This window comes from Sturnus vulgaris, chromosome W (genome assembly GCF_052056855.1).
Source record: "Sturnus vulgaris isolate bStuVul1 chromosome W, bStuVul1.hap1, whole genome shotgun sequence".
Classification (NCBI taxonomy): Eukaryota; Metazoa; Chordata; class Aves; order Passeriformes; family Sturnidae; genus Sturnus; species Sturnus vulgaris.
This window is the reverse complement of record NC_142282.1, coordinates 15396878-15468966: the sequence shown is the minus strand read 5'-3', so window position 1 is coordinate 15468966 and position 72089 is coordinate 15396878.

The window sequence follows — 72089 nt, the reverse complement described above, 5'->3', positions numbered from 1 at the left end:
CCCATCCCATCCCAGAGATCCCATCCCCGGGATAACATCCCATCCCATCCCATCGCAGAGATCCCATCCCATTGCAGGGATCCCATCCCAGGTATCCCATCCCATCCCAGGGATCCCATCCCATCACATCCCATCCCATGGATCCCATCCTATCCCATCTCATCCCATCCCATCCCATCCCATCCCATCCCATCCCATCCCATCCCATCCCATCCCATCCCATCCCATCCCATGGATCCCATCCCAACCCAGGGATCCCATCCCATCCCAACCCATCCCATCCCAACCCTTCCCATCCCATCCCATCCCATCCCATCCCATCCCATCCCATCCCATCCCATCCCATCCCATCCCATCCCATCCCATGGATCCCATCCTATCCCATCTCATCCCATCCCATCCCATCCCATCCCATCCCATCCCATCCCATCCCATCCCATCCCATCCCATCCCATGGATCCCATCCCAACCCAGGGATCCCATCCCATCCCAACCCATCCCATCCCAACCCTTCCCATCCCATCCCATCCCATCCCATCCCATCCCATCCCATCCCATCCCATCCCATCCCATCCCAGGCATCCCATCCAATCCCAGGGATCCCATCCCAGGGATCCCATCCCATCACAGGGATTCCATCCCATCACAGGGATCCCGTCCCATCCCATCCCATCCCATCCCATCCCATCACAGGTATCCCATCCCATCCCATCCCATCCCATCCCAGGGATCCCTTCCCAGGCATCCCATCCCATCCCATCCCATCCCAGGGATCCCATCCCATCCCAGGGATCCCATCCCAGGAGTCCCATCGCTTCCGTGGAATCCCATCGCATCCCAGGGATCCCATCCCATCCGGGGCACCCCTTCCCAGGGATCCCATCCCATCCCAGGGATCCCATCCCATCCCATCACATCCCATCCCATCCCAGAGATCCCATCCCATCCCATCCCATCCCATCCCATCCCTGGGATCCCATCCCATCCCAGGGATCCCACCCCATCCCATCCCAGGGATCCCATCCAATCCCAGGGATCCCATCCCAGGGATCCCATCCAATCCCAGGGATCCCATCCCAGGGATCCCATCCCATCCCAGGGATTCCATCCCATCACAGGGATCCCATCCCATCCCGTCCCATCCCATCCCATCCCATCCCATCACAGGTATCCCATCCCATCCCATCCCATCCCATCCCATCCCATCCCATCCCATCCCATCCCATCCCAGGGATTCCATCCCAAGGATCCCATCCCAGGGATCCCATCCCAGGGATCTCATCCCAGGGATCCCATCCCTTCACAGCGATCCCATCCGATCCCAGGGATCCCATCCCATCCCAGGGACCCCATCCCATCCCATCTCATCCCATCCCAGGGATCCCATCCCAGGGATCCCATCCCATCCCAGGGACCACATCCCATCCCATCCCATCCCAGGGATCCCATCCCAGGCATCCCATTTCATCACAGGGATCCCATCCCATCCCATTCCAGGGATACCAACCCAGCGATACCATCCCAGTGATCCCATCCCGTCCCACGGATCCCATGTCATCCCAGGCACCCCTTACCGTGGATCCCATCCCATCCCAGGGATACCATCCCACCCCAGGGATCCCACCGCATCCCAGGCATCCCATCCCAGGGATCCCATCCCATCCCATCCCATCCCATCCCAGGTATCCCATCCCATCCCATTCCATCCCATCCCATCCCATCCCATCCCAGGGATCCCTTCCCAGGGATCCCATCCCATCCCATCCCAGGGATCCCATCCCATCCCAGGGATCCCATCCCAGGGATCCCATCCCAGGGATCCCATCCCAGGGATCCCATCCCATCCCAGGGATCCCATCCCATCCCATCCCATCCAATCCCATCCCATCCCATTCCATCCCATCCCATCACATCCCAGTGATCCCATCCCAGGGATCACATCCCATCCCATCCCGTCCCATCCCATCTCATCCCATCTCATCCCAGGGATCGCACTCCAACCCATCCCATCCCAGGGATCCCATCCCATCCCAATGTATCCCATCCCATCCCGTCCCATCCCATCCCAGAGATCCCATCCCCGGGATAACATCCCATCCCATCCCATCCCATCGCAGAGATCCCATCCCATTGCAGGGATCCCATCCCAGGTATCCCATCCCATCCCAGGGATCCCATCCCATCACATCCCATCCCATGGATCCCATCCTATCCCATCTCATCCCATCCCATCCCATCCCATCCCATCTCATCCCATCCCATCCCATCCCATCCCATGCCATCCCATCCCATCCCATCCCATCCCATCCCATGGATCCCATCCCAACCCAGGGATCCCATCCCATTCCATCCCAGCGATCCCATCCCATCCCAGCGATCCCATCCCATCCCACCCCTTCCCATCCCATCCCATCCCATCCCATCCCAGGGATCCCCTCCCATCCCAGGGATCCCATCCCATCCCATCCCATCCCATCCCATCAATCCCAGGGATCCCATCCCAGGTATCCACCCAACCCGGGGATCCCATCCCACGGATTCCATCCCATCCCAGGGATCCCATCCCATACGAGGGATCGCATTCCATGGATCCCAACCCAGGGATCCCATCCCATCCAATCCCAGGCATCCAATCCCATCCCATCTCATCGCAGGGATCCCATCTCATCGCAGGGATCCCATCCCATCCGATCCCATCCCAGGGATCCCATCCCATCCCATCCCAGGGATCCCAGCCCATCCCATCCCACCCAATCCCATCCCAGGGATCCCATCCCATCCCATCCCATCCCATCCCATCCCATCCCATTCTAGCCAGTCCCATCCCATCCCATCGATCCCATTCCCATCCAATCCCATCCCATCCCATCACATCCAATCCCATCCCAGGGATCCCATCCCACCCCAGGGATCCCACCGCATCCCAGGCATCCCATCCCAGGGATCCCATCCCATCCCATCCCATCCCATCCCATCCCAGGCATCCCATCCAATCCCAGGGATCCCATCCCAGGGATCCCATCCCATCCCAGGGATTCCATCCCATCACAGGGATCCCGTCCCATCCCATCCCATCCCATCCCATCACAGGTATCCCATCCCTTCCCATCCCGGGGTTCCCTTCCCAGGGATCCCTTCCCAGGCATCCCATCCCATCCCATCCCATCCCAGGGATCCCATCCCATCCCAGGAATCCCATCCCAGGGGTCCCATCGCTTCCGTGGAATCCCATCGCATCCCAGGGATCCCATCCCATCCCATCACATCCCATCCCATCCCAGGGATTCCATCCCAGGGATCCCATCCCATCCCATCCCATCCCATCCCATCCCATCCCATTCCATCCCATCCCATCCCATCCCATCCCATCCCATCCCATGCCATCCCATCCCATCCCAGGAATCCCATCCGATCCCATCCCATTCTAGCCAGTCCCATCCCATCCCATCGATCCCATTCCCATCCAATCCCATCCCAACCCATCAAATCCAATCCCATCCCAGGGATCCCATCCCAGGGATGCCATCCCATCCCATCCCATCCCATCCCAGGGATCCCATCCCATCCCATCCCATCCAATCCCATCCCATTCCATCCCATCCCATCACATCCCAGTGATCCCATCCCAGGGATCACATCCCATCCCATTCCGTCCCATCCCATCTCATCCCATCTCATCCCAGGGATCGCACTCCATCACATCCCATCCCAGGGATCCCATCCCATCCCAATGTATCCCATCCCATCCCGTCCCATCCCATCCCATCCCAGAGATCCCATCCCCGGGATAACATCCCATCCCATCCCATCGCAGAGATCCCATCCCATTGCAGGGATCCCATCCCAGGTATCCCATCCCATCCCAGGGATCCCATCCCATCACATCCCATCCCATGGATCCCATCCTATCCCATCTCATCCCATCCCATCCCATCCCATCCCATCCCATCCCATCCCATCCCATCCCATCCCATCCCATCCCATCCCATCCCATGGATCCCATCCCAACCCAGGGATCCCATCCCATCCCAACCCATCCCATCCCAACCCTTCCCATCCCATCCCATCCCATCCCATCCCATCCCATCCCATCCCATCCCATCCCATCCCATCCCATCCCATCCCATCCCATCCCATCCCATCCCATCCCATCCCATCCCATGGATCCCATCCTATCCCATCTCATCCCATCCCATCCCATCCCATCCCATCCCATCCCATCCCATCCCATCCCATCCCATCCCATCCCATCCCATCCCATCCCATCCCATCCCATGGATCCCATCCCATCCCAGGGATCCCATCCCATCCCAACCCATCCCATCCCAACCCTTCCCATCCCATCCCATCCCATCCCATCCCATCCCATCCCATCCCATCCCATCCCATCCCATCCCATCCCATCCCATCCCATGGATCCCATCCCAACCCAGGGATCCAATCCCATCCCAACCCATCCCATCCCAACCCTTCCCATCCCATCCCATCCCATCCCAGGGATCCCCTCCCATCCCAGGGATCCCATCCCATCCCATCCCATCCCATCCCATCCCATCCCATCCCATCCCATCCCATCCAATCAAGCCCAGGGATCCCATCCCAGGTATCCCATGCCATCCCATCCCAGGGATCCCATCCCAGGGATTCCATCCCATCCCAGGGATCCCATCTCATAAGAGGGATCACATTCCAGGGATCCCAACCCAGGGATCCCATCCCATCCAATCCCAGGCATCCAATCCCATCCCATCCCATCCCATGGATCCCATCCTATCCCATGTCATCCCATCCCATCCCATCCGATCCCATCCCATCCCATCCCATCCCATCCCATCCCATCCCATGCCATCCCATCAATCCCAGGGATCCCATCCCATCCCATCCCATCCCATCCCATCAATCCCAGGGATCCCATCCCAGGTATCCACCCAACCCGGGGATCCCATCCCAGGGATTCCATCCCATCCCAGGGATCCCATCCCATACGAGGGATCGCATTCCAGGGATCCCAACCCAGGGATCCCATCCCATCCAATCCCAGGCATCCAATCCCATCCCATCTCATCGCAGGGATCCCATCCCATCCGATCCCATCCCAGGGATCCCATCCCATCCCATCCCAGGGATCCCAGCCCATCCCATCCCACCCAATCCCATCCCAGGGATCCCATACGAGGGAACCCATCACATCCCATTTCAGGGATCCCATCCATCCCTTCCCATCCCAGCCCAGGGATCCCATCCCATCCCATCCCATCCCATCCCATCCCATTCTAGCCAGTCCCATCCCATCCCATCGATCCCATTCCCATCCAATCCCATCCCATCCCATCACATCCAATCCCATCCCAGGGATCCCATCCCACCCCAGGGATCCCACCGCATCCCAGGCATCCCATCCCTGGGATCCCATCCCATCCCATCCCATCCCAGGCATCCCATCCAATCCCAGGGATCCCATCCCAGGGATCCCATCCCATCCCAGGGATTCCATCCCATCACAGGGATCCCGTCCCATCCCATCCCATCCCATCCCATCCCATCCCATCCCATCCCATCCCATCCCATCACAGGTATCCCATCCCATCCCATCCGATCCCATCCCATCCCATCCCATTCCAGGGATCCCTTCCCAGGCATCCCATCCCATCCCATCCCATCCCAGGGATCCCATCCCATCCCAGGGATCCCATCCCAGGGGTCCCATCGCTTCCGTGGAATCCCATCGCATCCCAGGGATCCCATCCCATCCGAGGCACCCCTTCCCAGGGATCCCATCCCATCCCAGGGATCCCATCCCATCCCATCTCATCCCATCCCATCCCAGGGATCCCATCCCATCCCATCCCATCCCATCCCATCCCATCCCTGGGATCTCATCCCATCCCAGGGATCCCACCCCATCCCATCCCAGGGATCCCATCCAATCCCAGGGATCCCATCCCAGGGATCCCATCCAATCCCAGGGATCCCATCCCAGGGATCCCATCCCATCCCAGGGATTCCATCCCATCACAGGGATCCCATCCCATCCCGTCCCATCCCATCCCATCCCATCACAGGTATCCCATCCCATCCCATCCCATCCCATCCCATCCCATCCCATCCCATCCCAGGGATTCCATCCCAAGGATCCCATCCCAGGGATCCCATCCCAGGGATCTCATCCCAGGGATCCCATCCCTTCACAGCGATCCCATCCGATCCCAGGGATCCCATCCCATCCCAGGGACCCCATCCCATCCCATCTCATCCCATCCCAGGGATCCCATCCCAGGGATCCCATCCCATCCCAGGGACCACATCACATCGCATCCCATCCCAGGGATCCCATCCCAGGCATCCCATTTCATCACAGGGATCCCATCCCATCCCATTCCAGGGATACCAACCCAGCGATACCATCCCAGGGATCCCATCCCGTCCCACGGATCCCATGCCATCCCAGGCACCCCTCACCGTGGATCCCATCCCATCCCAGGGATACCATCCCACCCCAGGGATCCCACCGCATCCCAGGTATCCCATCCCAGGGATCCCATCCCATCCCAGGGATCCCATCCAATCCCAGGGATCCCATCCCAGGGATCCCATCCCATCCCAGGGATTCCATCCCATCACAGGGATCCCGTCCCATCCCATCCCATCCCATCCCATCCCATCCCAGGTATCCCATCCCATCCCATCCCATCCCAGGGATCCCTTCCCAGGCATCCCATCCCATCCCATCCCAGGGATCCCATCCCATCCCAGGGATCCCATCCCATCCCAGGGATCCCATCCCATCCGAGGCACCCCTTCCCAGGGATCCCATCCCATCCCAGGGATCCCATCCCATCCCATCACATCCCATCCCATCCCAGGGATCCCATCCCATCCCATCCCATCCCTGGGATCCCATCCCATCCCAGGGATCCCACCCCATCCCATCCCAGGGATCCCATCCAATCCCAGGGATCCCATCCCAGGGATCCCATCCCATCCCAGGGATTCCATCCCATCACAGGGATCCCATCCCATCCCGTCCCATCCCATCCCATCCCATCACAGGTATCCCATCCCATCCCATCCCATCCCATCCCAGGGATTCCATCCCAAGGATCCCATCCCAGGGATCCCATCCCAGGGATCTCATCCCAGGGATCCCATCCCTTCACAGCGATCCCATCCGATCCCAGGGATCCCATCCCATCCCAGGGACCCCATCCCATCCCATCTCATCCCATCCCAGGGATCCCATCCCAGGGATCTCATCCCATCCCAGGGACCACATCCCATCCCATCCCAGGGATCCCATCCCAGGCATACCATTTCATCACAGGGATCCCATCCCATCCCATTCCAGGGATACCAACCCAGCGATACCATCCCAGGGATCCCATCCCGTCCCACGGATCCCATGCCATCCCAGGCACCCCTTACCGTGGATCCCATCCCATCCCAGGGATACCATCCCACCCCAGGGATCCCACCGCATCCCAGGCATCCCATCCCAGGGATCCCATCCCATCCCATCCCATCCCAGGGATCCCATCCAATCCCAGGGATCCCATCCCAGGGATCCCATCCCATCCCAGGGATTCCATCCCATCACAGGGATCCCGTCCCATCCCATCCCATCCCATCCCATCCCATCCCAGGTATCCCATCCCATCCCATTCCATCCCATCCCATCCCATCCCATCCCATCCCATCCCATCCCATCCCATCCCATCCCATCCCAGGGATCCCTTCCCAGGGATCCCATCCCATCCCATCCCAGGGATCACATCCCATCCCAGGGATCCCATCCCAGGGATCCCATCCCAGGGATCCCATCCCAGGGATCCCATCCCATCCCAGGGATCCCATCCCATCCCATCCAATCCCATCCCATCCCATTCCATCCCATCCTATCACATCCCAGTGATCCCATCCCAGGGATCACATCCCATCCCATCCCATCCCGTCCCATCCCATCTCATCCCATCTCATCCCAGGGATCGCACTCCATCACATCCCATCCCAGGGATCCCATCCCATCCCAATGTATCCCATCCCATCCCGTCCCATCCCATCCCAGAGATCCCATCCCCGGGATAACATCCCATCCCATCCCATCGCAGAGATCCCATCCCATTGCAGGGATCCCATCCCAGGTATCCCATCCCATCCCAGGGATCGCATCCCATCCCATCCCAACCCAGGGATCCCATCCCATCCCAACCCATCCCATCCCAACCCTTCCCATCCCATCCCATCCCATCCCATCCCATCCCATCCCATCCCATCCCAGGGATCCCCTCCCATCCCAGGGATCCCATCCCATCCCATCCCATCCCATCCCATCCCATCCCATCCCATCCAAGCAATCCCAGGGATCCCATCCCAGGTATCCCATGCCATCCCATCCCAGGGATCCCATCCCAGGGATTCCATCCCATCCCAGGGATCCCATCTCATAAGAGGGATCACATTCCAGGGATCCCAACCCAGGGATCCCATCCCATCCAATCCCAGGCATCCAATCCCATCCCATCCCATCCCATGGATCCCATCCTATCCCATCTCATCCCATCCCATCCCATCCCATCCGATCCCATCCCATCCCATCCCATCCCATCCCATCCCATCCCATCCCATCCCATGCCATCCCATCCCATCCCATGGATCCCATCCCAACCCAGGGATCCCATCCCATCCCATCCCAGCGATCCCATCCCATCCCAGCGATCCCATCCCATCCCACCCCTTCCCATCCCATCCCATCCCATCCCATCCCATCCCATCCCATCCCAGGGATCCCTTCCCATCCCAGGGATCCCATCCCATCCCATCCCATCAATCCCAGGGATCCCATCCCAGGTATCCACCCAACCCGGGGATCCCATCCCAGGGATTCCATCCCATCCCAGGGATCCCATCCCATACGAGGGATCGCATTCCAGGGATCCCAACCCAGGGATCCCATCCCATCCAATCCCAGGCATCCAATCCCATCCCATCTCATCGCAGGGATCCCATCCGATCCCATCCCAGGGATCCCATCCCATCCCATCCCAGGGATCCCAGCCCATCCCATCCCACCCAATCCCATCCCAGGGATCCCATACGAGGGAACCCATCACATCCCATTTCAGGGATCCCATCCATCCCTTCCCATCCCAGCCCAGGGATCCCGTCCCATCCCATCCCATCCCATCCCATCCCATCCCATCCCATCCCATCCCATCCCATCCCATCCCATCCCATTCTAGCCAGTCCCATCCCATCCCATCGATCCCATTCCCATCCAATCCCATCCCATCCCATCACATCCAATCCCATCCCAGGGATCCCATCCCACCCCAGGGATCCCACCGCATCCCAGGCATCCCATCCCAGGGATCCCATCCAATCCCAGGGATCCCATCCCAGGGATCCCATCCCATCCCAGGGATTCCATCCCATCACAGGGATCCCGTCCCATCCCATCTCATCCCATCCCATCACAGGTATCCCATCCCATCCCATCCCATCCCATCCCAGGGATCCCTTCCCAGGCATCCCATCCCATCCCATCCCAGGGATCCCATCCCATCCCAGGGATCCCATCCCAGGGGTCCCATCGCTTCCGTGGAATCCCATCGCATCCCAGGGATCCCATCCCATCCCATCACATCCCATCCCATCCCAGGGATCCCATCCCATCCCATCCCATCCCATCCCATCCCATCCCTGGGATCCCATCCCATCCCAGGGATCCCACCCCATCCCATCCCAGGGATCCCATCCAATCCCAGGGCTCCCATCCCAGGGATCCCATCCAATCCCAGGGATCCCATCCCAGGGATCCCATCCTATCACAGGGATTCCATCCGATCACAGGGATCCCATCCCATCCCGTCCCATCCCATCCCATCCCATCCCATCACAGGTATCCCATCCCATCCCATCCCATCCCATCCCAGGCATTCCATCCCAAGGATCCCATCCCAGGGATCCCATCCCAGGGATCTCATCCCAGGGATCCCATCCCTTCACAGCGATCCCATCCAATCCCAGGGATCCCATCCCAGGGATCCCATCCCATCCCAGGGATTCCATCCCATCACAGGGATCCCATCCCATCGCGTCCCATCCCATCCCATCCCATCACAGGTATCCCATCCCATCCCATCCCATCCCATCCCATCCCAGGGATTCCATCCCAAGGATCCCATCCCAGGGATCCCATCCCAGGGATCTCATCCCAGGGATCCCATCCCTTCACAGCGATCCCATCCGATCCCAGGGATCCCATCCCATCCCAGGGACCCCATCCCATCCCATCTCATCCCATCCCAGGGATCCCATCCCAGGGATCCCATCCCATCCCAGGGACCACATCCCATCCCATCCCATCCCAGGGATCCCATCCCAGGCATCCCATTTCATCACAGGGATCCCATCCCATCCCATTCCAGGGATACCAACCCAGCGATACCATCCCAGGGATCCCATCCCGTCCCACGGATCCCATGCCATCCCAGGCACCCCTTACCGTGGATCCCATCCCATCCCAGGGATACCATCCCACCCCAGGCATCCCACCGCATCCCAGGCATCCCATCCCAGGGATCCCATCCCATCCCAGGGATTCCATCCCATCACAGGGATCCCGTCCCATCCCATCCCATCCCATCCCATCCCATCCCATCCCATCACAGGTATCCCATCCCATCCCATCCCATCCCATCCCATCCCATCCCATCCCAGGGATCCCTTCCCAGGGATCCCATCCCATCCCATCCCATCCCAGGGATCCCATCCCATCCCAGGGATCCCATCCCTGGGATCCCATCCCAGGGATCCCATCCCAGGGATCCCATCCCATCCCAGGGATCCCATCCCATCCCATCCCATCCAATCCCATCCCATCCCATTCCATCCCATCCCATCACATCCCAGTGATCCCATCCCAGGGATCACATCCCATCCCATCCCATCCCGTCCCATCCCATCTCATCCCATCTCATCCCAGGGATCGCACTCCATCACATCCCATCCCAGGGATCCCATCCCACCCCAATGTATCCCATCCCATCCCGTCCCATCCCATCCCAGAGATCCCATCCCCGGGATAACATCCCATCCCATCCCATCGCAGAGATCCCATCCCATTGCAGGGATCCCATCCCAGGTATCCCATCCCATCCCAGGGATCGCATCCCATCACATCCCATCCCATGGATCCCATCCTATCCCATCTCATCCCATCCCATCCCATCCCATCCCATCCCATCCCATCCCATCCCATCCCATCCCATCCCATCCCATCCCATCCCATCCCATCCCATGGATCCCATCCCAACCCAGGGATCCCATCCCATCCCAACCCATCCCATCCCAACCCTTCCCATCCCATCCCATCCCATCCCATCCCATCCCATCTCATCCCATCCCATCCCAGGGATCCCCTCCCATCCCAGGGATCCCATCCCATCCCATCCCATCCCATCCCATCCCATCCCATCCCATCACAACCAATCCCATCCCATCCCATCACATCCAATCCCATCCCAGGGATCCCATCCCACCCCAGGGATCCCACCGCATCCCAGGCATCCCATCCCAGGGATCCCATCCCATCCCATCCCATCCCAGGCATCCCATCCAATCCCAGGGATCCCATCCCAGGGATCCCATCCCATCCCAGGGATTCCATCCCATCACAGGGATCCCGTCCCATCCCATCTCATCCCATCCCATCACAGGTATCCCATCCCATCCCATCCCATCCCATCCCAGGGATCCCTTCCCAGGCATCCCATCCCATCCCATCCCAGGGATCCCATCCCATCCCAGGGATCCCTTCCCAGGCATCCCATCCCATCCCATCCCAGGGATCCCATCCCATCCCAGGGATCCCATCCCAGGGGTCCCATCGCTTCGGTGGAATCCCATCGCATCCCAGGGATCCCATCCCATCCCATCACATCCCATCCCATCCCAGGGATCCCATCCCATCCCATCCCATCCCATCCCATCCCTGGGATCCCATCCCATCCCAGGGATCCCACCCCATCCCATCCCAGGGATCCCATCCAATCCCAGGGCTCCCATCCCAGGGATCCCATCCAATCCCAGGGATCCCATCCCAAGGATCCCATCCCATCACAGGGATTCCATCCGATCACAGGGATCCCATCCCATCCCGTCCCATCCCATCCCATCCCATCCCATCACAGGTATCCCATCCCATCCCATCCCATCCCATCCCAGGGATTCCATCCCAAGGATCCCATCCCAGGGATCCCATCCCAGGGATCTCATCCCAGGGATCCCATCCCTTCACAGCGATCCCATCCCATCCCAGGGATCCCATCCCATCCCAGGGACCCGATCCCATCCCATCTCATCCCATCCCAGGGATGCCATCCCAGGGATCCCATCCCATCCCAGGGACCACATCCCATCCCATCCCATCCCAGGGATCCCATCCCAGGCATCCCATTTCATCACAGGGATCCCATCCCATCCCATTCCAGGGATACCAACCCAGCGATACCATCCCAGGGATCCCATCCCGTCCCACGGATCCCATGCCATCCCAGGCACCCCTTACCGTGGATCCCATCCCATCCCAGGGGTACCATCCCACCCCAGGGATCCCACCGCATCCCAGGTATCCCATCCCAGGGATCCCATCCCATCCCATCCCATCCCAGGGATCCCATCCAATCCCAGGGATCCCATCCCAGGGATCCCATCCCATCCCAGGGATTCCATCCCATCACAGGGATCCCGTCCCATCCCATCCCAGGGATCCCATCCCATCCCATCCCATCACAGGTATCCCATCCCATCCCATGCCATCCCATCCCATCCCAGGGATCCCTTCCCAGGCATCCCATCCCATCCCATCCCATCCCAGGGATCCCATCCCATCCCAGGGATCCCATCCCAGGGGTCCCATCGCTTCCGTGGAATCCCATCGCATCCCAGGGATCCCATCCCATCCGAGGCACCCCTTCCCAGGGATCCCATCCCATCCCAGGGATCCCATCCCATCCCATCACATCCCATCCCATCCCAGGGATCCCATCCCATCCCATCCCATCCCATCCCTGGGATCCCATCCCATCCCAGGGATCCCACCCCATCCCATCCCAGGGATCCCATCCAATCCCAGGGATCCCATCCCAGGGATCCCATCCAATCCCAGGGATCCCATCCCAGGGATGCCATCCCATCCCAGGGATTCCATCCCATCACAGGGATCCCATCCCATCCCGTCCCATCCCATCCCATCCCATCACAGGTATCCCATCCCATCCCATCCCATCCCATCCCAGGGATTCCATCCCAAGGATCCCATCCCAGGGATCCCATCCCAGGGATCTCATCCCAGGGATCCCATCCCTTCACAGCGATCCCATCCGATCCCAGGGATCCCATCCCATCCCAGGGACCCCGTCCCATCCCATCTCATCCCATCCCAGGGATCCCATCCCAGGGATCCCATCCCATCCCAGGGACCACATCCCATCCCATCCCATCCCATCCCAACCCAGGGATCCCATCCCATCCCAGCCCATCCCATCCCAACCCTTCCCACCCCATCCCATCCCATCCCATCCCATCCCATCCCATCCCATCCCATCCCATCCCATCCCATCCCAGGGATCCCCTCCCATCCCAGGGATCCCATCCCATCCCATCCCATCCCATCCCATCCCATCCCATCCAATCAATCCCAGGGACCCCATCCCAGGTATCCCATGCCATCCCATCCCAGGGATCCCATCCCAGGGATTCCATCCCATCCCAGGGATCCCATCTCATAAGAGGGATCACATTCCAGGGATCCCAACCCAGGGATCCCATCCCATCCAATCCCAGGCATCCAATCCCATCCCATCCCATCCCATGGATCCCATCCTATCCCATCTCATCCCATCCCATCCCATCCCATCCCATCCGATCCCATCCCATCCCATCCCATCCCATCCCATCCCATCCCATGCCATCCCATCCCATCCCATGCCATCCCATCCCATCCCATGGATCCCATCCCAACCCAGGGATCCCATCCCATCCCATCCCAGCGATCCCATCCCATCCCAGCGATCCCATCCCATCCCACCCCTTCCCATCCCATCCCATCCCATCCCATCCCATCCCATCCCAGGGATCCCTTCCCATCCCAGGGATCCCATCCCATCCCATCCCATCAATCCCAGGGATCCCATCCCAGGTATCCACCCAACCCGGGGATCCCATCCCAGGGATTCCATCCCATCCCAGGGATCCCATCTCATAAGAGGGATCACATTCCAGGGATCCCATCCCATCCAATCCCAGGCATCCAATCCCATCCCATCTCATCGCAGGGATCCCATCCCATCCGATCCCATCCCAGGGATCCCATCCCATCCCATCCCAGGGATCCCAGCCCATCCCATCCCACCCAATCCCATCCCAGGGATCCCATACGAGGGAACCCATCACATCCCATTTCAGGGATCCCATCCATCCCTTCCCATCCCAGCCCAGGGATCCCATCCCATCCCATCCCATCCCATCCCATCCCATCCCATCCCATTCTAGCCAGTCCCATCCCATCGATCCCATTCCCATCCAATCCCATCCCATCCCATCACATCCAATCCCATCCCAGGGATCCCATCCCACCCCAGGGATCCCACCGCATCCCAGGCATCCCATCCCAGGGATCCCATCCCATCCCATCCCATCCCATCCCATCCCAGGCATCCCATCCAATCCCAGGGATCCCATCCCAGGGATCCCATCCCATCCCAGGGATTCCATCCCATCACAGGGATCCGGTCCCATCCCATCCCATCCCATCCCATCCCAGGGATCCCTTCCCAGGCATCCCATCCCATCCCATCCCAGGGATCCCATCCCATCCCAGGGATCCCATCCCAGGGGTCCCATCGCTTCAGTGGAATCCCATCGCATCCCAGGGATCCCATCCCATCCCATCCCATCCCATCCCATCCCTGGGATCCCATCCCATCCCAGGGATCCCACCCCATCCCACCCCAGGGATCCCATCCAATCCCAGGGCTCCCATCCCAGGGATCCCATCCAATCCCAGGGATCCCATCCCAGGGATCCCATCCCATCACAGGGATTCCATCCGATCACAGGGATCCCATCCCATCCCGTCCCATCCCATCCCATCCCATCCCATCACAGGTATCCCATCCCATCCCATCCCATCCCAGGGATTCCATCCCAAGGATCCCATCCCAGGGATCCCATCCCAGGGATCTCATCCCAGGGATCCCATCCCTTCACAGCGATCCCATCCGATCCCAGGGATCCCATCCCATCCCAGGGACCCCATCCCATCCCATCTCATCCCATCCCAGGGATCCCATCCCAGGGATCCCATCCCATCCCAGGGACCACATCCCATCCCATCCCATCCCAGGGATCCCATCCCAGGCATCCCATTTCATCCCAGGGATTCCATCCCATCCCATCCCATCCCATCCCATCCCATCCCATCCCATCCCATCCCAGGGATCCCATCCAATCCCAGGGATCCCATCCCAGGGGTCCCATCCCATCCCAGGGATTCCATCCCATCACAGGGATCCCATCCCATCCCGTCCCATCCCATCCCATCCCATCACAGGTATCCCATCCCATCCCATCCCATCCCATCCCATCCCATCCCATCCCATCCCAGGGATTCCATCCCAAGGATCCCATCCCAGGGATCCCATCCCAGGGATCTCACCCCAGGGATCCCATCCCTTCACAGCGATCCCATCCGATCCCAGGGATCCCATCCCATCCCAGGGACCCCATCCCATCCCATCTCATCCCATCCCAGGGATCCCATCCCAGGGATCCCATCCCATCCCAGGGACCACATCCCATCCCATCCCATCCCAGGGATCCCATCCCAGGCATCCCATTTCATCACAGGGATCCCATCCCATCCCATCCCAGGGATACCAACCCAGCGATACCATCCCAGGGATCCCATCCCGTCCCACGGATCCCATGCCATCCCAGGCACCCCTTACCGTGGATCCCATCCCATCCCAGGGATACCATCCCACCCCAGGGATCCCACCGCATCCCAGGTATCCCATCCCAGGGATCCCCTCCCATCCCAGGGATCCCATCCAATCCCAGGGATCCCATCCCAGGGATCCCATCCCATCCCAGGGATTCCATCCCATCACAGGGATCCCGTCCCATCCCATCCCATCCCATCCCATCCCATCCCATCCCATCCCATCCCATCCCATCCCAGGGATCCCTTCCCAGGCATCCCATCCCATCCCATCCCAGGAATCCCATCCCATCCCAGGGATCCCATCCCAGGGGTCCCATCGCTTCCGTGGAATCCCATCGCATCCCAGGGATCCCATCCCATCCGAGGCACCCCTTCCCAGGGATCCCATCCCATCCCAGGGATCCCATCCCATCACATCCCATCCCATCCCAGGGATCCCATCCCATCCCATCCCATCCCTGGGATCCCATCCCATCCCAGGGATCCCACCCCATCCCATCCCAGGGATCCCATCCAATCCCAGGGATCCCATCCCAGGGATCCCATCCCATCCCAGGGATTCCATCCCATCACAGGGATCCCATCCCATCGCGTCCCATCCCATCCCATCCCATCACAGGTATCCCATCCCATCCCATCCCATCCCATCCCAGGGATTCCATCCCAAGGATCCCATCCCAGGGATCCCATCCCAGGGATCTCATCCCAGGGATCCCATCCCTTCACAGCCATCCCATCCGATCCCAGGGATCCCATCCCATCCCAGGGACCCCATCCCATCCCATCTCATCCCATCCCAGGGATCCCATCCCAGGGATCCCATCCCATCCCAGGGACCACATCGCATCCCATCCCATCCCAGGGATCCCATCCCAGGCATCCCATTTCATCACAGGGATCCCATCCCATCCCATTCCAGGGATACCAACCCAGCGATACCATCCCAGGGATCCCATCCCGTCCCACGGATCCCATGCCATCCCAGGCACCCCTTACCGTGGATCCCATCCCATGCCAGGGATACCATCCCACCCCAGGGATCCCACCGCATCCCAGGTATCCCATCCCAGGGATCCCATCCCATCCCATCCCATCCCAGGGATCCCATCCAATCCCAGGGATCCCATCCCAGGGATCCCATCCCATCCCAGGGATTCCATCCCATCACAGGGATCCCGTCCCATCCCATCCCATCCCATCCCATCCCATCACAGGTATCCCATCCCATCCCATGCCATCCCATCCCATCCCAGGGATCCCTTCCCAGGCATCCCATCCCATCCCATCCCATCCCAGGGATCCCATCCCATCCCAGGGATCCCATCCCAGGGGTCCCATCGCTTCCGTGGAATCCCATCGCATCCCAGGGATCCCATCCCATCCGAGGCACCCCTTCCCAGGGATCCCATCCCATCCCAGGGATCCCATCCCATCCCATCACATCCCATCCCATCCCAGGGATCCCATCCCATCCCATCCCATCCCATCCCTGGGATCCCATCCCATCCCAGGGATCCCACCCCATCCCATCCCAGGGATCCCATCCAATCCCAGGGATCCCATCCCAGGGATCCCATCCAATCCCAGGGATCCCATCCCAGGGATGCCATCCCATCCCAGGGATTCCATCCCATCACAGGGATCCCATCCCATCCCGTCCCATCCCATCCCATCCCATCACAGGTATCCCATCCCATCCCATCCCATCCCAGGGATTCCATCCCAAGGATCCCATCCCAGGGATCCCATCCCAGGGATCTCATCCCAGGGATCCCATCCCTTCACAGCGATCCCATCCGATCCCAGGGATCCCATCCCATCCCAGGGACCCCGTCCCATCCCATCTCATCCCATCCCAGGGATCCCATCCCAGGGATCCCATCCCATCCCAGGGACCACATCCCATCCCATCCCATCCCATCCCAACCCAGGGATCCCATCCCATCCCAGCCCATCCCATCCCAACCCTTCCCACCCCATCCCATCCCATCCCATCCCATCCCATCCCATCCCATCCCATCCCATCCCATCCCATCCCATCCCAGGGATCCCCTCCCATCCCAGGGATCCCATCCCATCCCATCCCATCCCATCCCATCCCATCCCATCCCATCCAATCAATCCCAGGGATCCCATCCCAGGTATCCCATGCCATCCCATCCCAGGGATCCCATCCCAGGGATTCCATCCCATCCCAGGGATCCCATCTCATAAGAGGGATCACATTCCAGGGATCCCAACCCAGGGATCCCATCCCATCCAATCCCAGGCATCCAATCCCATCCCATCCCATCCCATGGATCCCATCCTATCCCATCTCATCCCATCCCATCCCATCCCATCCCATCCGATCCCATCCCATCCCATCCCATCCCATCCCATCCCATGCCATCCCATCCCATCCCATGCCATCCCATCCCATCCCATGGATCCCATCCCAACCCAGGGATCCCATCCCATCCCATCCCAGCGATCCCATCCCATCCCAGCGATCCCATCCCATCCCACCCCTTCCCATCCCATCCCATCCCATCCCATCCCATCCCATCCCATCCCATCCCATCCCAGGGATCCCTTCCCATCCCAGGGATCCCATCCCATCCCATCCCATCAATCCCAGGGATCCCATCCCAGGTATCCACCCAACCCGGGGATCCCATCCCAGGGATTCCATCCCAACCCAGGGATCCCATCCCATCCAATCCCAGGCATCCAATCCCATCCCATCTCATCGCAGGGATCCCATCCCATCCGATCCCATCCCAGGGATCCCATCCCATCCCATCCCAGGGATCCCAGCCCATCCCATCCCACCCAATCCCATCCCAGGGATCCCATACGAGGGAACCCATCACATCCCATTTCAGGGATCCCATCCATCCCTTCCCATCCCAGCCCAGGGATCCCATCCCATCCCATCCCATCCCATCCCATCCCATCCCATCCCATCCCATCCCATCCCATCCCATCCCATCCCATCCCATCCCATTCTAGCCAGTCCCATCCCATCCCATCGATCCCATTCCCATCCAATCCCATCCCATCCCATCACATCCAATCCCATCCCAGGGATCCCATCCCACCCCAGGGATCCCACCGCATCCCAGGCATCCCATCCCAGGGATCCCATCCCATCCCATCCCATCCCATCCCATCCCAGGCATCCCATCCAATCCCAGGGATCCCATCCCAGGGATCCCATCCCATCCCAGGGATTCCATCCCATCACAGGGATCCGGTCCCATCCCATCCCATCCCAGGGATCCCTTCCCAGGCATCCCATCCCATCCCATCCCAGGGATCCCATCCCATCCCAGGGATCCCATCCCAGGGGTCCCATCGCTTCAGTGGAATCCCATCGCATCCCAGGGATCCCATCCCATCCCATCACATCCCATCCCATCCCAGGGATCCCATCCCATCCCATCCCATCCCATCCCTGGGATCCCATCCCATCCCAGGGATCCCACCCCATCCCACCCCAGGGATCCCATCCAATCCCAGGGCTCCCATCCCAGGGATCCCATCCAATCCCAGGGATCCCATCCCAGGGATCCCATCCCATCACAGGGATTCCATCCGATCACAGGGATCCCATCCCATCCCGTCCCATCCCATCCCATCCCATCCCATCACAGGTATCCCATCCCATCCCATCCCATCCCATCCCAGGGATTCCATCCCAAGGATCCCATCCCAGGGATCCCATCCCAGGGATCTCATCCCAGGGATCCCATCCCTTCACAGCGATCCCATCCGATCCCAGGGATCCCATCCCATCCCAGGGACCCCATCCCATCCCATCTCATCCCATCCCAGGGATCCCATCCCAGGGATCCCATCCCATCCCAGGGACCACATCCCATCCCATCCCATCCCAGGGATCCCATCCCAGGCATCCCATTTCATCCCAGGGATTCCATCCCATCCCATCCCATCCCATCCCATCCCATCCCAGGGATCCCATCCAATCCCAGGGATCCCATCCCAGGGGTCCCATCCCATCCCAGGGATTCCATCCCATCACAGGGATCCCATCCCATCCCGTCCCATCCCATCCCATCCCATCACAGGTATCCCATCCCATCCCATCCCATCCCATCCCATCCCAGGGATTCCATCCCAAGGATCCCATCCCAGGGATCCCATCCCAGGGATCTCACCCCAGGGATCCCATCCCTTCACAGCGATCCCATCCGATCCCAGGGATCCCATCCCATCCCAGGGACCCCATCCCATCCCATCTCATCCCATCCCAGGGATCCCATCCCAGGGATCCCATCCCATCCCAGGGACCACATCCCATCCCATCCCATCCCAGGGATCCCATCCCAGGCATCCCATTTCATCACAGGGATCCCATCCCATCCCATCCCAGGGATACCAACCCAGCGATACCATCCCAGGGATCCCATCCCGTCCCACGGATCCCATGCCATCCCAGGCACCCCTTACCGTGGATCCCATCCCATCCCAGGGATACCATCCCACCCCAGGGATCCCACCGCATCCCAGGTATCCCATCCCAGGGATCCCATCCCATCCCAGGGATCCCATCCAATCCCAGGGATCCCATCCCAGGGATCCCATCCCATCCCAGGGATTCCATCCCATCACAGGGATCCCGTCCCATCCCATCCCATCCCATCCCATCCCATCCCATCCCATCCCATCCCATCCCAGGGATCCCTTCCCAGGCATCCCATCCCATCCCATCCCAGGAATCCCATCCCATCCCAGGGATCCCATCCCAGGGGTCCCATCGCTTCCGTGGAATCCCATCGCATCCCAGGGATCCCATCCCATCCGAGGCACCCCTTCCCAGGGATCCCATCCCATCCCAGGGATCCCATCCCATCCCATCCCATCCCATCCCAGGGATCCCATCCCAGGCATCCCATTTCATCACAGGGATCCCATCCCATCCCATCCCAGGGATACCAACCCAGCGATACCATCCCAGGGATCCCATCCCGTCCCACGGATCCCATGCCATCCCAGGCACCCCTTACCGTGGATCCCATCCCATCCCAGGGGTACCATCCCACCCCAGGGATCCCACCGCATCCCAGGTATCCCATCCCAGGGATCCCATCCCATCCCATCCCATCCCAGGGATCCCATCCCATCCCAGGGATCCCATCCCAGGGATCCCATCCCATCACAGGGATTCCATCCCATCACAGGGATCCCGTCCCATCCCATCCCATCCCATCCCATCCCATCCCATCACAGGTATCCCATCCCATCCCATGCCATCCCATCCCATCCCAGGGATCCCTTCCCAGGCATCCCATCCCATCCCATCCCATCCCAGGCATCCCATCCCATCCCAGGGATCCCATCCCAGGGGTCCCATCGCTTCCGTGGAATCCCATCGCATCCCAGGGATCCCATCCCATCCGAGGCACCCCTTCCCAGGGATCCCATCCCATCCCAGGGATCCCATCCCATCCCATCACATCCCATCCCATCCCAGGGATCCCATCCCATCCCATCCCTGGGATCCCATCCCATCCCATCCCAGGGATCCCACCCCATCCCATCCCAGGGATCCCATCCAATCCCAGGGATCCCATCCCAGGGATCCCATCCAATCCCAGGGATCCCATCCCAGGGATGCCATCCCATCCCAGGGATTCCATCCCATCACAGGGATCCCATCCCATCCCGTCCCATCCCATCCCATCCCATCACAGGTATCCCATCCCATCCCATCCCATCCCATCCCAGGGATTCCATCCCAAGGATCCCATCCCAGGGATCCCATCCCAGGGATCTCATCCCAGGGATCCCATCCCTTCACAGCGATCCCATCCGATCCCAGGGATCCCATCCCATCCCAGGGACCCCGTCCCATCCCATCACATCCCATCCCAGGGATCCCATCCCAGGGATCCCATCCCATCCCAGGGACCACATCCCATCCCATCCCATCCCATCCCATCCCAGGGATCCCATCCCAGGCATCCCATTTCATCACAGGGATCCCATCCCATCCCATCCCATCCCATCCAATCAATCCCAGGGATCCCAACCCAGGTATCCCATGCCATCCCATCCCAGGGATCCCATCCCAGGGATTCCATCCCATCCCAGGGATCCCATCTCATAAGAGGGATCACATTCCAGGGATCCCAACCCAGGGATCCCATCCCATCCAATCCCAGACATCCAATCCCATCCCATCCCATCCCATGGATCCCATCCTATCCCATCTCATCCCATCCCATCCCATCCCATCCCATCCGATCCCATCCCATCCCATCCCATCCCATCCCATCCCATCCCATCCCATGCCATCCCATCCCATCCCATGGATCCCATCCCAACCCAGGGATCCCATCCCATCCCATCCCAGCGATCCCATCCCATCCCACCCCTTCCCATCCCATCCCATCCCATCCCATCCCATCCCATCCCATCCCATCCCATCCCATCCCATCCCATCAATCCCAGGGATCCCATCCCAGGTATCCACCCAACCCGGGGATCCCATCCCAGGGATTCCATCCCATCCCAGGGATCCCATCCCATACGAGGGATCGCATTCCAGGGATCCCAAACCAGGGATCCCATCCCATCCAATCCCAGGCATCCAATCCCATCCCATCTCATCGCAGGGATCCCATCCCATCCGATCCCATCCCAGGGATCCCATCCCATCCCATCCCAGGGATCCCAGCCCATCCCATCCCACCCAATCCCATCCCAGGGATCCCATACGAGGGAACCCATCACATCCCATTTCAGGGATCCCATCCATCCCTTCCCATCCCAGCCCAGGGATCCCATCCCATCCCATCCCATCCCATCCCATCCCATCCCATCCCATCCCATCCCATCCCATTCTAGCCAGTCCCATCCCATCCCATCGATCCCATTCCCATCCAATCCCATCCCATCCCATCCCATCACATCCAATCCCATCCCAGGGATCCCATCCCACCCCAGGGATCCCACCGCATCCCAGGCATCCCATCCCAGGGATCCCATCCCATCCCATCCCATCCCAGGCATCCCATCCAATCCCAGGGATCCCATCCCAGGGATCCCATCCCATCCCAGGGATTCCATCCCATCACAGGGATCCCGTCCCATCCCATCCCATCCCATCACAGGTATCCCATCCCATCCCATCCCATCCCATCCCAGGGATCCCTTCCCAGGCATCCCATCCCATCCCATCCCAGGGATCCCATCCCATCCCAGGGATCCCATCCCAGGGGTCCCATCGCTTCCGTGGAATCCCATCCCATCCCATCCCATCCCATCCCATCCCATCCCATCCCATCCCATCCCAGGAATCCCATCCCATCCCATCCCATCACATCCCATTCCATCCCATCCCATCCCATCCCATCCCATCCCATCCCATCCCATCCAATCCCATCCCATCCCATTCCATCCCATCCCATCACATCCCAGTGATCCCATCCCAGGGATCACATCCCATCCCATCCCGTCCCATCCCATCTCATCCCATCTCATCCCAGGGATCGCACTCCATCACATCCCATCCCAGGGATCCCATCCCATCCCAATGTATCCCATCCCATCCCGTCCCATCCCATCCCATCCCAGAGATCCCATCCCCAGGATAACATCCCATCCCATTCCATCGCAGAGATCCATTCCCATTGCAGGGATCCCATCCCAGGTGTCCCATCCCATCCCAGGGATCCCATCCCATCACATCCCATCCCATGGATCCCATCCTATACCATCTCATCCCATCCCATCCCATCCCATCCCATCCCATCCCATCCCATCCCATCCCATCCCATCCCATCCCATCCCATCCCATCCCATCCCATGGATCCCATCCCAACCCAGGGATCCCATCCCATCCCAACCCATCCCATCCCAAACCTTCCCACCCCATCCCATCCCATCCCATCCCATCCCAGGGATCCCCTCCCATCCCAGGGATCCCATCCCATCCCAGGGATCCCCTCCCATCCCAGGGATCCCATCCCATCCCAGGGATCCCATCCCAGGGATCCCATCCCATCCCAGGGATTCCATCCCATCACAGGGATCCCGTCCCATCCCATCCCATCCCATCCCATCACAGGTATCCCATCCCATCCCATCCCATCCCATCCCATCCCATCCCAGGGATCCCTTCCCAGGCATCCCATCCCATCCCATCCCATCCCAGGGATCCCATCCCATCCCAGGGATCCCATCCCAGGGGTCCCATCGCTTCCGTGGAATCCCATCCCATCCCAGGGATCGCATCCCATCACATCCCATCCCATGGATCCCATCCTATCCCATCTCATCCCATCCCATCCCATCCCATCCCATCTCATCCCATCCCATCCCATCCCATCCCATCCCATCCCATCCCATCCCATCCCATCCCATCCCATCCCATCCCATCTCATCCCATCCCATCCCATCCCATCCCATCCCATCCCATCCCATCCCATCCCATCCCATGGATCCCATCCCAACCCAGGGATCCCATCCCATCCCAACCCATCCCATCCCAACCCTTCCCATCCCATCCCATCCCATCCCATCCCATCCCATCCCATCCCATCCCAGGGATCCCCTCCCATCCCAGGGATCCCATCCCATCCCATCCCATCCCATCCCATCCAATCAATCCCAGGGATCCCAACCCAGGTATCCCATGCCATCCCATCCCAGGGATCCCATCCCAGGGATTCCATCCCATCCCAGGGATCCCATCTCATAAGAGGGATCACATTCCAGGGATCCCAACCCAGGGATCCCATCCCATCCAATCCCAGACATCCAATCCCATCCCATCCCATCCCATGGATCCCATCCTATCCCATCTCATCCCATCCCATCCCATCCCATCCCATCCGATCCCATCCCATCCCATCCCATCCCATCCCATCCCATCCCATCCCATGCCATCCCATCCCATCCCATGGATCCCATCCCAACCCAGGGATCCCATCCCATCCCATCCCAGCGATCCCATCCCATCCCACCCCTTCCCATCCCATCCCATCCCATCCCATCCCATCCCATCCCATCCCATCCCATCCCATCCCATCCCATCCCATCAATCCCAGGGATCCCATCCCAGGTATCCACCCAACCCGGGGATCCCATCCCAGGGATTCCATCCCATCCCAGGGATCCCATCCCATACGAGGGATCGCATTCCAGGGATCCCAAACCAGGGATCCCATCCCATCCAATCCCAGGCATCCAATCCCATCCCATCTCATCGCAGGGATCCCATCCCATCCGATCCCATCCCAGGGATCCCATCCCATCCCATCCCAGGGATCCCAGCCCATCCCATCCCACCCAATCCCATCCCAGGGATCCCATACGAGGGAACCCATCACATCCCATTTCAGGGATCCCATCCATCCCTTCCCATCCCAGCCCAGGGATCCCATCCCATCCCATCCCATCCCATCCCATCCCATCCCATCCCATCCCATCCCATCCCATCCCATTCTAGCCAGTCCCATCCCATCCCATCGATCCCATTCCCATCCAATCCCATCCCATCCCATCCCATCACATCCAATCCCATCCCAGGGATCCCATCCCACCCCAGGGATCCCACCGCATCCCAGGCATCCCATCCCAGGGATCCCATCCCATCCCATCCCATCCCAGGCATCCCATCCAATCCCAGGGATCCCATCCCAGGGATCCCATCCCATCCCAGGGATTCCATCCCATCACAGGGATCCCGTCCCATCCCATCCCATCCCATCACAGGTATCCCATCCCATCCCATCCCATCCCATCCCAGGGATCCCTTCCCAGGCATCCCATCCCATCCCATCCCAGGGATCCCATCCCATCCCAGGGATCCCATCCCAGGGGTCCCATCGCTTCCGCGGAATCCCATCCCATCCCATCCCATCCCATCCCATCCCATCCCATCCCAGGAATCCCATCCCATCCCATCCCATCACATCCCATTCCATCCCATCCCATCCCATCCCATCCCATCCCATCCCATCCCATCCCATCCCATCCAATCCCATCCCATCCCATTCCATCCCATCCCATCACATCCCAGTGATCCCATCCCAGGGATCACATCCCATCCCATCCCGTCCCATCCCATCTCATCCCATCTCATCCCAGGGATCGCACTCCATCACATCCCATCCCAGGGATCCCATCCCATCCCAATGTATCCCATCCCATCCCGTCCCATCCCATCCCATCCCAGAGATCCCATCCCCAGGATAACATCCCATCCCATTCCATCGCAGAGATCCATTCCCATTGCAGGGATCCCATCCCAGGTGTCCCATCCCATCCCAGGGATCCCATCCCATCACATCCCATCCCATGGATCCCATCCTATACCATCTCATCCCATCCCATCCCATCCCATCCCATCCCATCCCATCCCATCCCATCCCATCCCATCCCATCCCATCCCATCCCATCCCATGGATCCCATCCCAACCCAGGGATCCCATCCCATCCCAACCCATCCCATCCCAAACCTTCCCACCCCATCCCATCCCATCCCATCCCATCCCAGGGATCCCCTCCCATCCCAGGGATCCCATCCCATCCCAGGGATCCCCTCCCATCCCAGGGATCCCATCCCATCCCAGGGATCCCATCCCAGGGATCCCATCCCATCCCAGGGATTCCATCCCATCACAGGGATCCCGTCCCATCCCATCCCATCCCATCCCATCACAGGTATCCCATCCCATCCCATCCCATCCCATCCCATCCCATCCCAGGGATCCCTTCCCAGGCATCCCATCCCATCCCATCCCATCCCAGGGATCCCATCCCATCCCAGGGATCCCATCCCAGGGGTCCCATCGCTTCCGTGGAATCCCATCCCATCCCAGGGATCGCATCCCATCACATCCCATCCCATGGATCCCATCCTATCCCATCTCATCCCATCCCATCCCATCCCATCCCATCTCATCCCATCCCATCCCATCCCATCCCATCCCATCCCATCCCATCCCATCCCATCCCATCCCATCCCATCCCATCTCATCCCATCCCATCCCATCCCATCCCATCCCATCCCATCCCATCCCATCCCATCCCATCCCATCCCATCCCATGGATCCCATCCCAACCCAGGGATCCCATCCCATCCCAACCCATCCCATCCCAACCCTTCCCATCCCATCCCATCCCATCCCATCCCATCCCATCCCATCCCATCCCATCCCATCCCATCCCATCCCAGGGATCCCCTCCCATCCCAGGGATCCCATCCCATCCCATCCCATCCCATCCCATCCAATCAATCCCAGGGATCCCATCCCAGGTATCCCATGCCATCCCATCCCAGGGATCCCATCCCAGGGATTCCATCCCAACCCAGGGATCCCATCTCATAAGAGGGATCACATTCCAGGGATCCCAACCCAGGGATCCCATCCCATCCAATCCCAGGCATCCAATCCCATCCCATCCCATCCCATGGATCCCATCCTATCCCATCTCATCCCATCCCATCCCATCCGATCCCATCCCATCCCATCCCATCCCATCCCATGCCATCCCATCCCATCCCATGGATCCCATCCCAACCCAGCGATCCCATCCCATCCCACCCCTTCCCATCGCATCCCATCCCATCCCATCCCATCCCAGGGATCCCTTCCCATCCCAGGGATCCCATCCCATCCCATCCCATCCCAACAATCCCAGGGATCCCATCCCAGGTATCCACCCAACCCGGGGATCCCATCCCAGGGATTCCATCCCATCCCAGGGATCCCATCCCATACGAGGGATCGCATTCCAGGGATCCCAACCCAGGGATCCCATCCCATCCAATCCCAGGCATCCAATCCCATCCCATCTCATCGCACGGATCCCATCCCATCCGGTCCCATCCCAGGGATCCCATCCCATCCCATCCCAGGGATCCCAGCCCATCCCATCCCACCCAATCCCATCCCAGGGATCCCATACGAGGGAACCCATCACATCCCATTTCAGGGATCCCATCCATCCCTTCCCATCCCAGCCCAGGGATCCCATCCCATCCCATCCCATCCCATCCCATCCCATCCCATCCCATCCCATCCCATCCCATCCCATTCTAGCCAGTCCCATCCCATCCCATCGATCCCATTCCCATCCAATCCCATCCCATCCCATCACATCCAATCCCATCCCAGGGATCCCATCCCACCCCAGGGATCCCACCGCATCCCAGGCATCCCATCCCAGGGATCCCATCCCATCCCATCCCATCCCAGGCATCCCATCCAATCCCAGGGATCCCATCCCAGGGATCCCATCCCATCCCAGGGATTCCATCCCATCACAGGGATCCCGTCCCATCCAATCTCATCCCATCCCTTCACAGGTATCCCATCCCATCCCATCCCATCCCAGGGATCCCTTCCCAGGCATCCCATCCCATCCCATCCCAGGGATCCCATCCCATCCCAGGGATCCCATCCCAGGGGTCCCATCGCTTCCGTGGAATCCCATCGCATCCCAGGGATCCCATCCCATCCCATCACATCCCATCCCATCCCATCCCATCCCATCCCAGGGATCCCATCCCATCCCATCCCATCCCATCCCTGGGATCCCATCCCATCCCAGGGATCCCACCCCATCCCATCCCAGGGATCCCATCCAATCCCAGGGCTCCCATCCCAGGGATCCCATCCAATCCCAGGGATCCCATCCCAGGGATCCCATCCCATCACAGGGATTCCATCCGATCACAGGGATCCCATCCCATCCCGTCCCATCCCATCCCATCCCATCCCATCACAGGTATCCCATCCCATCCCATCCCATCCCATCCCATCCCAGGGATTCCATCCCAAGGATCCCATCCCAGGGATCCCATCCCAGGGATCCCATCCCATCCCAGGGACCCCATCCCATCCCATCTCATCCCATCCCAGGGATCCCATCCCAGGGATCCCATCCCATCCCAGGGACCACATCCCATCCCATCCCATCCCAGGGATCCCATCCCAGGCATCCCATTTCATCACAGGGATCCCATCCCATCCCATTCCAGGGATACCAACCCAGCGATACCATCCCAGGGATCCCATCCCGTCCCACGGATCCCATGCCATCCCAGGCACCCCTTACCGTGGATCCCATCCCATCCCAGGGATACCATCCCACCCCAGGGATCCCACCGCATCCCAGGTATCCCATCCCAGGGATCCCATCCCATCCCATCCCAGGGATCCCATCCAATCCCAGGGATCCCATCCCAGGGATCCCATCCCATCCCAGGGATTCCATCCCATCACAGGGATCCCGTCCCATCCCATCCCATCCCATCCCATCCCATCACAGGGATCCCATCCCATCCCAGGGATCCCATCCCATCCCATCCCATCCCAGGGATCCCTTCCCAGGCATCCCATCCCATCCCATCCCATCCCAGGGATCCCATCCCATCCCAGGGATCCCATCCCAGGGGTCCCATCGCTTCCGTGGAATCCCATCGCATCCCAGGGATCCCATCCCATCCGAGGCACCCCTTCCCAGGGATCCCATCCCATCCCAGGGATCCCATCCCATCCCATCACATCCCATCCCATCCCAGGGATCCCATCCCATCCCATCCCATCCCATCCCATCCCATCCATGGGATCCCATCCCATCCCAGGGATCCCACCCCATCCCATCCCAGGGATCCCATCCAATCCCAGGGATCCCATCCCAGGGATCCCATCCAATCCCAGGGATCCCATCCCAGGGATCCCATCCCATCCCAGGGATTCCATCCCATCAGAGGGATCCCATCCCATCACAGGGATCCCATCCCATCCCGTCCCATCCCATCCCATCCCATCACAGGTATCCCATCCCATCCCATCCCATCCCATCCCAGGGATTCCATCCTAAGGATCCCATCCCAGGGATCCCATCCCAGGGATCTCATCCCAGGGATCCCATCCCATCCCAGGGATTCCATCCCATCCCAGGGACCACATCCCATCCCATCCCATCCCATCCCAGGGATCCCATCCCATCCCAGGGATCCCATCCCAGGGGTCCCATCGCTTCTGTGGAATCCCATCGCATCCCACGGATCCCATCCCGTCCCAGGCACCCCTTCCCAGGGATACCATCCCATTCCAGGGATCCCATCCCATCCCAGGGATCCCACCCCATCCCAGGGATCCCATCCCAGGGATCCCATCCATCCCATCCCATCCCATCCCATCCCAGGGATCCCATCCAATCCAAGGGATCCCATCCCAGGGATCCCATCCCATCCCAGGGATTCCATCCCATCCCATCCCATCCCATCCCATCCCATCCCATCCCAGGTATCCCATCCCATCCCATCCCATCCCAGGTATCCCATCCCATCCCATCCCATCCCTTCCCATCCTGGGGTTCCCTTCCCCGGGATCCCATCCCATCCCATCGCATCCCAGGGATCCCATCCCGTCCCAGGCACCCCTTCCCAGGAATCCCATCCCATCCCATCCCATCCCATCACATCCCATCCCATCCCAGAGATCCCATACCCGGGATCCCATCCCATCCCAGGGATCCCATCCCATCCCAGCGATACCATCCCAGGGATCCCATCCCGTCCCATGGATCCCATCCCATCCCAGGGATCCCATCCCATCCCATCCCATCCCTGGGATCCCATCCCATCCCAGGGATCCCACCCCATCCCATCCCAGGGATCCCATCCAATCCCAGGGATCCCATCCCAGGGATCCCATCCAATCCCAGGGATCCCATCCCAGGGATCCCATCCAATCCCAGGGATCCCATCCCAGGGATCCCATCCAATCCCAGGGATCCCATCACAGGGATCCCATCCCATCCCATCCCATCCCATCCCATCCCATCCCATCCCATCACAGGTATCCCATCCCATCCCATCCAATCCCAGGGATCCCTTCCCAGGGATCCCATCCCATCCCATCCCGTCCCATCCCATGGATCCCATCCCATCCCAGGGATCCCATCCCAGGGGTCCCATCGCTTCCGTGGAATCCCATCGAATCCCAGGGATCCCATCCCGTCCCAGGCACCCCTTCCCAGGGATCCCATCCCATTCCAGGGATCCCATCCCATCCCAGGGATCCCACCCCATCCCATCCCAGGGATCCCATCCAATCCCAGGGATCCCATCCCAGCGATCCCATCCCATCCCAGGGATTCCATCCCATCCCAGGGACCACATCCCATCCCATCCCATCCCATCCCAGGGATCCCATCCCATCCCAGGGATCCCATCCCATCCCAGGGATTCCATCCCATCACAGGGATCCCATCCCATCCCATCCCATCCCATCACAGGTATCCCATCCCATCCCATCCAATCCCAGGGATCCCTTCCCAGGGATCCCATCCCATCCCATCCCATCCCATCCCATGGATCCCATCCCATCCCAGGGATCCCATCCCAGGGGTCCCATCGCTTCCGTGGAATCCCATCGCATCCCAGGGATCCCATCCCGTCCCAGGCACCCCTTCCCAGGGATCCCATCCCATTCCAGGGATCCCATCCCATCCCAGGGATCCCACCCCATCCCATCCCAGGGATCCCATCCAATCCCAGGGATCCCATCCCAGGGATCCCATCCAATCCCAGGGATCCCATCCCAGGGATCCCATCCCATCCCAGGGATTCCATCCCATCCCAGGGACCACATCCCATCCCATCCCATCCCATCCCATCCCAGGGATCCCATCCCATCCCAGGGATCCCATCCCATCCCAGGGATCCCATCCCATCCCAGGGATTCCATCCCATCACAGGGATCCCATCCCATCCCATCCCATCCCATCACAGGTATCCCATCCCATCCCATCCAATCCCAGGGATCCCTTCCCAGGGATCCCATCCCATCCCATCCCATCCCATCCCATCCCATCCCATGGATCCCATCCCATCCCAGGGATCCCATCCCAGGGGTCCCATCGCTTCCGTGGAATCCCATCGCATCCCAGGGATCCCATCCCGTCCCAGGCACCCCTTCCCAGGGATCCCATCCCATTCCAGGGATCCCATCCCATCCCAGGGATCCCACCCCATCCCATCCCAGGGATCCCATCCAATCCCAGGGATCCCATCCCATGGATCCCATCCCATCCCAGGGATCCCATCCCAGGGGTCCCATCGCTTCCGTGGAATCCCATCGCATCCCAGGGATCCCATCCCGTCCCAGGCACCCCTTCCCAGGGATCCCATCCCATTCCAGGGATCCCATCCCATCCCAGGGATCCCAACCCATCCCATCCCAGGGATCCCATCCAATCCCAGGGATCCCATCCCAGCGATCCCATCCCATCCCAGGGATTCCATCCCATCCCAGGGACCACATCCCATCCCATCCCAGGGATTCCATCCCATCCCAGGGACCACATCCCATCCCATCCCATCCCATCCCAGGGATGCCATCCCATCCCAGGGATCCCATCCCAGGGGTCCCATCGCTTCTGTGGAATCCCATCGCATCCCAGGGATCCCATCCCGTCCCAGGCACCCCTTCCGAGGGATCCCATCCCATTCCAGGGATCCCATCCCATCCCAGGGATCCCACCCCATCCCAGGGATCCCATCCCAGGGATCCCATCCATCCCATCCCATCCCATCCCATCCCAGGGATCCCATCCAATCCAAGGGATCCCATCCCAGGGATCCCATCCCATCCCAGGGATTCCATCCCATCCCATCCCATCCCATCCCATCCCATCCCATCCCAGGTATGCCATCCCATCCCATCCCATCCCAGGTATCCCATCCCATCCCATCCCATCCCTTCCCATCCTGGGGTTCCCTTCCCCGGGATCCCATCCCATCCCATCGCATCCCAGGGATCCCATCCCGTCCCAGGCACCCCTTCCCAGGAATCCCATCCCATCCCATCCCATCACATCCCATCCCATCCCAGAGATCCCATACCCGGGATCCCATCCCATCCCAGGGATCCCATCCCATCCCAGCGATACCATCCCAGGGATCCCATCCCGTCCCATGGATTCCATCCCATCCCAGGGATCCCATCCCATCCCATTCCATCCCTGGGATCCCATCCCATCCCAGGGATCCCACCCCATCCCATCCCAGGGATCCCATCCAATCCCAGGGATCCCATCCCAGGGATCCCATCCAATCCCAGGGATCCCATCCCAGGGATCCCATCCCATCCCAGGGATTCCATCCCATCACAGGGATCCCATCCCATCCCATCCCATCCCATCCCATCCCATCCCATCCCATCACAGGTATCCCATCCCATCCCATCCAATCCCAGGGATCCCTTCCCAGGGATCCCATCCCATCCCATCCCGTCCCATCCCATGGATCCCATCCCATCCCAGGGATCCCATCCCAGGGGTCCCATCGCTTCCGTGGAATCCCATCGCATCCCAGGGATCCCATCCCGTCCCAGGCACCCCTTCCCAGGGATCCCATCCCATTCCAGGGATCCCATCCCATCCCAGGGATCCCACCCCATCCCATCCCAGGGATCCCATCCAATCCCAGGGATCCCATCCCAGCGATCCCATCCCATCCCAGGGATTCCATCCCATCCCAGGGACCACATCCCATCCCATCCCATCCCATCCCAGGGATCCCATCCCATCCCAGGGATCCCATCCCATCCCAGGGATTCCATCCCATCACAGGGATCCCATCCCATCCCATCCCATCCCATCCCATCACAGGTATCCCATCCCATCCCATCCAATCCCAGGGATCCCATCCCAGGGGTCCCATCGCTTCCGTGGAATCCCATCGCATCCCAGGGATCCCATCCCGTCCCAGGCACCCCTTCCCAGGGATCCCATCCCATTCCAGGGATCCCATCCCATCCCAGGGATCCCACCCCATCCCATCCCAGGGATCCCATCCAATCCCAGGGATCCCATCCCAGGGATCCCATCCAATCCCAGGGATCCCATCCCAGGGATCCCATCCCATCCCAGGGATTCCATCCCATCCCAGGGACCACATCCCATCCCATCCCATCCCATCCCATCCCAGGGATCCCATCCCATCCCAGGGATCCCATCCCATCCCAGGGATCCCATCCCATCCCAGGGATTCCATCCCATCACAGGGATCCCATCCCATCCCATCCAATCCCAGGGATCCCTTCCCAGGGATCCCATCCCATCCCATCCCATCCCATCCCATCCCATCCCATCCCATCCCATGGATCTCATCCCATCCCAGGGATCCCATCCCAGGGGTCCCATCGCTTCCGTGGAATCCCATCGCATCCCAGGGATCCCATCCCATCCCAGGGATCCCACCCCATCCCATCCCAGGGATCCCATCCAATCCCAGGGATCCCATCCCATGGATCCCATCCCATCCCAGGGATCCCATCCCAGGGGTCCCATCGCTTCCGTGGAATCCCATCGCATCCCAGGGATCCCATCCCGTCCCAGGCACCCCTTCCCAGGGATCCCATCCCATTCCAGGGATCCCATCCCATCCCAGGGATCCCACCCCATCCCATCCCAGGGATCCCATCCAATCCCAGGGATCCCATCCCAGCGATCCCATCCCATCCCAGGGATTCCATCCCATCCCAGGGACCACATCCCATCCCATCCCATCCCATCCCAGGGATCCCATCCCATCCCAGGGATCCCATCCCATCCCAGGGATTCCATCCCATCACAGGGATCCCATCCCATCCCATCCCATCCCATCCCATCCCATCCCATCACAGGTATCCCATCCCATCCCATCCAATCCCAGGGATCCCTTCCCAGGGATCCCATCCCATCCCATCCCATCCCATCCCATCCCATCCCATGGATCCCATCCCATCCCAGGGATCCCATCCCAGGGGTCCCATCGCTTCCGTGGAATCCCATCGCATCCCAGGGATCCCATCCCGTCCCAGGCACCCCTTCCCAGGGATCCCATCCCATTCCAGGGATCCCATCCCATCCCAGGGATCCCACCCCATCCCATCCCAGGGATCCCATCCAATCCCAGGGATCCCATCCCAGGGATCCCATCCAATCCCAGGGATCCCATCCCAGGGATCCCATCCCATCCCAGGGATTCCATCCCATCCCAGGGACCACATCCCATCCCATCCCATCCCATCCCAGGGATCCCATCCCATCCCAGGGATCCCATCCCATCCCAGGGATTCCATCCCATCACAGGGATCCCATCCCATCCCATCCCATCCCATCACAGGTATCCCATCCCATCCCATCCAATCCCAGGGATCCCTTCCCAGGGATCCCATCCCATCCCATCCCATCCCATCCCATCCCATCCCATCCCATGGATCCCATCCCATCCCATCCCATCCCATCCCATCCCATCCCATCCCATCCCATCCCATCCCATGGATCCCATCCCATCCCAGGGATCCCATCCCAGGGGTCCCATCGCTTCCGTGGAATCCCATCGCATCCCAGGGATCCCATCCCGTCCCAGGCACCCCTTCCCAGGGATCCCATCCCATTCCAGGGATCCCATCCCATCCCAGGGATCCCACCCCATCCCATCCCAGGGATCCCATCCAATCCCAGGGATCCCATCCCAGGGATCCCATCCAATCCCAGGGATCCCATCCCAGGGATCCCATCCCATCCCAGGGATTCCATCCCATCCCAGGGACCACATCCCATCCCATCCCATCCCAGGGATGCCATCCCATCCCAGGGATCCCATCCCAGGGGTCCCATCGCTTCTGTGGAATCCCATCGCATCCCAGGGATCCCATCCCGTCCCAGGCACCCCTTCCCAGGGATCCCATCCCATTCCAGGGATCCCATCCCATCCCAGGGATCCCACCCCATCCCAGGGATCCCATCCCAGGGATCCCATCCATCCCATCCCATCCCATCCCATCCCATCCCATCCCATCCCAGGGATCCCATCCAATCCAAGGGATCCCATCCCAGGGATCCCATCCCATCCCAGGGATTCCATCCCATCCCATCCCATCCCATCCCAGGTATCCCATCCCATCCCATCCCATCCCAGGTATCTCATCCCATCCCATCCCATCCCTTCCCATCCTGGGGTTCCCTTCCCCGGGATCCCATCCCATCCCATCCCATCGCATCCCCGGGATCCCATCCCGTCCCAGGCACCCCTTCCCAGGAATCCCATCCCATCCCATCCCATCCCATCCCATCACATCCCATCCCATCCCAGAGATCCCATACCCGGGATCCCATCCCGTCCCACCGATCCCATGCCATCCCAGGCACCCCTTACCATGGGTCCCATCCCATCCCAGGGATCCCATCCCATCCCAGGGATCCCACCGCATCCCAGGGATCCCATCCCAGGGATCCCATCCCATCCCATCCCAGGGATCCCATCCAATCCCAGGGATCCCATCCCAGGGATCCCATCCCATCCCAGGGATTCCATCCCATCACAGGGATCCCATCCCATCCCATCCAATCCCAGGGATCCCTTCCCAGGGATCCCATCCCATCCCATCCCATCCCATCCCATCCCATCCCATCCCATCCCATGGATCCCATCCCATCCCAGGGATCCCATCCCAGGGGTCCCATCGCTTCCGTGGAATCCCATCGCATCCCAGGGATCCCATCCCGTCCCAGGCACCCCTTCCCAGGGATCCCATCCCATTCCAGGGATCCCATCCCATCCCAGGGATCCCACCCCATCCCATCCCAGGGATCCCATCCAATCCCAGGGATCCCATCCCATGGATCCCATCCCATCCCAGGGATCCCATCCCAGGGGTCCCATCGCTTCCGTGGAATCCCATCGCATCCCAGGGATCCCATCCCTTCCCAGGCACCCCTTCCCAGGGATCCCATCCCATTCCAGGGATCCCATCCCATCCCAGGGATCCCACCCCATCCCATCCCAGGGATCCCATCCAATCCCAGGGATCCCATCCCAGCGATCCCATCCCATCCCAGGGATTCCATCCCATCCCAGGGACCACATCCCATCCCATCCCAGGGATTCCATCCCATCCCAGGGACCACATCCCATCCCATCCCATCCCAGGGATGCCATCCCATCCCAGGGATCCCATCCCAGGGGTCCCATCGCTTCTGTGGAATCCCATCGCATCCCAGGGATCCCATCCCGTCCCAGGCACCCCTTCCCAGGGATCCCATCCCATTCCAGGGATCCCATCCCATCCCAGGGATCCCACCCCATCCCAGGGATCCCATCCCAGGGATCCCATCCATCCCATCCCATCCCATCCCATCCCAGGGATCCCATCCAATCCAAGGGATCCCATCCCAGGGATCCCATCCCATCCCAGGGATTCCATCCCATCCCATCCCATCCCATCCCATCCCAGGTATGCCATCCCATCCCATCCCATCCCAGGTATCCCATCCCATCCCATCCCATCCCTTCCCATCCTGGGGTTCCCTTCCCCGGGATCCCATCCCATCCCATCGCATCCCAGGGATCCCATCCCGTCCCAGGCACCCCTTCCCAGGAATCCCATCCCATCCCATCCCATCCCATCACATCCCATCCCATCCCAGAGATCCCATACCCGGGATCCCATCCCATCCCAGGGATCCAATCCCATCCCAGCGATACCATCCCAGGGATCCCATCCCGTCCCATGGATTCCATCCCATCCCAGGGATCCCATCCCATCCCATTCCATCCCTGGGATCCCATCCCATCCCAGGGATCCCACCCATCCCATCCCAGGGATCCCATCCAATCCCAGGGATCCCATCCCAGGGATCCCATCCAATCCCAGGGATCCCATCCCAGGGATCCCATCCCATCCCAGGGATTCCATCCCATCACAGGGATCCCATCCCATCCCATCCCATCCCATCCCATCCCATCCCATCCCATCACAGGTATCCCATCCCATCCCATCCAATCCCAGGGATCCCTTCCCAGGGATCCCATCCCATCCCATCCCGTCCCATCCCATGGATCCCATCCCATCCCAGGGATCCCATCCCAGGGGTCCCATCGCTTCCGTGGAATCCCATCGCATCCCAGGGATCCCATCCCGTCCCAGGCACCCCTTCCCAGGGATCCCATCCCATTCCAGGGATCCCATCCCATCCCAGGGATCCCACCCCATCCCATCCCAGGGATCCCATCCAATCCCAGGGATCCCATCCCATGGATCCCATCCCATCCCAGGGATTCCATCCCATCCCAGGGACCACATCCCATCCCATCCCATCCCATCCCAGGGATCCCATCCCATCCCAGGGATCCCATCCCATCCCAGGGATTCCATCCCATCACAGGGATCCCATCCCATCCCATCCCATCCCATCCCATCCCATCCCATCACAGGTATCCCATCCCATCCCATCCCATCCCATCCAATCCCAGGGATCCCATCCCAGGGGTCCCATCGCTTCCGTGGAATCCCATCGCATCCCAGGGATCCCATCCCGTCCCAGGCACCCCTTCCCAGGGATCCCATCCCATTCCAGGGATCCCATCCCATCCCAGGGATCCCACCCCATCCCATCCCAGGGATCCCCTCCAATCCCAGGGATCCCATCCCAGGGATCCCATCCAATCCCAGGGATCCCATCCCAGGGATCCCATCCCATCCCAGGGATTCCATCCCATCCCAGGGACCACATCCCATCCCATCCCATCCCATCCCATCCCATCCCAGGGATCCCATCCCATCCCAGGGATCCCATCCCATCACAGGGATCCCATCCCATCCCATCCCATCCCATCACAGGTATCCCATCCCATCCAATCCCAGGGATCCCTTCCCAGGGATCCCATCCCATCCCATCCCATCCCATCCCATCACATCCCATCCCATCCCAGAGATCCCATACCCGGGATCCCATCCCATCCCAGGGATCCCATCCCATCCCAGCGATACCATCCCAGGGATCCCATCCCGTCCCATGGATTCCATCCCATCCCAGGGATCCCATCCCATCCCATTCCATCCCTGGGATCCCATCCCATCCCAGGGATCCCACCCCATCCCATCCCAGGGATCCCATCCAATCCCAGGGATCCCATCCCAGGGATCCCATCCCATCCCAGGGATTCCATCCCATCACAGGGATCCCATCCCATCCCATCCCATCCCATCACAGGTATCCCATCCCATCCCATCCAATCCCAGGGATCCCTTCCCAGGGATCCCATCCCATCCCATCCCGTCCCATCCCATGGATCCCATCCCATCCCAGGGATCCCATCCCAGGGGTCCCATCGCTTCCGTGGAATCCCATCACATCCCAGGGATCCCATCCCGTCCCAGGCACCCCTTCCCAGGGATCCCATCCCATTCCAGGGATCCCATCCCATCCCAGGGATCCCACCCCATCCCATCCCAGGGATCCCATCCAATCCCAGGGATCCCATCCCAGCGATCCCATCCCATCCCAGGGATTCCATCCCATCCCAGGGACCACATCCCATCCCATCCCATCCCATCCCATCCCAGGAATCCCATCCCATCCCAGGGATCCCATCCCATCCCAGGGATTCCATCCCATCACAGGGATCCCATCCCATCCCATCCCATCCCATCCCATCACAGGTATCCCATCCCATCCCATCCAATCCCAGGGATCCCATCCCAGGGGTCCCATCGCTTCCGTGGAATCCCATCGCATCCCAGGGATCCCATCCCGTCCCAGGCACCCCTTCCCAGGGATCCCATCCCATTCCAGGGATCCCATCCCATCCCAGGGATCCCACCCCATCCCATCCCAGGGATCCCATCCAATCCCAGGGATCCCATCCCAGGGATCCCATCCAATCCCAGGGATCCCATCCCAGGGATCCCATCCCATCCCAGGGATTCCATCCCATCCCAGGGACCACATCCCATCCCATCCCATCCCATCCCATCCCAGGGATCCCATCCCATCCCAGGGATCCCATCCCATCCCAGGGATCCCATCCCATCCCAGGGATTCCATCCCATCACAGGGATCCCATCCCATCCCATCCCATCCCATCACAGGTATCCCATCCCATCCCATCCAATCCCAGGGATCCCTTCCCAGGGATCCCATCCCATCCCATCCCATCCCATCCCATCCCATCCCATCCCATCCCATCCCATCCCATCCCATCCCATGGATCTCATCCCATCCCAGGGATCCCATCCCAGGGGTCCCATCGCTTCCGTGGAATCCCATCGCATCCCAGGGATCCCATCCCGTCCCAGGCACCCCTTCCCAGGGATCCCATCCCATTCCAGGGATCCCATCCCATCCCAGGGATCCCACCCCATCCCATCCCAGGGATCCCATCCAATCCCAGGGATCCCATCCCATGGATCCCATCCCATCCCAGGGATCCCATCCCAGGGGTCCCATCGCTTCCGTGGAATCCCATCGCATCCCAGGGATCCCATCCCGTCCCAGGCACCCCTTCCCAGGGATCCCATCCCATTCCAGGGATCCCATCCCATCCCAGGGATCCCACCCCATCCCATCCCAGGGATCCCATCCAATCCCAGGGATCCCATCCCAGCGATCCCATCCCATCCCAGGGATTCCATCCCATCCCAGGGACCACATCCCATCCCAGGGATTCCATCCCATCACAGGGATCCCATCCCATCCCATCCCATCCCATCCCATCACAGGTATCCCATCCCATCCCATCCAATCCCAGGGATCCCATCCCAGGGGTCCCATCGCTTCCGTGGAATCCCATCGCATCCCAGGGATCCCATCCCGTCCCAGGCACCCCTTCCCAGGGATCCCATCCCATTCCAGGGATCCCATCCCATCCCAGGGATCCCACCCCATCCCATCCCAGGGATCCCATCCAATCCCAGGGATCCCATCCCAGGGATCCCATCCAATCCCAGGGATCCCATCCCAGGGATCCCATCCCATCCCAGGGATTCCATCCCATCCCAGGGACCACATCCCATCCCATCCCATCCCATCCCATCCCATCCCAGGGATCCCATCCCATCCCAGGGATCCCATCCCATCCCAGGGATCCCATCCCATCCCAGGGATTCCATCCCATCACAGGGATCCCATCCCATCCCATCCCATCCCATCACAGGTATCCCATCCCATCCCATCCAATCCCAGGGATCCCTTCCCAGGGATCCCATCCCATCCCATCCCATCCCATCCCATCCCATCCCATCCCATCCCATCCCATCCCATGGATCTCATCCCATCCCAGGGATCCCATCCCAGGGGTCCCATCGCTTCCGTGGAATCCCATCGCATCCCAGGGATCCCATCCCGTCCCAGGCACCCCTTCCCAGGGATCCCATCCCATTCCAGGGATCCCATCCCATCCCAGGGATCCCACCCCATCCCATCCCAGGGATCCCATCCAATCCCAGGGATCCCATCCCATGGATCCCATCCCATCCCAGGGATCCCATCCCAGGGGTCCCATCGCTTCCGTGGAATCCCATCGCATCCCAGGGATCCCATCCCGTCCCAGGCACCCCTTCCCAGGGATCCCATCCCATTCCAGGGATCCCATCCCATCCCAGGGATCCCACCCCATCCCATCCCAGGGATCCCATCCAATCCCAGGGATCCCATCCCAGCGATCCCATCCCATCCCAGGGATTCCATCCCATCCCAGGGACCACATCCCATCCCATCCCATCCCAGGGATCCCATCCCATCCCAGGGATCCCATCCCATCCCAGGGATTCCATCCCATCACAGGGATCCCATCCCATCCCATCCCATCCCATCCCATCCCATCACAGGTATCCCATCCCATCCCATCCAATCCCAGGGATCCCATCCCATCCCAGGGATCCCATCCCAGGGGTCCCATCGCTTCCGTGGAATCCCATCGCATCCCAGGGATCCCATCCCGTCCCAGGCACCCCTTCCCAGGGATCCCATCCCATTCCAGGGATCCCATCCCAGGGATCCCACCCCATCCCATCCCAGGGATCCCATCCAATCCCAGGGATCCCATCCCAGGGATCCCATCCAATCCCAGGGATCCCATCCCAGGGATCCCATCCCATCCCAGGGATTCCATCCCATCCCAGGGACCACATCCCATCCCATCCCATCCCATCCCATCCCAGGGATCCCATCCCATCCCAGGGATCCCATCCCATCCCAGGGATTCCATCCCATCACAGGGATCCCATCCCATCCCATCCCATCCCATCACAGGTATCCCATCCCATCCCATCCAATCCCAGGGATCCCTCCCCAGGGATACCATCCCATCCCATCCCATCCCATCCCATCCCATCCCATCCCATCCCATCCCATCCCATCCCATCCCATCCCATGGATCCCATCCCATCCCATCCCATCCCATCCCATCCCATCCCATCCCATCCCATCCCATCCCATCCCATCCCATCCCATGGATCCCATCCCATCCCAGGGATCCCATCCCAGGGGTCCCATCGCTTCCGTGGAATCCCATCGCATCCCAGGGATCCCATCCCGTCCCAGGCACCCCTTCCCAGGGATCCCATCCCATTCCAGGGATCCCATCCCATCCCAGGGATCCCACCCCATCCCATCCCAGGGATCCCATCCAATCCCAGGGATCCCATCCCAGGGATCCCATCCAATCCCAGGGATCCCATCCCAGGGATCCCATCCCATCCCAGGGATTCCATCCCATCCCAGGGACCACATCCCATCCCATCCCATCCCATCCCATCCCATCCCAGGGATCCCATCCCATCCCAGGGATCCCATTCCAGGGGTCCCATCGCTTCTGTGGAATCCCATCGCATCCCAGGGATCCCATCCCGTCCCAGGCACCCCTTCCCAGGGATCCCATCCCATTCCAGGGATCCCATCCCATCCCAGGGATCCCACCCCATCCCAGGGATCCCATCCCAGGGATCCCATCCATCCCATCCCATCCCATCCCATCCCATCCCATCCCATCCCATCCCAGGGATCCCATCCAATCCAAGGGATCCCATCCCAGGGATCCCATCCCATCCCAGGGATTCCATCCCATCCCATCCCATCCCATCCCAGGTATCCCATCCCATCCCATCCCATCCCAGGTATCTCATCCCATCCCATCCCATCCCTTCCCATCCTGGGGTTCCCTTCCCCGGGATCCCATCCCATCCCATCCCATCGCATCCCCGGGATCCCATCCCGTCCCAGGCACCCCTTCCCAGGAATCCCATCCCATCCCATCCCATCACATCCCATCCCATCCCAGAGATCCCATACCCGGGATCCCATCCCGTCCCACCGATCCCATGCCATCCCAGGCACCCCTTACCATGGGTCCCATCCCATCCCAGGGATCCCATCCCATCCCAGGGATCCCACCGCATCCCAGGGATCCCATCCCAGGGATCCCATCCCATCCCATCCCATCCCAGGGATCCCATCCAATCCCAGGGATCCCATCCCAGGGATCCCATCCCATCCCAGGGATTCCATCCCATCACAGGGATCCCATCCCATCCCATCCAATCCCAGGGATCCCTTCCCAGGGATCCCATCCCATCCCATCCCATCCCATCCCATCCCATCCCATCCCAGGGATCCCCTCCCATCCCATGGATCCCATCCCATCCCAGGGATCCCATCCCAGGGGTCCCATCGCTTCCGTGGAATCCCATCGCATCCCAGGGATCCCATCCCGTCCCAGGCACCCCTTCCCAGGGATCCCATCCCATTCCAGGGATCCCATCCCATCCCAGGGATCCCACCCCATCCCATCCCAGGGATCCCATCCAATCCCAGGGATCCCATCCCAGGGATCCCATCCAATCCCAGGGATCCCATCCCAGGGATCCCATCCCATCCCAGGGATTCCATCCCATCCCAGGGACCACATCCCATCCCATCCCATCCCATCCCATCCCAGGGATCCCATCCCATCCCAGGGATCCCATTCCAGGGGTCCCATCGCTTCTGTGGAATCCCATCGCATCCCAGGGATCCCATCCCGTCCCAGGCACCCCTTCCCAGGGATCCCATCCCATTCCAGGGATCCCATCCCATCCCAGGGATCCCACCCCATCCCAGGGATCCCATCCCAGGGATCCCATCCATCCCATCCCATCCCATCCCATCCCATCCCATCCCATCCCATCCCATCCCAGGGATCCCATCCAATCCAAGGGATCCCATCCCAGGGATCCCATCCCATCCCAGGGATTCCATCCCATCCCATCCCATCCCATCCCAGGTATCCCATCCCCTCCCATCCCATCCCAGGTATCTCATCCCATCCCATCCCATCCCTTCCCATCCTGGGGTTCCCTTCCCCGGGATCCCATCCCATCCCATCCCATCGCATCCCCGGGATCCCATCCCGTCCCAGGCACCCCTTCCCAGGAATCCCATCCCATCCCATCCCATCACATCCCATCCCATCCCAGAGATCCCATACCCGGGATCCCATCCCGTCCCACCGATCCCATGCCATCCCAGGCACCCCTTACCATGGGTCCCATCCCATCCCAGGGATCCCATCCCATCCCAGGGATCCCACCGCATCCCAGGGATCCCATCCCAGGGATCCCATCCCAGGGATCCCATCCCATCCCAGGGATCCCATCCAATCCCAGGGATCCCATCCCAGGGATCCCATCCCATCCCAGGGATTCCATCCCATCACAGGGATCCCATCCCATCCCATCCAATCCCAGGGATCCCTTCCCAGGGATCCCATCCCATCCCATCCCATCCCATCCCATCCCATCCCATCCCATCCCATCCCATGGATCCCATCCCATCCCAGGGATCCCATCCCAGGGGTCCCATCGCTTCCGTGGAATCCCATCGCATCCCAGGGATCCCATCCCGTCCCAGGCACCCCTTCCCAGGGATCCCATCCCATTCCAGGGATCCCATCCCATCCCAGGGATCCCACCCCATCCCAGGGATCCCATCCCAGGGATCCCATCCATCCCATCCCATCCCATCCCATCCCAGGGATCCCATCCAATCCAAGGGATCCCATCCCAGGGATCCCATCCCATCCCAGGGATTCCATCCCATCCCATCCCATCCCATCCCATCCCATCCCATCCCAGGTATGCCATCCCATCCCATCCCATCCCAGGTATCCCATCCCATCCCATCCCATCCCTTCCCATCCTGGGGTTCCCTTCCCCGGGATCCCATCCCATCCCATCGCATCCCAGGGATCCCATCCCGTCCCAGGCACCCCTTCCCAGGAATCCCATCCCATCCCATCCCATCCCATCCCATCACATCCCATCCCATCCCAGAGATCCCATACCCGGGATCCCATCCCATCCCAGGGATCCCATCCCATCCCAGCGATACCATCCCAGGGATCCCATCCCGTCCCATGGATTCCATCCCATCCCAGGGATCCCATCCCATCCCATTCCATCCCTGGGATCCCATCCCATCCCAGGGATCCCACCCCATCCCATCCCAGGGATCCCATCCAATCCCAGGGATCCCATCCCAGGGATCCCATCCCATCCCAGGGATTCCATCCCATCACAGGGATCCCATCCCATCCCATCCCATCCCATCACAGGTATCCCATCCCATCCCATCCAATCCCAGGGATCCCTTCCCAGGGATCCCATCCCATCCCATCCCGTCCCATCCCATGGATCCCATCCCATCCCAGGGATCCCATCCCAGGGGTCCCATCGCTTCCGTGGAATCCCATCACATCCCAGGGATCCCATCCCGTCCCAGGCACCCCTTCCCAGGGATCCCATCCCATTCCAGGGATCCCATCCCATCCCAGGGATCCCACCCCATCCCATCCCAGCGATCCCATCCCATCCCAGGGATTCCATCCCATCCCAGGGACCACATCCCATCCCATCCCATCCCAGGGATCCCATCCCATCCCAGGGATCCCATCCCATCCCAGGGATTCCATCCCATCACAGGGATCCCATCCCATCCCATCCCATCCCATCCCATCCCATCACAGGTATCCCATCCCATCCCATCCAATCCCAGGGATCCCATCCCATCCCAGGGATCCCATCCCAGGGGTCCCATCGCTTCTGTGGAATCCCATCGCATCCCAGGGATCCCATCCCGTCCCAGGCACCCCTTCCCAGGGATCCCATCCCATTCCAGGGATCCCATCCCAGGGATCCCACCCCATCCCATCCCAGGGATCCCATCCAATCCCAGGGATCCCATCCCAGGGATCCCATCCAATCCCAGGGATCCCATCCCAGGGATCCCATCCCATCCCAGGGATTCCATCCCATCCCAGGGACCACATCCCATCCCATCCCATCCCATCCCATCCCATCCCAGGGATCCCATCCCATCCCAGGGATCCCATCCCATCCCAGGGATTCCATCCCATCACAGGGATCCCATCCCATCCCATCCCATCCCATCACAGGTATCCCATCCCATCCCATCCAATCCCAGGGATCCCTCCCCAGGGATACCATCCCATCCCATCCCATCCCATCCCATCCCATCCCATCCCATCCCATCCCATCCCATCCCATGGATCCCATCCCATCCCATCCCATCCCATCCCATCCCATCCCATCCCATCCCATCCCATCCCATCCCATGGATCCCATCCCATCCCAGGGATCCCATCCCAGGGGTCCCATCGCTTCCGTGGAATCCCATCGCATCCCAGGGATCCCATCCCGTCCCAGGCACCCCTTCCCAGGGATCCCATCCCATTCCAGGGATCCCATCCCATCCCAGGGATCCCACCCCATCCCATCCCAGGGATCCCATCCAATCCCAGGGATCCCATCCCAGGGATCCCATCCAATCCCAGGGATCCCATCCCAGGGATCCCATCCCATCCCAGGGATTCCATCCCATCCCAGGGACCACATCCCATCCCATCCCATCCCATCCCATCCCATCCCAGGGATCCCATCCCATCCCAGGGATCCCATTCCAGGGGTCCCATCGCTTCTGTGGAATCCCATCGCATCCCAGGGATCCCATCCCGTCCCAGGCACCCCTTCCCAGGGATCCCATCCCATTCCAGGGATCCCATCCCATCCCAGGGATCCCACCCCATCCCAGGGATCCCATCCCAGGGATCCCATCCATCCCATCCCATCCCATCCCATCCCATCCCATCCCATCCCATCCCATCCCAGGGATCCCATCCAATCCAAGGGATCCCATCCCAGGGATCCCATCCCATCCCAGGGATTCCATCCCATCCCATCCCATCCCATCCCAGGTATCCCATCCCATCCCATCCCATCCCAGGTATCTCATCCCATCCCATCCCATCCCTTCCCATCCTGGGGTTCCCTTCCCCGGGATCCCATCCCATCCCATCCCATCGCATCCCCGGGATCCCATCCCGTCCCAGGCACCCCTTCCCAGGAATCCCATCCCATCCCATCCCATCACATCCCATCCCATCCCAGAGATCCCATACCCGGGATCCCATCCCGTCCCACCGATCCCATGCCATCCCAGGCACCCCTTACCATGGGTCCCATCCCATCCCAGGGATCCCATCCCATCCCAGGGATCCCACCGCATCCCAGGGATCCCATCCCAGGGATCCCATCCCATCCCATCCCATCCCAGGGATCCCATCCAATCCCAGGGATCCCATCCCAGGGATCCCATCCCATCCCAGGGATTCCATCCCATCACAGGGATCCCATCCCATCCCATCCAATCCCAGGGATCCCTTCCCAGGGATCCCATCCCATCCCATCCCATCCCATCCCATCCCATCCCAGGGATCCCCTCCCATCCCATGGATCCCATCCCATCCCAGGGATCCCATCCCAGGGGTCCCATCGCTTCCGTGGAATCCCATCGCATCCCAGGGATCCCATCCCGTCCCAGGCACCCCTTCCCAGGGATCCCATCCCATTCCAGGGATCCCATCCCATCCCAGGGATCCCACCCCATCCCATCCCAGGGATCCCATCCAATCCCAGGGATCCCATCCCAGGGATCCCATCCAATCCCAGGGATCCCATCCCAGGGATCCCATCCCATCCCAGGGATTCCATCCCATCCCAGGGACCACATCCCATCCCATCCCATCCCATCCCATCCCAGGGATCCCATCCCATCCCAGGGATCCCATTCCAGGGGTCCCATCGCTTCTGTGGAATCCCATCGCATCCCAGGGATCCCATCCCGTCCCAGGCACCCCTTCCCAGGGATCCCATCCCATTCCAGGGATCCCATCCCATCCCAGGGATCCCACCCCATCCCAGGGATCCCATCCCAGGGATCCCATCCATCCCATCCCATCCCATCCCATCCCATCCCATCCCATCCCATCCCAGGGATCCCATCCAATCCAAGGGATCCCATCCCAGGGATCCCATCCCATCCCAGGGATTCCATCCCATCCCATCCCATCCCATCCCAGGTATCCCATCCCCTCCCATCCCATCCCAGGTATCTCATCCCATCCCATCCCATCCCTTCCCATCCTGGGGTTCCCTTCCCCGGGATCCCATCCCATCCCATCCCATCGCATCCCCGGGATCCCATCCCGTCCCAGGCACCCCTTCCCAGGAATCCCATCCCATCCCATCCCATCACATCCCATCCCATCCCAGAGATCCCATACCCGGGATCCCATCCCGTCCCACCGATCCCATGCCATCCCAGGCACCCCTTACCATGGGTCCCATCCCATCCCAGGGATCCCATCCCATCCCAGGGATCCCACCGCATCCCAGGGATCCCATCCCAGGGATCCCATCCCAGGGATCCCATCCCATCCCAGGGATCCCATCCAATCCCAGGGATCCCATCCCAGGGATCCCATCCCATCCCAGGGATTCCATCCCATCACAGGGATCCCATCCCATCCCAGGGATCCCACCCCATCCCATCCCAGGGATCGCATCCAATCCCAGGGATCCCATCCCAGCGATCCCATCCCATCCCAGGGATTCCATCCCATCCCAGGGACCACATCCCATCCCATCCCAGGGATTCCATCCCATCCCAGGGACCACATCCCATCCCATCCCATCCCATCCCAGGGATGCCATCCCATCCCAGGGATCCCATCCCAGGGGTCCCATCGCTTCTGTGGAATCCCATCGCATCCCAGGGATCCCATCCCGTCCCAGGCACCCCTTCCCAGGGATCCCATCCCATTCCAGGGATCCCATCCCATCCCAGGGATCCCACCCCATCCCAGGGATCCCATCCCAGGGATCCCATCCATCCCATCCCATCCCATCCCATCCCAGGGATCCCATCCAATCCAAGGGATCCCATCCCAGGGATCCCATCCCATCCCAGGGATTCCATCCCATCCCATCCCATCCCATCCCATCCCATCCCAGGTATGCCATCCCATCCCATCCCATCCCAGGTATCCCATCCCATCCCATCCCATCCCTTCCCATCCTGGGGTTCCCTTCCCCGGGATCCCATCCCATCCCATCGCATCCCAGGGATCCCATCCCGTCCCAGGCACCCCTTCCCAGGAATCCCATCCCATCCCATCCCATCCCATCACATCCCATCCCATCCCAGAGATCCCATACCCGGGATCCCATCCCATCCCAGGGATCCCATCCCATCCCAGCGATACCATCCCAGGGATCCCATCCCGTCCCATGGATTCCATCCCATCCCAGGGATCCCATCCCATCCCATTCCATCCCTGGGATCCCATCCCATCCCAGGGATCCCACCCCATCCCATCCCAGGGATCCCATCCAATCCCAGCGATCCCATCCCAGGGATCCCATCCAATCCCAGGGATCCCATCCCAGGGATCCCATCCCATCCCAGGGATTCCATCCCATCACAGGGATCCCATCCCATCCCATCCCATCCCATCCCATCACAGGTATCCCATCCCATCCCATCCAATCCCAGGGATCCCTTCCCAGGGATCCCATCCCATCCCATCCCGTCCCATCCCATGGATCCCATCCCATCCCAGGGATCCCATCCCAGGGGTCCCATCGCTTCCGTGGAATCCCATCGCATCCCAGGGATCCCATCCCGTCCCAGGCACCCCTTCCCAGGGATCCCATCCCATTCCAGGGATCCCATCCCATCCCAGGGATCCCACCCCATCCCATCCCAGGGATCCCATCCAATCCCAGGGATCCCATCCCAGCGATCCCATCCCATCCCAGGGATTCCATCCCATCCCAGGGACCACATCCCATCCCATCCCATCCCATCCCAGGGATCCCATCCCATCCCAGGGATCCCATCCCATCCCAGGGATTCCATCCCATCACAGGGATCCCATCCCATCCCATCCCATCCCATCCCATCACAGGTATCCCATCCCATCCCATCCAATCCCAGGGATCCCATCCCAGGGGTCCCATCGCTTCCGTGGAATCCCATCGCATCCCAGGGATCCCATCCCGTCCCAGGCACCCCTTCCCAGGGATCCCATCCCATTCCAGGGATCCCATCCCATCCCAGGGATCCCACCCCATCCCATCCCAGGGATCCCATCCAATCCCATGGATCCCATCCCAGGGATCCCATCCAATCCCAGGGATCCCATCCCAGGGATCCCATCCCATCCCAGGGATTCCATCCCATCCCAGGGAACACATCCCATCCCATCCCATCCCATCCCATCCCATCCCATCCCATCCCATCCCAGGGATCCCATCCCATCCCAGGGATCCCATCCCATCCCAGGGATCCCATCCCATCCCAGGGATTCCATCCCATCACAGGGATCCCATCCCATCCCATCCCATCCCATCACAGGTATCCCATCCCATCCCATCCAATCCCAGGGATCCCTTCCCAGGGATCCCATCCCATCCCATCCCATCCCATCCCATCCCATCCCATCCCATCCCATCCCATCCCATGGATCTCATCCCATCCCAGGGATCCCATCCCAGGGGTCCCATCGCTTCCGTGGAATCCCATCGCATCCCAGGGATCCCATCCCGTCCCAGGCACCCCTTCCCAGGGATCCCATCCCATTCCAGGGATCCCATCCCATCCCAGGGATCCCACCCCATCCCATCCCAGGGATCCCATCCAATCCCAGGGATCCCATCCCATGGATCCCATCCCATCCCAGGGATCCCATCCCAGGGGTCCCATCGCTTCCGTGGAATCCCATCGCATCCCAGGGATCCCATCCCGTCCCAGGCACCCCTTCCCAGGGATCCCATCCCATTCCAGGGATCCCATCCCATCCCACGGATCCCACCCCATCCCATCCCAGGGATCCCATCCAATCCCAGGGATCCCATCCCAGCGATCCCATCCCATCCCAGGGATTCCATCCCATCCCAGGGACCACATCCCATCCCATCCCATCCCATCCCAGGGATCCCATCCCATCCCAGGGATCCCATCCCATCCCAGGGATTCCATCCCATCACAGGGATCCCATCCCATCCCATCCCATCCCATCCCATCCCATCCCATCACAGGTATCCCATCCCATCCAATCCCAGGGATCCCTTCCCAGGGATCCCATCCCATCCCATCCCATCCCATCCCATCCCATCCCATGGATCCCATCCCATCCCATGGATCCCATCCCATCCCAGGGATCCCATCCCAGGGGTCCCATCGCTTCCGTGGAATCCCATCGCATCCCAGGGATCCCATCCCGTCCCAGGCACCCCTTCCCAGGGATCCCATCCCATTCCAGGGATCCCATCCCATCCCAGGGATCCCACCCCATCCCATCCCAGGGATCCCATCCAATCCCAGGGATCCCATCCCAGGGATCCCATCCAATCCCAGGGATCCCATCCCAGGGATCCCATCCCATCCCAGGGATTCCATCCCATCCCAGGGACCACATCCCATCCCATCCCATCCCATCCCATCCCAGGGATCCCATCCCATCCCAGGGATCCCATCCCATCACAGGTATCCCATCCCATCCCATCCAATCCCAGGGATCCCTTCCCAGGGATCCCTTCCCAGGGATCCCATCCCATCCCATCCCATCCCATCCCATCCCATCCCATCCCATCCCATCCCATGGATCCCATCCCATCCCATCCCATCCCATCCCATCCCATCCCATCCCATCCCATCCCATCCCATGGATCCCATCCCATCCCAGGGATCCCATCCCAGGGGTCCCATCGCTTCCGTGGAATCCCATCGCATCCCAGGGATCCCATCCCGTCCCAGGCACCCCTTCCCAGGGATCCCATCCAATCCCAGGGATCCCATCCCAGGGATCCCATCCCATCCCAGGGATTCCATCCCATCCCAGGGACCACATCCCATCCCATCCCATCCCATCCCATCCCATCCCATCCCATCCCAGGGATCCCATCCCATCCCAGGGATCCCATCCCAGGGGTCCCATCGCTTCTGTGGAATCCCATCGCATCCCAGGGATCCCATCCCGTCCCAGGCACCCCTTCCCAGGGATCCCATCCCATTCCAGGGATCCCATCCCATCCCAGGGATCCCACCCCATCCCAGGGATCCCATCCCAGGGATCCCATCCATCCCATCCCATCCCATCCCATCCCATCCCATCCCAGGGATCCCATCCAATCCAAGGGATCCCATCCCAGGGATCCCATCCCATCCCAGGGATTCCATCCCATCCCATCCCATCCCATCCCAGGTATCCCATCCCATCCCATCCCATCCCAGGTATCTCATCCCATCCCATCCCATCCCTTCCCATCCTGGGGTTCCCTTCCCCGGGATCCCATCCCATCCCATCCCATCGCATCCCCGGGATCCCATCCCGTCCCAGGCACCCCTTCCCAGGAATCCCATCCCATCCCATCCCATCCCATCACATCCCATCCCATCCCAGAGATCCCATACCCGGGATCCCATCCCGTCCCACCGATCCCATGCCATCCCAGGCACCCCTTACCATGGGTCCCATCCCATCCCAGGGATCCCATCCCATCCCAGGGATCCCACCGCATCCCAGGGATCCCATCCCAGGGATCCCATCCCATCCCATCCCATCCCAGGGATCCCATCCAATCCCAGGGATCCCATCCCAGGGATCCCATCCCATCCCAGGGATTCCATCCCATCACAGGGATCCCGTCCCATCCCATCACAGGTATCCCATCCCATCACAGGTATCCCATCCCATCCCATCCCATCCAATCCCATCCCAGGGATCCCATCCCAGGGGTCCCATCGCTTCCGTGGAATCCCATCGCATCCCAGGGATCCCATCCCATCCCAGGCACCCCTTCCCAGGGATCCCATCCCATACCAGGGATCCCATCCCATCCCATCCCATCCCTGGGATCCCATCCCATCCCAGGGATCCCACCCCATCCCATCCCAGGGATCCCATCCAATCCCAGGGATCCCATCCCAGGGATCCCATCCAATCCCAGGGATCCCATCCCAGGGATCCCATCCCATCCCAGGGATTCCATCCCATCACAGGGATCCCGTCCCGTCCCATCCCATCCCATCCCATCACAGGTATCCCATCCCATCCAATCCCAGGGATCCCTTCCCAGGGATCCCATCCCATCCCATCCCATCCCATCCCATCCCATCCCATCCCATGGTTCCCATCCCATCCCAGGGATCCCATCCCATCCCAGGGATCCCATCCCAGGGGTCCCATCGCTTCCGTGGAATCCCATCGCATCCCAGGGATCCCATCCCGTCCCAGGCACACCTTCCCAGGGATCCCATTCCATCCCATCCTATCCCATCCCATCCCATCCCATCCCATCCCATCCCAGCGATACCATCCCAGAGATCCCATCCCGTCCAACGGATCCCATCCCATCCCAGGTATCCCATCCCATCCCATCCCTGGGATCCCATCGCTTCCCAGGGATCCCATGCCATCCCAGGCACCCCTTACCATGGATCCCATCCCATTCCAGGGATCCCATCCCATCCCAGGGATCCCACCCCATCCCAGGCACCCCTTCCCAGGAATCCCATCCCATCTCATCCCATCCCATCCCATCCCATACCATCCCATCCCATCCCATCCCATCCCATCCAGAGATCCCATGACATCCCATCCCAGGGATCCCATCCCATCCCAGGGATACCATCCCAGAGATCCCATACCAGGCATCCCAGGGATCCCATACCATCCCAGGGACCCCATCCCATCACATCCCATCCCAGGGATCCCATCCCAGGGATCCCTTCCCATCCCAGGGACCACATCCCATCCCATCCCATCCCAGGCATCCCATCCCATCCCATCCCATCCCATCTCATCACAGGGATCCCATCCCATCCCATTCCAGGGATACCAACCCAGCGATACCATCCCAGAGATCCCATACCCGGGATCCCATCCCGTCCCACCGATCCCATGCCATCCCAGGCACCCCTTACCATGGATCCCATCCCATCCCAGGGATCCCATCCCATCCCAGCCCATCCCTGGGATCCCATCCCATCCCAGGGATCCCACCCCATCCCATCCCAGGGATCCCATCCAATCCCAGGGATCCCATCCCAGGGATCCCATCCAATCCCAGGGATCCCATCCCAGGGATCCTATCCCATCCCAGGGATTCCATCCCATCACCGGGATCCCATCCCATCCCATCCCATCCCATCCCACCCCATCACAGGTATCCCATCCCATCCCATCCCATCCCATCCCATCCCATCCCAGGGATCCCATCCCATCCCAGGGATCCCACCGCATCCCAGGGATCCCATCCCAGGGATCCCATCCCATCCCATCCCATCCCAGGGATCCCATCCAATCCCAGGGATCCCATCCCAGGGATCCCATCCCATCCCAGGGATTCCATCCCATCACAGGGATCCCGTCCCATCCCATCCCATCCCATCCCATCCCATCCCAGGGATCCCATCCCAGGGGTCCCATCGCTTCCGTGGAATCCCATCGCATCCCAGGGATCCCATCCCATCCCAGGCACCCCTTCCCAGGGATCCCATCCCATCCCAGGGATCCCATCCCATCCCATCCCATCCCATCCCTGGGATCCCATCCCATCCCAGGGATCCCACCCCATCCCATCCCAGGGATCCCATCCAATCCCAGGGATCCCATCCCAGGGATCCCATCCAATCCCAGGGATCCCATCCCAGGGATCCCATCCCATCCCAGGGATTCCATCCCATCACAGGTATCCCATCCCATCCCATCCCATCCAATCCCATCCCAGGGATCCCATCCCAGGGGTCCCCTCGCTTCCGTGGAATCCCATCGCATCCCAGGGATCCCATCCCATCCCAGGCGCCCCTTCCCAGGGATCCCATCCCATACCAGGGATCCCATCCCATCCCATCCCATCCCTGGGATCCCATCCCATCCCAGGGATCCCACCCCATCCCATCCCAGGGATCCCATCCAATCCCAGGGATCCCATCCCAGGGATCCCATCCAATCCCAGGGATCCCATCCCAGGGATCCCATCCCATCCCAGGGATTCCATCCCATCACAGGGATCCCGTCCCGTCCCATCCCATCCCATCCCATCACAGGTATCCCATCCCATCCAATCCCAGGGATCCCTTCCCAGGGATCCCATCCCATCCCATCCCATCCCATCCCATCCCATCCCATCCCATCCCATGGTTCCCATCCCATCCCAGGGATCCCATCCCATCCCAGGGATCCCATCCCAGGGGTCCCATCGCTTCCGTGGAATCCCATCGCATCCCAGGGATCCCATCCCGTCCCAGGCACACCTTCCCAGGGATCCCATTCCATCCCATCCTATCCCATCCCATCCCATCCCATCCCATCCCATCCCAGCGATACCATCCCAGAGATCCCACCCCGTCCAACGGATCCCATCCCATCCCAGGTATCCCATCCCATCCCATCCCTGGGATCCCATCGCTTCCCAGGGATCCCATGCCATCCCAGGCACCCCTTACCATGGATCCCATCCCATTCCAGGGATCCCATCCCATCCCAGGGATCCCACCCCATCCCAGGCACCCCTTCCCAGGAATCCCATCCCATCTCATCCCATCCCATCCCATCCCATAACATCCCATCCCATCCCATCCCATCCAGAGATCCCATGACATCCCATCCCAGGGATCCCATCCCATCCCAGGGATACCATCCCAGAGATCCCATACCAGGCATCCCAGGGATCCCATACCATCCCAGGGACCCCATCCCATCACATCCCATCCCAGGGATCCCATCCCAGGGATCCCTTCCCATCCCAGGGACCACATCCCATCCCATCCCATCCCATCCCAGGCATCCCATCCCATCCCATCCCATCCCATCTCATCACAGGGATCCCATCCCATCCCATTCCAGGGATACCAACCCAGCGATACCATCCCAGGGATCCCATCCCGTCCCACGGATCCCATGCCATCCCAGGCACCCCTTACCATGGATCCCATCCCATCCCAGGGATCCCATCCCATCCCAGGGATCCCACCGCATCCCAGGCATCCCATCCCAGGGATCCTATCCCATACCATCCCATCCCAGGGATCCCATCCAATCCCAGGCATCCCATCCCAGGGATCCCATCCCATCCCAGGGATTCCATCCCATCACAGGGATCCCGTCCCATCCCATCCCATCCCATCCCATCACAGGTATCCCATCCCATCCCATCCCATCCCATCCCAGGGATCCCTTCCCAGGGATCCCATCCCATCCCAGGGATTCCATCCCATCACAGGGATCCCGTCCCATCCCATCCCATCCCATCCCATCACAGGTATCCCATCCCATCCCATCCCATCCCATCCCATCCCAGGGATCCCTTCCCAGGGATCCCATCCCATCCCATCCCATCCCAGGCATCCCATCCCATCCCATCCCATTCCATCCCAGCGATACCATCCCAGGGATCCCATCCCGTCCCATGGATCCCATCCCATCCCAGGGATCCCATCCCATCCCATCCCATCCCTGGGATCCCATCCCATCCCAGGGATCCCACCCCATCCCATCCCAGGGATCCCATCCAATCCCAGGGATCCCTTCCCAGGGATCCCATCCAATCCCAGGGATCCCATCCCAGGGATCCCATCGCTTCCCAGGGATCCCATGCCATCCCAGGCACCCCTTACCATGGTTCCCATCCCATTCCAGGGATCCCATCCCATCCCAGGGATCCCACCCAATCCCAGGGATCCCATCCCAGGGATCCCATCCATCCCATCCCATCCCATCCCAGGGATCCCATCCAATCCAAGGGATCCCATCCCAGGGATCCCATCCCATCCCAGGGATTCCATCCCATCACAGGGATCCCATCCCATCCCATCCCATCCCATCCCATCCCTTCCCATCCTGGGGTTCCCTTCCCCGGGATCCCATCCCAGGGATCCCATCCCATCCCAGGGATCCCATCCCGTCCCAGGCACCCCTTCCCAGGAATCCCATCCCATCCCATCCCATCACATCCCATCCCATCCCAGAGATCCCATACCCGGGATCCCATCCCGTCCCACCGATCCCATGCCATCCCAGGCACCCCTTACCATGGATCCCATCCCATCCCAGGGATCCCATCCCATCCCAGCCCATCCCTGGGATCCCATCCCATCCCAGGGATCCCACCCCATCCCATCCCAGGGATCCCATCCAATCCCAGGGATCCCATCCCAGGGATCCCATCCAATCCCAGGGATCCCATCCCAGGGATCCCATCCCATCCCAGGGATTCCATCCCATCACCGGGATCCCATCCCATCCCATCCCATCCCATCCCACCCCATCACAGGTATCCCATCCCATCCCATCCCATCCCATCCCATCCCAGGGATCCCATCCCATCCCAGGGATCCCACCGCATCCCAGGGATCCCATCCCAGGGATCCCATCCCATCCCATCCCATCCCAGGGATCCCATCCAATCCCAGGGATCCCATCCCAGGGATCCCATCCCATCCCAGGGATTCCATCCCATCCCAGGGACCACATCCCATCCCATCCCATCCCATCCCATCCCATCCCATCCCATCCCATCCCATCCCAGGGATCCCATCCCATCCCAGGGATCCCATCCCAGGGGTCCCATCGCTTCTGTGGAATCCCATCGCATCCCAGGGATCCCATCCCGTCCCAGGCACCCCTTCCCAGGGATCCCATCCCATTCCAGGGATCCCATCCCATCCCAGGGATCCCACCCCATCCCAGGGATCCCATCCCAGGGATCCCATCCATCCCATCCCATCCCATCCCATCCCATCCCAGGGATCCCATCCAGTCCAAGGGATCCCATCCCAGGGATCCCATCCCATCCCAGGGATTCCATCCCATCCCATCCCATCCCATCCCAGGTATCCCATCCCATCCCATCCCATCCCAGGTATCTCATCCCATCCCATCCCATCCCTTCCCATCCTGGGGTTCCCTTCCCCGGGATCCCATCCCATCCCATCCCATCCCATCGCATCCCCGGGATCCCATCCCGTCCCAGGCACCCCTTCCCAGGAATCCCATCCCATCCCATCCCATCCCATCCCATCCCATCCCATCCCATCCCAGAGATCCCATACCCGGGATCCCATCCCGTCCCACCGATCCCATGCAATCCCAGGCACCCCTTACCATGGGTCCCATCCCATCCCAGGGATCCCATCCCATCCCAGGGATCCCACCGCATCCCAGGGATCCCATCCCAGGGATCCCATCCCATCCCATCCCATCCCAGGGATCCCATCCAATCCCAGGGATCCCATCCCAGGGATCCCATCCCATCCCAGGGATTCCATCCCATCACAGGGATCCCATCCCATCCCATCCAATCCCAGGGATCCCTTCCCAGGGATCCCATCCCATCCCATCCCATCCCATCCCATCCCATCCCATCCCATGGATCCCATCCCATCCCATCCCAGGGATCCCATCCCAGGGGTCCCATCGCTTCCGTGGAATCCCATCGCATCCCAGGGATCCCATCCCGTCCCAGGCACCCCTTCCCAGGGATCCCATCCCATTCCAGGGATCCCATCCCATCCCAGGGATCCCACCCCATCCCATCCCAGGGATCCCATCCAATCCCAGGGATCCCATCCCATGGATCCCATCCCATCCCAGGGATCCCATCCCAGGGGTCCCATCGCTTCCGTGGAATCCCATCGCATCCCAGGGATCCCATCCCGTCCCAGGCACCCCTTCCCAGGGATCCCATCCCATTCCAGGGATCCCATCCCATCCCAGGGATCCCACCCCATCCCATCCCAGGGATCCCATCCAATCCCAGGGATCCCATCCCAGCGATCCCATCCCATCCCAGGGATTCCATCCCATCCCAGGGACCACATCCCATCCCATCCCAGGGATTCCATCCCATCCCAGGGACCACATCCCATCCCATCCCATCCCATCCCATCCCAGGGATGCCATCCCATCCCAGGGATCCCATCCCAGGGGTCCCATCGCTTCTGTGGAATCCCATCGCATCCCAGGGATCCCATCCCGTCCCAGGCACCCCTTCCCAGGGATCCCATCCCATTCCAGGGATCCCATCCCATCCCAGGGATCCCACCCCATCCCAGGGATCCCATCCCAGGGATCCCATCCATCCCATCCCATCCCATCCCATTCCAGGGATCCCATCCAATCCAAGGGATCCCATCCCAGGGATCCCATCCCATCCCAGGGATTCCATCCCATCCCATCCCATCCCATCCCATCCCATCCCATCCCATCCCAGGTATGCCATCCCATCCCATCCCAGGTATCCCATCCCATCCCATCCCATCCCTTCCCATCCTGGGGTTCCCTTCCCCGGGATCCCATCCCATCCCATCGCATCCCAGGGATCCCATCCCGTCCCAGGCACCCCTTCCCAGGAATCCCATCCCATCCCATCCCATCACATCCCATCCCATCCCAGAGATCCCATACCCGGGATCCCATCCCATCCCAGGGATCCCATCCCATCCCAGCGATACCATCCCAGGGATCCCATCCCGTCCCATGGATTCCATCCCATCCCAGGGATCCCATCCCATCCCATTCCATCCCTGGGATCCCATCCCATCCCAGGGATCCCACCCCATCCCATCCCAGGGATCCCATCCAATCCCAGGGATCCCATCCCAGGGATCCCATCCAATCCCAGGGATCCCATCCCAGGGATCCCATCCCATCCCAGGGATTCCATCCCATCACAGGGATCCCATCCCATCCCATCCCATCCCATCCCATCCCATCCCATCACAGGTATCCCATCCCATCCCATCCAATCCCAGGGATCCCTTCCCAGGGATCCCATCCCATCCCATCCCGTCCCATCCCATGGATCCCATCCCATCCCAGGGATCCCATCCCAGGGGTCCCATCGCTTCCGTGGAATCCCATCGCATCCCAGGGATCCCATCCCGTCCCAGGCACCCCTTCCCAGGGATCCCATCCCATTCCAGGGATCCCATCCCATCCCAGGGATCCCACCCCATCCCATCCCAGGGATCCCATCAAATCCCAGGGATCCCATCCCAGCGATCCCATCCCATCCCAGGGATTCCATCCCATCCCAGGGACCACATCCCATCCCATCCCATCCCATCCCAGGGATCCCATCCCATCCCAGGGATCCCATCCCATCCCAGGGATTCCATCCCATCACAGGGATCCCATCCCATCCCATCCCATCCCATCACAGGTATCCCATCCCATCCCATCCAATCCCAGGGATCCCATCCCAGGGGTCCCATCGCTTCCGTGGAATCCCATCGCATCCCAGGGATCCCATCCCGTCCCAGGCACCCCTTCCCAGGGATCCCATCCCATTCCAGGGATCCCATCCCATCCCAGGGATCCCACCCCATCCCATCCCAGGGATCCCATCCAATCCCAGGGATCCCATCCCAGGGATCCCATCCAATCCCAGGGATCCCATCCCAGGGATCCCATCCCATCCCAGGGATTCCATCCCATCCCAGGGACCACATCCCATCCCATCCCATCCCATCCCATCCCATCCCATCCCATCCCAGGGATCCCATCCCATCCCAGGGATCCCATCCCATCCCAGGGATCCCATCCCATCCCAGGGATTCCATCCCATCACAGGGATCCCATCCCATCCCATCCCATCCCATCCCATCACAGGTATCCCATCCCATCCCATCCAATCCCAGGGATCCCTTCCCAGGGATCCCATCCCATCCCATCCCATCCCATCCCATCCCATCCCATCCCATCCCATCCCATGGATCTCATCCCATCCCAGGGATCCCATCCCAGGGGTCCCATCGCTTCCGTGGAATCCCATCGCATCCCAGGAATCCCATCCCGTCCCAGGCACCCCTTCCCAGGGATCCCATCCCATTCCAGGGATCCCATCCCATCCCAGGGATCCCACCCCATCCCATCCCAGGGATCCCATCCAATCCCAGGGATCCCATCCCATGGATCCCATCCCATCCCAGGGATCCCATCCCAGGGGTCCCATCGCTTCCGTGGAATCCCATCGCATCCCAGGGATCCCATCCCGTCCCAGGCACCCCTTCCCAGGGATCCCATCCCATTCCAGGGATCCCATCCCATCCCAGGGATCCCACCCCATCCCATCCCAGGGATCCCATCCAATCCCAGGGATCCCATCCCAGCGATCCCATCCCATCCCAGGGATTCCATCCCATCCCAGGGACCACATCCCATCCCATCCCATCCCATCCCAGGGATCCCATCCCATCCCAGGGATCCCATCCCATCCCAGGGATTCCATCCCATCACAGGGATCCCATCCCATCCCATCCCATCCCATCCCATCACAGGTATCCCATCCCATCCCATCGAATCCCAGGGATCCCTTCCCAGGGATCCCATCCCATCCCATCCCATCCCATCCCATCCCATCCCATCCCATCCCATGGATCCCATCCCATCCCAGGGATCCCATCCCAGGGGTCCCATCGCTTCCGTGGAATCCCATCGCATCCCAGGGATCCCATCCCGTCCCAGGCACCCCTTCCCAGGGATCCCATCCCATTCCAGGGATCCCATCCCATCCCAGGGATCCCACCCCATCCCATCCCAGGGATCCCATCCAATCCCAGGGATCCCATCCCAGGGATCCCATCCCATCCCAGGGATTCCATCCCATCCCAGGGACCACATCCCATCCCATCCCATCCCATCCCATCCCATCCCATCCCAGGTATCCCATCCCATCCCATCCCATCCCAGGTATCTCATCCCATCCCATCCCATCCCTTCCCATCCTGGGGTTCCCTTCCCCGGGATCCCATCCCATCCCATCCCATCGCATCCCCGGGATCCCATCCCGTCCCAGGCACCCCTTCCCAGGAATCCCATCCCATCCCATCCCATCCCATCACATCCCATCCCATCCCAGAGATCCCATACCCGGGATCCCATCCCGTCCCACCGATCCCATGCCATCCCAGGCACCCCTTACCATGGGTCCCATCCCATCCCAGGGATCCCATCCCATCCCAGGTATCCCACCGCATCCCAGGGATCCCATCCCAGGGATCCCATCCCATCCCATCCCATCCCAGGGATCCCATCCAATCCCAGGGATCCCATCCCAGGGATCCCATCCCATCCCAGGGATTCCATCCCATCACAGGGATCCCGTCCCATCCCATCACAGGTATCCCATCCCATCACAGGTATCCCATCCCATCCCATCCCATCCCATCCAATCCCATCCCAGGGATCCCATCCCAGGGGTCCCATCGCTTCCGTGGAATCCCATCGCATCCCAGGGATCCCATCCCATCCCAGGCACCCCTTCCCAGGGATCCCATCCCATACCAGGGATCCCATCCCATCCCATCCCATCCCATCCCTGGGATCCCATCCCATCCCAGGGATCCCACCCCATCCCATCCCAGGGATCCCATCCAATCCCAGGGATCCCATCCCAGGGATCCCATCCAATCCCAGGGATCCCATCCCAGGGATCCCATCCCATCCCAGGGATTCCATCCCATCACAGGGATCCCGTCCCGTCCCATCCCATCCCATCCCATCACAGGTATCCCATCCCATCCAATCCCAGGGATCCCTTCCCAGGGATCCCATCCCATCCCATCCCATCCCATCCCATCCCATCCCATGGTTCCCATCCCATCCCAGGGATCCCATCCCATCCCAGGGATCCCATCCCAGGGGTCCCATCGCTTCCGTGGAATCCCATCGCATCCCAGGGATCCCATCCCGTCCCAGGCACACCTTCCCAGGGATCCCATTCCATCCCATCCTATCCCATCCCATCCCATCCCATCCCATCCCAGCGATACCATCCCAGAGATCCCATCCCGTCCAACGGATCCCATCCCATCCCAGGTATCCCATCCCATCCCATTCCAGGGATCCCATCCCATCCCAGGGATCCCACCCCATCCCAGGCACCCCTTCCCAGGAATCCCATCCCATCTCATCCCATCCCATCCCATCCCATACCATCCCATCCCATCCCATCCCATCCAGAGATCCCATGACATCCCATCCCAGGGATCCCATCCCATCCCAGGGATACCATCCCAGAGATCCCATACCAGGCATCCCAGGGATCCCATACCATCCCAGGGACCCCATCCCATCACATCCCATCCCAGGGATCCCATCCCAGGGATCCCTTCCCATCCCAGGGACCACATCCCATCCCATCCCATCCCATCCCATCCCAGGCATCCCATCCCATCCCATCCCATCCCATCTCATCACAGGGATCCCATCCCATCCCATTCCAGGGATACCAACCCAGCGATACCATCCCAGGGATCCCATCCCGTCCCACGGATCCCATGCCATCCCAGGCACCCCTTACCATGGATCCCATCCCATCCCAGGGATCCCATCCCATCCCAGGGATCCCACCGCATCCCAGGCATCCCATCCCAGGGATCCTATCCCATACCATCCCATCCCAGGGATCCCATCCAATCCCAGGCATCCCATCCCAGGGATCCCATCCCATCCCAGGGATTCCATCCCATCACAGGGATCCCGTCCCATCCCATCCCATCCCATCCCATCACAGGTATCCCATCCCATCCCATCCCATCCCATCCCAGGGATCCCTTCCCAGGGATCCCATCCCATGCCAGGGATTCCATCCCATCACAGGGATCCCGTCCCATCCCATCCCATCCCATCCCATCACAGGTATCCCATCCCATCCCATCCCATCCCATCCCAGGGATCCCTTCCCAGGGATCCCATCCCATCCCATCCCATCCCAGGCATCCCATCCCATCCCATCCCATCCCATCCCAGCGATACCATCCCAGGGATCCCATCCCGTCCCATGGATCCCATCCCATCCCAGGGATCCCATCCCATCCCATCCCATCCCTGGGATCCCATCCCATCCCAGGCATCCCATCCCATCCCATCCCATCCCATCTCATCACAGGGATCCCATCCCATCCCATTCCAGGGATACCAACCCAGCGATACCATCCCAGGGATCCCATCCCGTCCCACGGATCCCATGCCATCCCAGGCACCCCTTACCATGGATCCCATCCCATCCCAGGGATCCCATCCCATCCCAGGGATCCCACCGCATCCCAGGCATCCCATCCCAGGGATCCTATCCCATACCATCCCATCCCAGGGATCCCATCCAATCCCAGGCATCCCATCCCAGGGATCCCATCCCATCCCAGGGATTCCATCCCATCACAGGGATCCCGTCCCATCCCATCCCATCCCATCCCATCACAGGTATCCCATCCCATCCCATCCCATCCCATCCCAGGGATCCCTTCCCAGGGATCCCATCCCATGCCAGGGATTCCATCCCATCACAGGGATCCCGTCCCATCCCATCCCATCCCATCCCATCACAGGGATCCCGTCCCGTCCCATCCCATCCCATCCCATCCCAGGGATCCCTTCCCAGGGATCCCATCCCATCCCATCCCATCCCAGGCATCCCATCCCATCCCATCCCATCCCATCCCAGCGATACCATCCCAGGGATCCCATCCCGTCCCATGGATCCCATCCCATCCCAGGGATCCCATCCCATCCCATCCCATCCCTGGGATCCCATCCCATCCCAGGGATCCCACCCCATCCCATCCCAGGGATCCCATCCAATCCCAGGGATCCCTTCCCAGGGATCCCATCCAATCCCAGGGATCCCATCCCAGGGATCCCATCGCTTCCCAGGGATCCCATGCCATCCCAGGCACCCCTTACCATGGTTCCCATCCCATTCCAGGGATCCCATCCCATCCCAGGGATCCCACCCAATCCCAGGGATCCCATCCCAGGGATCCCATCCATCCCATCCCATCCCATCCCAGGGATCCCACCCAATCCAAGGGATCCCATCCCAGGGATCCCATCCCATCCCAGGGATTCCATCCCATCACAGGGATCCCATCCCATCCCATCCCATCCCATCCCTTCCCATCCTGGGGTTCCCTTCCCCGGGATCCCATCCCATCCTATCGCATCCCAGGGATCCCATCCCGTCCCAGGCACCCCTTCCCAGGAATCCCATCTCATCCCATCCCATCACATCCCATCCCATCCCAGAGATCCCATACCCGGGATCCCATCCCGTCCCACCGATCCCATGCCATCCCAGGCACCCCTTACCATGGATCCCATCCCATCCCAGGGATCCCATCCCATCCCAGCCCATCCCTGGGATCCCATCCCATCCCAGGGATCCCACCCCATCCCATCCCAGGGATCCCATCCAATCCCAGGGATCCCATCCCAGGGATCCCATCCCATCCCAGGGATTCCATCCCATCACCGGGATCCCATCCCATCCCATCCCATCCCACCCCATCACAGGTATCCCATCCCATCCCATCCCATCCCAGGGATCCCATCCCAGCCCAGGGATCCCACCGCATCCCAGGGATCCCATCCCAGGGATCCCATCCCATCCCATCCCATCCCAGGGATCCCATCCAATCCCAGCGATCCCATCCCAGGGATCCCATCCCATCCCAGGGATTCCATCCCATCACAGGGATCCCGTCCCATCCCATCCCATCCCATCCCATCCCATCCCATCCCATCCCAGGGATCCCATCCCAGGGGTCCCATCGCTTCCGTGGAATCCCATCGCATCCCAGGGATCCCATCCCATCCCAGGCACCCCTTCCCAGGGATCCCATCCCATCCCAGGGATCCCATCCCATCCCATCCCATCCCATCCCTGGGATCCCATCCCATCCCAGGGATCCCACCCCATCCCATCCCAGGGATCCCATCCAATCCCAGGGATCCCATCCCAGGGATCCCATCCAATCCCAGGGATCCCATCCCAGGGATCCCATCCCATCCCAGGGATTCCATCCCATCACAGGTATCCCATCCCATCCCATCCCATCCAATCCCATCCCAGGGATCCCATCCCAGGGGTCCCATCGCTTCCGTGGAATCCCATCGCATCCCAGGGATCCCATCCCATCCCAGGCACCCCTTCCCAGGGATCCCATCCCATACCAGGGATCCCATCCCATCCCATCCCATCCCTGGGATCCCATCCCATCCCAGGGATCCCACCCCATCCCATCCCAGGGATCCCATCCAATCCCAGGGATCCCATCCCAGGGATCCCATCCAATCCCAGGGATCCCATCCCAGGGATCCCATCCCATCCCAGGGATTCCATCCCATCACAGGGATCCCGTCCCGTCCCATCCCATCCCATCCCATCACAGGTATCCCATCCCATCCAATCCCAGGGATCCCTTCCCAGGGATCCCATCCCATCCCATCCCATCCCATCCCATCCCATCCCATCCCATGGTTCCCATCCCATCCCAGGGATCCCATCCCATCCCAGGGATCCCATCCCAGGGGTCCCATCGCTTCCGTGGAATCCCATCGCATCCCAGGGATCCCATCCCGTCCCAGGCACACCTTCCCAGGGATCCCATTCCATCCCATCCTATCCCATCCCATCCCATCCCATCCCAGCGATACCATCCCAGAGATCCCATCCCGTCCAACGGATCCCATCCCATCCCAGGTATCCCATCCCATCCCATCCCTGGGATCCCATCGCTTCCCAGGGATCCCATGCCATCCCAGGCACCCCTTACCATGGATCCCATCCCATTCCAGGGATCCCATCCCATCCCAGGGATCCCACCCCATCCCAGGCACCCCTTCCCAGGAATCCCATCCCATCTCATCCCATCCCATCCCATCCCATACCATCCCATCCCATCCCATCCCATCCAGAGATCCCATGACATCCCATCCCAGGGATCCCATCCCATCCCAGGGATACCATCCCAGAGATCCCATACCAGGCATCCCAGGGATCCCATACCATCCCAGGGACCCCATCCCATCACATCCCATCCCAGGGATCCCATCCCAGGGATCCCTTCCCATCCCAGGGACCACATCCCATCCCATCCCATCCCATCCCAGGCATCCCATCCCATCCCATCCCATCCCATCTCATCACAGGGATCCCATCCCATCCCATTCCAGGGATACCAACCCAGCGATACCATCCCAGGGATCCCATCCCGTCCCACGGATCCCATGCCATCCCAGGCACCCCTTACCATGGATCCCATCCCATCCCAGGGATCCCATCCCATCCCAGGGATCCCACCGCATCCCAGGCATCCCATCCCAGGGATCCTATCCCATACCATCCCATCCCAGGGATCCCATCCAATCCCAGGCATCCCATCCCAGGGATCCCATCCCATCCCAGGGATTCCATCCCATCACAGGGATCCCGTCCCATCCCATCCCATCCCATCCCATCACAGGTATCCCATCCCATCCCATCCCATCCCAGGGATCCCTTCCCAGGGATCCCATCCCATCCCAGGGATTCCATCCCATCACAGGGATCCCGTCCCATCCCATCCCATCCCATCCCATCACAGGTATCCCATCCCATCCCATCCCATCCCATCCCATCCCATCCCAGGGATCCCTTCCCAGGGATCCCATCCCATCCCATCCCATCCCAGGCATCCCATCCCAACCAATCCCATCCCATCCCATCCCATCCCATCCCAGCGATACCATCCCATGGATCCCATCCCATCCCAGGGATCCCATCCCATCCCATCCCATCCCTGGGATCCCATCCCATCCCAGGGATCCCACCCCATCCCATCCCAGGGATCCCATCCAATCCCAGGGATCCCTTCCCAGGGATCCCATCCAATCCCAGGGATCCCATCCCAGGGATCCCATCCCATCCCATCCCATCCCATCCCAGGGATCCCATCCAATCCCAGGGATCCCATCCCAGGGATCCCATCCCATCCCAGGGATTCCATCCCATCACAGGGATCCCGTCCCATCCCATCCCATCCCATCCCATCCCATCCCATCCCAGGGATCCCATCCCAGGGGTCCCATCGCTTCCGTGGAATCCCATCGCATCCCAGGGATCCCATCCCATCCCAGGCACCCCTTCCCAGGGATCCCATCCCATCCCAGGGATCCCATCCCATCCCATCCCATCCCATCCCTGGGATCCCATCCCATCCCAGGGATCCCACCCCATCCCATCCCAGGGATCCCATCCAATCCCAGGGATCCCATCCCAGGGATCCCATCCAATCCCAGGGATCCCATCCCAGGGATCCCATCCCATCCCAGGGATTCCATCCCATCACAGGGATCCCGTCCCGTCCCATCCCATCCCATCCCATCAGAGGTATCCCATCCCATCCCATCCCATCCAATCCCAGGGATCCCTTCCCAGGGATCCCATCCCATCCCATCCCATCCCATCCCATCCCATCCCATCCCATCCCATCCCATGGTTCCCATCCCATCCCAGGGATCCCATCCCATCCCAGGGATCCCATCCCAGGGGTCCCATCGCTTCCGTGGAATCCCATCGCATTCCAGGGATCCCATCCCGTCCCAGGCACACCTTCCCAGGGATCCCATTCCATCCCAGGGATACCATCCCAGAGATCCCATACCAGGCATCCCAGGGATCCCATACCATCCCAGGGACCCCATCCCATCACATCCCATCCCAGGGATCCCATCCCAGGGATCCCTTCCCATCCCAGGGACCACATCCCATCCCATCCCATCCCATCCCAGGCATCCCATCCCATCCCATCCCATCTCATCACAGGGATCCCATCCCATCCCATTCCAGGGATACCAACCCAGCGATACCATCCCAGGGATCCCATCGCGTCCCACGGATCCCATGCCATCCCAGGCACCCCTTACCATGGATCCCATCCCATCCCAGGGATCCCATCCCATCCCAGGGATCCCACCGCATCCCAGGCATCCCATCCCAGGGATCCTATCCCATACCATCCCATCCCAGGGATCCCATCCAATCCCAGGCATCCCATCCCAGGGATCCCATCCCATCCCAGGGATTCCATCCCATCACAGGGATCCCGTCCCATCCCATCCCATCCCATCCCATCACAGGTATCCCATACCATCCCATCACATCCCATCCCATCCCATCCCAGGGATCCCTTCCCAGGGATCCCATCCTATCCCAGGGATTCCATCACATCCCAGGGATCCCGTCCCATCCCATCCCATCCCATCCCATCACAGGTATCCCATCCCATCCCATCCCATCCCATCCCATCCCATCCCAGGGATCCCTTCCCAGGGATCCCATCCCATCCCATCCCATCCCAGGGATCCCATCCCATCCCATCCCATCCCATCCCATCCCAGCGATACCATCCCAGGGATCCCATCCCGTCCCATGGATCCCATCCCATCCCAGGGATCCCATCCCATCCCATCCCATCCCTGGGATCCCATCCCATCCCAGGGATCCCACCCCATCCCATCCCAGGGATCCCATCCAATCCCAGGGATCCCTTCCCAGGGATCCCATCCAATCCCAGGGATCCCATCCCAGGGATCCCATCCCATCCCAGGGATTCCATCCCATCACCGGGATCCCATCCCATCCCATCCCATCCCATCCCACCCTATCACAGGTATCCCATCCCATCCCATCCCATCCCATCCCATCCCATCCCATCCCAGGGATCCCATCCCATCCCAGGGATCCCACCGCATCCCAGGGATCCCATCCCAGGGATCCCATCCCATCCCATCCCATCCCAGGGATCCCATCCAATCCCAGGGATCCCATCCCATCCCAGGGATTCCATCCCATCACAGGGATCCCGTCCCATCCCATCCCATCCCATCCCATCCCATCCCATCCCAGGGATCCCATCCCAGGGGTCCCATCGCTTCCGTGGAATCCCATCGCATCCCAGGGATCCCATCCCATCCCAGGCACCCCTTCCCAGGGATCCCATCCCATCCCAGGGATCCCATCCCATCCCATCCCATCCCATTCCTGGGATCCCATCCCATCCCAGGGATCCCACCCCATCCCATCCCAGGGATCCCATCCAATCCCAGGGATCCCATCCCAGGGATCCCATCCAATCCCAGGGATCCCATCCCAGGGATCCCATCCCATCCCAGGGATTCCATCCCATCACAGGGATCCCGTCCCGTCCCATCCCATCCCATCCCATCAGAGGTATCCCATCCCATCCCATCCCATCCAATCCCAGGGATCCCTTCCCAGGGATCCCATCCCATCCCATCCCATCCCATCCCATCCCATCCCATCCCATCCCATCCCATGGTTCCCATCCCATCCCAGGGATCCCATCCCATCCCAGGGATCCCATCCCAGGGGTCCCATCGCTTCCGTGGAATCCCATCGCATTCCAGGGATCCCATCCCGTCCCAGGCACACCTTCCCAGGGATCCCATTCCATCCCAGGGATACCATCCCAGAGATCCCATACCAGGCATCCCAGGGATCCCATACCATCCCAGGGACCCCATCCCATCACATCCCATCCCAGGGATCCCATCCCAGGGATCCCTTCCCATCCCAGGGACCACATCCCATCCCATCCCATCCCATCCCAGGCATCCCATCCCATCCCATCCCATCTCATCACAGGGATCCCATCCCATCCCATTCCAGGGATACCAACCCAGCGATACCATCCCAGGGATCCCATCCCGTCCCACGGATCCCATGCCATCCCAGGCACCCCTTACCATGGATCCCATCCCATCCCAGGGATCCCATCCCATCCCAGGGATCCCACCGCATCCCAGGCATCCCATCCCAGGGATCCTATCCCATACCATCCCATCCCAGGGATCCCATCCAATCCCAGGCATCCCATCCCAGGGATCCCATCCCATCCCAGGGATTCCATCCCATCACAGGGATCCCGTCCCATCCCATCCCATCCCATCCCATCACAGGTATCCCATACCATCCCATCACATCCCATCCCATCCCATCCCAGGTATCCCATCCCATCCCATCCCTGGGATCCCATCGCTTCCCAGGGATCCCATGCCATCCCAGGCACCCCTTACCATGGATCCCATCCCATTCCAGGGATCCCATCCCATCCCAGGGATCCCACCCCATCCCAGGCACCCCTTCCCAGGAATCCCATCCCATCTCATCCCATCCCATCCCATCCCATACCATCCCATCCCATCCCATCCCATCCAGAGATCCCATGACATCCCATCCCAGGGATCCCATCCCATCCCAGGGATACCATCCCAGAGATCCCATACCAGGCATCCCAGGGATCCCATACCATCCCAGGGACCCCATCCCATCACATCCCATCCCAGGGATCCCATCCCAGGGATCCCTTCCCATCCCAGGGACCACATCCCATCCCATCCCATCCCATCCCAGGCATCCCATCCCATCCCATCCCATCCCATCTCATCACAGGGATCCCATCCCATCCCATTCCAGGGATACCAACCCAGCGATACCATCCCAGGGATCCCATCCCGTCCCACGGATCCCATGCCATCCCAGGCACCCCTTACCATGGATCCCATCCCATCCCAGGGATCCCATCCCATCCCAGGGATCCCACCGCATCCCAGGCATCCCATCCCAGGGATCCTATCCCATACCATCCCATCCCAGGGATCCCATCCAATCCCAGGCATCCCATCCCAGGGATCCCATCCCATCCCAGGGATTCCATCCCATCACAGGGATCCCGTCCCATCCCATCCCATCCCATCCCATCACAGGTATCCCATCCCATCCCATCCCATCCCAGGGATCCCTTCCCAGGGATCCCATCCCATCCCAGGGATTCCATCCCATCACAGGGATCCCGTCCCATCCCATCCCATCCCATCCCATCACAGGTATCCCATCCCATCCCATCCCATCCCATCCCATCCCATCCCAGGGATCCCTTCCCAGGGATCCCATCCCATCCCATCCCATCCCAGGCATCCCATCCCAACCAATCCCATCCCATCCCATCCCATCCCATCCCAGCGATACCATCCCATGGATCCCATCCCATCCCAGGGATCCCATCCCATCCCATCCCATCCCTGGGATCCCATCCCATCCCAGGG